Source organism: Apaloderma vittatum, unplaced genomic scaffold, assembly GCF_000703405.1.
Source record: "Apaloderma vittatum isolate BGI_N311 unplaced genomic scaffold, ASM70340v1 scaffold2648, whole genome shotgun sequence".
In the NCBI taxonomy this organism is placed as follows: domain Eukaryota; kingdom Metazoa; phylum Chordata; class Aves; order Trogoniformes; family Trogonidae; genus Apaloderma; species Apaloderma vittatum.
Window position 1 is genome coordinate 1 of NW_009730033.1, and position 62,309 is coordinate 62,309.

Sequence of the window (62,309 nt, forward strand, 5' to 3'; positions counted from 1 at the left end):
GGGCCCGGGGGCCGGGCTGGGCAGGGCTCTGCCTTAGCTCTGCATCTGCCCCGCGCGGGCTGTTCTGCGTCCTTACATTCCCACACCTGCTTTTTTTTTTTTCTTTTGTTTTTCCTTCCCCTCTCCAGACTAAAAGCGTTAATGACTTAACCCCTCCGAGGGTGAGGCTGGACAGGCTCTGAGCAACCTGATCCAGTTCAGGGTGTCCCTGCTCGCGGCGTGGTTGGACCAGATGACCTCTGTAGGCCCCTTCCATCCCCTCTAAAAAATTCTGTGAAATGCAGGGGATTTCGTGTCTTATTGTGATACTCAACTTGCGATATTAAACCTAACTTTGTCCTGTGTTTGTAAGGAAGCAAGACTTACCTTCTGCAAGGTCCCTTCCAGCCCAGCACATCCTGTGACAAACCTATGATGATTCTATGAATCTGTAAACTGTATGTTTAAGAAAAACCCTTTTTTTCTTTTTCAGCTGGAACTGCTGCAACCATTTATCAGTTCCTGAAAGAAAGATGTAACTCATCTATGAATGCAGATGTGGGCATGTTCCCAGGTAAATACAGTAATGGACAGCAAGGCGTTGCTGCTGCTGTTTCGGTGGAGAACTGAGGTAATTTTGGCAGCTGAGGTGTTAGGAGGTGATTAAATAGATTGAACACAATAAATGAAAAAGAAGAGCTTTGAAAGGTTGACAGATTTTAATCCAGTTTAGTATGGAAGAGCTGGAAAGGGCTTGGGGTTTGTTTCTCATGTCAGGGAGCAGCTTGATGTGAGAAGCGTCTTTACTTCTTTCACGTCTTCTAACTTTATAAATGGAAATAATAGTTGTCCATTGGGTGTCAGTTCAGAATCTTAATCCATATATATTTATTAAGTCATTTTGCAATCTTGAAATAGATTTCTGAAGATCTGCTTTAGTATTTTTAGGGGTTGGACGTTTGGTGTTTTTTTGGTAAGAAAATGCTTTCTTAGCTCTTTACATGGTTTGGGTATCTAGTGTTGAGCTGTTAAGGCTTATCTTGTCACAGCTGTCATAAAATTATGATTCATGTGAGGGAGCCGCCGTAAGATGTTAAAATTAATCAAAATGGGAATGTAAAAATATTTTCAACCTCAATGCTTTCTATTGTATAGGTACGTTGAGAGAACATCTCATTTTGTGAACTGGGTAAACCATGTTTAGGAAATTGTAATATAGTTCAGGGATGATACCACTTCTGCAAATGCAAAACAATGTTTCCTGGGATGGAGAAGAGGTCAAAGGATTTCTTATTAACAGTAATATAGATTTGCCAACACACTTACCTGCACCTTAATATATTTAGAACTTAATTATAATGCCAAAGGAAAGTAGAATTTGAGTCATTGTGGCACATTAAATAAGTGGCATGGAGTCTTTCAACAGTGATGTTCGTTATAGTAGGACAAATAGATTGTACTGAGTTGAATATTTTAAATAATTTTTTTATCTCTTTGCAGCATGTTCAGTAGCTGGTATTCCAGGTGGAAAGAAGTGGTATTTTGCGAGTCATATTCTATGCGGTTATTATCAGGTAAAACATTTTTTTTTCAGCCCCTCTCTAGTGCAAGTTAAAACTGTGATGTTCAGAGTTCTTCTTGCTTAATTAATTCTTTTTGCTTGATTAGTTCTGCAGTTCTGACTGGGAGGAAATAAATTTTGACACACAGAAAAATGAAGACTCTCTCCAAACAAATATTGATGAATGCCTGGGAGCCATACAAAATTTTGAGGAAGATGACAATAACAGTAGAGAGTCCCTGTCCATGACTGAGTATGCATATTATTATTTTTATTGGAATTATAGTGATCTGACATTTAACAGTAATAACCTAAGGGTATCAAGAAAATTTAACAAGTGAACATTCTTACCAAAGCAACAGTTAACTATGAACAATCCCCTATGGGTGCTGAAAATAATTCTATTTTGTTTCACATAGCTTTATTTTTTTTTAGCTAAGAATAGTTTTTATAGAATAAGTGAACAGTTTCCTAACAACTGACAGGTATATATACAAAAAGAATTTTCTTACTAATCTGTCTTGAATCCTGATTTCATTCTTACTTCAGATTGTTTTCAAGTCATGTAGCCTACTTCTGCCCAAGTGAAAGGGGAGATAAGTATATACCTCCTTGCCTAAGCATGTTTATGCAGAATTCTGAGGATATAAGATACATACCTCTAGTATTATTCATTAGTTGTAACTTTTTGTTTCTAAATGTCTTTGTTCATATTTCATTTCCAACCACGTTGCTCTTAATTTTCAGTATCTATGATGAAGCTGCAGAAAGTCTGCATCAGTTAGCTGATAAACTGCCTGCCCCAGGTAATCTCTATTAAAGAAGCAATCTCATTTGAGTTTACCTTGTTAGTTATTACTCTAAAAACTCAGCTGGTAAAACCATAGTTAAAGGGAAAAATTCAGCGGATGTTTGTTAGTTGAGTTAACTTGTCTGCAGCTCTTGAAAGCAGTTTAAGGTGTTGCAGATCGGCTTACAGAGTAGTTTGCTGCTTGTTTCTTTGGAAGGCAGTATTTCAGTAGAGTTTAAAGTATTATTAGTTTTTTTCTATTTGAAATGGCACTAAAGTAGTAGCAGACAGTAAACAGTACGAAATTCAACGTGCAAGCACAGGAATTTTTTACAAGAAAAAATGGGAGATGTTGGCATCAGGCTTACATCTGATTTGCCAGCTGGTTGCTTGTGGGTGGGAGCAAAGAAATTGTGAGGGAAACATAGAGCAGAACTATTGGATTCACGTTTTGTAAACTGGAGACACACATCATCTTGTACGTTAGGGTTACATAATGCTGCAGTAGTTGATTTTGGGATAGCAAAGGAGCTGGACACAACTGTTAAAAGGAGGGAAACTGCAGTCTAGTTGTACTCGAGACAACTCTGGTTTGTCAGTTACGGTGCTAGGTGAGAGGAGAAAGGTATAGAGCCACTTTAACTGCGCGAATGGCAAAATATTTTGTGTTAATCCGAGAGAAGCAGCAAGAGATGAGCTAAAATAGCCAAAAAATGTTTTAAATCTTGCTGAAATTACTTGAAGTCGATCTTTAAGCCTATGTTTGCACAGTTAGTGGCAAGTGCTTTTCTCTCTTTAAATGACGGAATCATTTACTGAATAATGGCACTTTGAGACACGTGTAACTTTTTACAGGCAGAGCAATGGTTGATGTAATACTGCAGGCTGTTGAACGAGATGGACCCAAGTTAAAGGACTGCTTACCTGCCATCGGTGCCCTGAAGCACCTGCGAGAATGGCACTCTGCGCAAATCACCATCGCAGCAAATGACTCCAAAGGGTACGTACGTCTTTGCTTTCAGGTCCAGAAACAAGGTCATGCTTGTTTCACATTAGTATATGTCGGTGGTTTAAAATAGAAAGTGTCTTGAGCACTTTCCGTGTATGCTTTGAAAGTGCATAGATTTGTCTTCCATTATTGTTTGAGGGAAGGAATTACTCATTCTGACTTATTGTAAATGGATGTCCTAACCAGAGGGGCAGGCAAGTCCTCTAAAGTTCCTATTTCTGAAATTTTCTCTTTTCTTTCCAGTGCGCATATAAAGTTTTGAAGTTGTACTCTACTACCTGATTTCATTGATTGTAGTTTTCCAGTTTTTGTAAAATGAATCCATAACTCTGCTGCTGTTGTTGAATTTGGGTAATACTTGTGCTGCAGTCATATCTCTACTTAGAAGGCTGGCTACAAGGCGTCTAAGATGGGCCAGTGATAGCCCCAGGGATGGTGACCTGGCTTTGCTCCAGTTTCTATCACTCAACCTTTATCTTGGGATGCCTGCAGCTTGCTGCTCCCGGTCTTAGTTGATGCCTGACAAAGTTCTTTGCTGTCATGTTCATGGAGCATATGAACAACTTCCTTTACAGAGCCCAAACCGGCAATTCTGTAATATTTTTTTACTCTGTGGAATATAAAATGATATATGTCTGCCTTAGCGTACCCAAGACTGTTTGGTGGTAAGAGGAAATGGATAAATTCAGTCAAATTGCACAGCATGTTAATTTGTAATACTAAATCCGGTAAGATAAATTCTTCCTTATTTTTACAGTAGTTGGCAAAAGATTGCAGTCTACCTATCAGCAAATTTTGTATCTTCAGATAATTTCATGAATATCATTGATTTAAAAGAAGTCTGGAGAGGAAATATTCAGATATGTGAAAGAAAGGTAAAATATTTTTTTTTCACTTGCAGTTATTTAAAGCATCTGTGTACATCCTTTAAATCAAATTTGGTTTTGGCAATGTGATTCAAAGAGGTAATGTCCAATGTAGCGGGGTGGGTGGGGGAATAATTGCTTTTTAGCATGATCGAAGGCTAAATGAGATCAATGCGTCAAGATTTGAATTTGAGAAATCCACATACTATCCTCTGACATTTTTGGCTTAGAACTTCTTGTTGAAAATTAAGTTGTTTCATATCTGTCAGAAATTACGATCATGTGACTCTGTAAGTCATTGTTGCTGGCACGTCTAATGTTTCTGCAAAGGCTGATAACTTTGTGGTTGTGAAAGACTTATACGCTTGGGTTTGGATATAGCAGTTGATTATCTATGTCTAATTTTTATGTAGTTTTACAGGTTTACTGGAAACAAATATAATACTAGTTATTAAAAATAGTAACATGTGTAACTCGCTGAGGAGAAATAATTTTTCTCTCTCATCATGTTTATTGTCTTTTTTTTTTTTCCTCCCCCAGTTTGGATCAGAAGTAAGCTTTCCAGCGTTTTGTATGAAGAGCACTTCAGCAAAGACATTCAGCAATTCACATTTAAATTCTTGCTTTGCTGTTAAAAAAGAGCATCAATTGAGGAATACTGATGCCTTGCCAGAGGCAAGTATTTCTCTTGATCTTTTTCTGAGCTACTAGAATTCATCTATTTCACTTGACTGAGAAAATTAGTAATGGGGCAAACCTTAGCCAAAATTTAAAATTAGACGTAGAAGTAATGATTGCATAATACTGAGGAATACTTCTTTTGTTCATGTGTATTCTCGAAACAGATCCTTAAAATTTCAACTGTTTTGTATTACAAATGCAATGCTATATTTTTTTCAAGTAGAAATTGAGACTTTGTTTAGTCTTAATACTCCAAATATGTAATTTATGAATTCTGTATTTATCTAAACCTTTTCTACTTAATTTTTAAAAGTCTGTGGGGTTTTTTTTCAATTATTGATGCTATTTCATGTTTTCCACTGAAATTAAATATTTGGTGGGAACTCCAGAATTTATTGATGAAAACAAAAAGGAGTGTTTATGAAAACAGGTATCCGTTAAGATATCATTATTTTCGTGGTTAAAATATATACATTTTGTCTGTTCCTGGTAGATCTTTTTTTTTTATTTTGGATAAGAGTTACAACCTATTTGATGCATGTGATTCACGTTCTAGAAAGTAAATTTTGTTAAACAGAATTAAATACCTTGTTTTTTATATATTTATGTTTAATATGGTATTGTGAAATGTTTTTTTCTTTATATTCCTTTATATCCCTTTAAGATGTGCTTATAAAGCAAATGACTGTAGCAAAGCACTTGAGGAATTTGTACTGAGATAATATCATATATAGTATTACAAATTACTATTTTTTTTAATTTGATCTCTTTTCAGGTTTTTCATTACTATGGTCCCGCACTAGAGTTTTTACAGATGGTGGTGATCTCTGATCTACCTTCATTTTTTGTATCTGATCTGGAATTTGAGCTGTATCCTTTTCTTTAAGGGTCTAAACTAATACTGGTAATGGTCTATAGCAGAAAGAAAACAATGAGGATCTACCTATGCAAACAACACATGAGGATTGGCAAGGGTTCCTGCCATTCTACCCTGCCAAAATAGACTTCGTGATCCTTCACAAGTGGGTTTTTAATGTTGACGTTTCAATTACACTAACAATAACCAGCTATTTTTTATATTACTGCACATATACTTTGTCTGTTGATGTTATCCTATTTGTGGAGAAAGAATAGAGAATATTTACTGCTGTATGCTTCACCATGTAGAAATGTTTTTCCAAAAATCATGTATTTTCTTGTGTAGGTGCAAAATCTGTGGCAAGGTGGAGCAAAAGAGTTTTTTCTTGAGTTGTATATGCTGCAGAGACCTCGAGGTATATTCCTTTTGAGTTTAAATTTATGTACTTCTGGTACTAGTCTTGATGTAACAATAATAGGGTAGGCTATATAGGGGTTTGGAATATTTATATATTTGTTTATGTCTGCCTGTGTTAAAGGTGTCAGTGGTGCATCTTGTCATATAGCATTTCCAAGTGTACCACTTTGCCTGGGGACATGAGTTTTGTATATTTTGTGGTACTGGAATATCAAAATTAGACACTTGCAGTCCTTATTTGAAATATGATGGCAACATGATTTGTAAAATGGAGATACATATAGTTCCTTAACCCGTTCTGTTCAGGAGCCTTGCAAGAAACAGTTCCAAGGAGACATCTACACTGCTTTTGGACCAGATTTCTTCTCTCTCTGGGCAGGTAAAAACTTATTTAGATACAGCAGAAAAAAGAACATAGACATATTGTTTATAAAGATACAAGAATAATGCTTTTAAACCTAATCTCTGGATAAAATCCTTGCTTATGTAGTTCTAAAGGAAATTTGGTTTTTAAAGGTGCATGCTATACGGGTCCTGACAATGTGTAAGCCCACTGAACATTTTTCTCTTTAACTTTGCTAGTTTTCAATCTCGTAAAACATTTGGTAACTTCAAATGCTATCCTGACACATAATTTCTATGCTATTTTAATTCAGTTCTTTTAGCAAAAGGCAGGTCTTCGTGCTAGTCAAAAGTGGTAAGCTTTTTCATTTTGCATGTGAATATTGTGCCTTTCCGTTCTGATTTTGGATCAAATGAGTTCTTGAAACATTTAAAAGCCTACTTTTTTTTTTTTACCCCCATCGTTCTTGGAATGGTAGTGTGATTATTCACAGTCACAGGATTAGTTTGAAGCTCTGAATGTCTAAGGTGATGCATGCTTGTTTAGCAAAAGGTTTTTTTAGTGTTTATAAAATCAAAACAGAACTTGCAGTGTGAAAATGCTGATACAGTTATAATGAATAACTTATGATCTTTATTTCCTGTGGCGAGTGTATTGCATGATCAGACTGTATGTTTCTTCTTCAGTGTGTTATTTAGATTTTTTTCCTACTCTGTCACTCCATGCTCCATTATACTTAGCCAGAAGAGAAAGCAGTCCTTTTTCTAGTGCTGTACCAAAAATATCTTTTGGAATAACTTTATATTGGTAAAAATCCTGGGTAATTTCCATTCTGCATGAGGATACTGAACATTTGGTCAAATATCTTTTGAAATCTAAGGGCCTGCATTTCTACTAGTTCCTTTAAAGAAAAAGCCAAAACAGTTAAAACACATTCTCAGGCTCCTCTTTAGAATGTTGAATTGATTATTGTTCTCAAGATAATAGTTTCTTGTAGAGATTTTTTTTCAGTCTACTACTGGGAATATTATGCATTTGTAGACTTTCCTACTAGTAAAAGAAAGTGCTGTTGTTTTTCTTGCGTATTCCAATACTTGACACATTATTTCTATTAATGCTTCTTGGTCTGAAATATATGTACAGGCATAAACATAGTCCAGAATCTGATTAATTGAGAAAGATAATATGTAAGGAGGAAAAGAACACCCTCACGTTTTTCAAAGGAATACCGAGTTGCTGACAACTGTATCTTTGAATTCTCCGATACTTTACGGAAGTGATTTTACCTAGATTATTGAAGGATTTGTAATAGGTAACAAATAGCTTTTTATTCATAAAATAGAAATTCATCAGTTAATGATCTCTCAACTGGATCAAAAAATAAGCAAAATTTTTATACCTTCTGTGCCAAATGCTGTTCCATTTCAATTGATGTGAATGACAGAAGTGTTAAGTAAAGATGCTTTTCTGCAGTTGAAATACATTTGAAATAATGGCAATTATTTCATCAAGAATGAAATGTGAACCAAGTTTCGGTAATATTACATGTATCGTATATCCACTTGTTATTTAGGTGGGAGCTTTATTTACCTTGCCATGTAATGTAAGCAGCGTAGTGATCCCATCCCCTGCCCAGCTGAGTACCAAGAAATGGAAGGAATATATGGCTAGGAAACCCAAGGTCATTACTGGTAGGTAAAAGGAAGATGACTGTAGGTATATTTTGTTGTGGTTATAACTATGTATGTATTTATATCTGTATATGTATTTATGTGGTGGTTTTTTGTAAATTTGGGATGCCCTTTTTTTTTCTTCAATGAAATTAAGTCAGTGATTGTAATCTTCGCTGACACAAAGTGTTTTGGTGAATGTGAGTTCCTGTATGCAGAGTTGTAGAAAATGGATAATAACATCATGACAAGCCTTAGGGAAACAGTGCAGCTCTCTTAAACCATTTCTGTGTCCTATCTGTCAGCTAAAACCCAGCTTCCACACATCTTTCTAAGGTGGGTGTACAATCCATGGGCAAAGGGGTTTGCTTCTGCAGATTGAAGTCCAGTGTGCTTCACTCTAGGTGCTTCCCTTCTTTCTTAAGTATTCCCAGAGGTTCTCCATGCACTTTTATTTAATTTCAGCCCCTTCCTGGAAAATACACAAGATCAGGAAATGCTGGATGGCTCCATTCACCTGAGAGTCGGTGTGCTTAACTGGGGATTGAGAGTGTGCTCCTTCCTTATGGGACTGTACTGATGGCAGCTGGCCCCTCTCGGGCAGAGTGCCGGTGCACAGAAATTCAGTTCAGAAAGGGGAAGAACAGAATCGTGCAGATCAAGATTGGGTCAGGGTTCTCAGTCAGCCAGTATGGACCTGTTGGAGCAGGTCCAGAGGAGGGCCATAAAAATGATCAAAAGTCTGGAGCATCTCTCCTACAAGGACAGGCTGAGAGAGTGGAGGCTGTTCAGCCTGGAGAAGAGAAGCGTCGGGGGAGACCTTATAGTGGACTTCCAGTACCTGAAGGGAGCTACAGGAAAGCTGGGTCGGGGCTGTTTACAAGGGCGTGTAGCGATAGAACGAGGGGCGGCAGTTTTAAACTAGAGCAGGCTGGGTTTAGCTTATGCTTTAGGGAGAAGCTCTTCACAGTGAGGGTGATGAGACACTGGAGCGGGTTGCACAGAGAGGTGGTGGAGGCCCTGTCCCTGGAGGCATCCAGGGTCAGGCTTGATGGGGCTCTGAGCAGCCTGACCTAGTTAAAGGTGTTCCTGCTTCCTGCAGGGATATTGGACTAGATGACCTTTAAAGGTCCCTTCCAGCCCAACACATTCTGTGATTCTGTGTATGCCCTTTAAGTGGAGGCACTGCACAAGTCGTAACTGTGAGTCTTGTAGGGATGTGAAAACATCAGGCTATGAGAAGTTTGCTGATAGCCCAGTGCTCAAAGTACTTATCTAGGACATGATATGATGTAGGATTCTGTCACCCTATGTGATTTTTGTTGCTTATACAGTGGTCTAATAGATAATTCATGCAGATTCCAAGGAACAGTGACTTTTGTTGACAATTAAAGGTAGCATTTGTAAACAAGGATGCAGATGAGGGTGGCTGACAGGCTGATATTCTTTCACGTTTGGGGAGAGACAAAAAATTGAGAGGAATTAGGAAGAGCTGTATGACAGGACAAGAAGCTTAATTCTGTGAAGTGAATGCTGGCAGTATATACATTTTAAAATAACCTCTGCGTGCTTGGAGGTGGCAGAGCAGAGAGGGTGTGATTGTAGTGCTGATAGCAGCAGCATTTATGACGTAATGGAGAGATACTACTGATGCAGTCAGATGAGTGCAACATCCCCAGTGTCTGCAAGATCTTCTTGTCCTGTGCTCCAGTGGAAGGGGTTTGTGCAAGTATTAACTATAATGTGACCAGTAATACTCAGTAGGTTCTTATTAGGCCTCTTGAGCAAAATTTAAATAGGAGGAGAAACCTGGCCATTTAAACATATTTGCTTTTCTAGTTGAAAACCAGTTTTAGTAGCTACCACTAATCTGGCTATATTAGGGATTTGCAAATCCTTAATCTCCTCAGTCTGTGGGAAGGTGCAATTCTGTGAGCTGGTAGTTCTCAAATATTGATTAAATAAAAATGAGAAATAAAAGCTTTCCCGTGAGGAATCAGCTTTGAGGTGCCAAGATAAACTGGAGAAGAAAAATATTTCAAATTACTGGGGAAATGGAAAATAGGACAACAGTACAAATGTCTGGAATGGTTTTTTTTCTTCTTTCCTTGGATTTTTTTGTTAGAGCTAGTGGGATTTCCCCTGTCTTCCTTTCCCCCTCCAGCTTAAACTTTTCAAGAAACACTGGAACACTTTATATATTTTTATTATAAAACTTTATAATGCTGCTAAACTTCAAGATCTTGAGTTACTTATTGAGAGAGTACTGCAAACATCATATGAAATTAAGTGATTTGACTTTTAAAACTTAGTACATCAGGAAATATTCAAGCTCTCACCTTCTACATCTACCAAGGTGCTATAAGATTTTTCTGTGTAAAAAGATAGCAAACCCATCCTTTCACTGTTACTGTCAAGTCCTACCTTATTTTCAGAACTGCATACTATATGCCAATGTTCAGAATGTGTTTATCTTCCACTTAGGCGATGCCTAAGTGGAAAGCAATGAGTAAAACTCCTAATCAATAATGCAGCTTACTTGGGAAGAGTGTGTATGGTATTCTCTGCTGTGGGCGCATGTTCTTCCAGTGAACACTCACCATCATTTCAGTCCACATATGCAAAGAGCTCTGTTTTTACCAAGCTGAACAGACCCTTCTCTACTCATTGCACGTGTAGCACACTGCCTAACTTTTTTTCATGGTAGGGATGTAACGTTGCCAGTTAAAGGCTTGCCTTTTGCTAAGACCAATGAGAGACTTTCAGCTGGTGGTTACAGTTTCCTGATGTACTTTGTCGCCTGCGTCAGAAAGCTGCCCTCGCCACAGTCACAGGCGTTTCTGGTGCTGGTAACACTGGGTTCAAGCCAGCAGCATAGCTCTACTCGTATTTGCTGCTGTAGCTTGTTTATTTTGCATGCTCTTCAACCTGTAGCTTTTAAAGAGGTGAATGTTGCGTGTAGTTAGTGTGTCTCCTGAAAAGAGGTAAGATTTCTCACTGAAGAGAAGAGAGCAAGTGAAAGAATTCTGATGGTGGATTGTAGCTTGTTTTAAAGCTGTTTTTCTGAGGGTGTTTCACTGTCATGCCCTGATTTTTAAGTTCCAGAAGTTGAACTGAAAGGAGAATCTTGCCGATACTATTTCTTGCTACAAGGCAACGGCTCTGGAGGATGTAAAGCAACCTTGATTCATTCAGCTGGTCAGATCAATGGTACAGCCACTCTTGCTGCAGTAAATGGAAGGCTAAAGACAAGAGCAGAAGAAACAGAGTCAAGTAAGAGTTATTACTTACTTAGTTAAGAGTATCTGAATGCAGGCAAATGCTACTAAAATTTATATGTTCCTTCTATTCATTCCAATCTGTGTTAAAAAGAAGACAAGGAAGAATATTCCATTTTGATGAATATCTATTCTTTCAGCAATATATTTTTCAAAATGATAAAAAATGCAATAAGCACTTATTCATTCACGTAATTTACTACTGCCTTATTTTATTAAGTTGACCATGTAAAGCTGTAGCCAGTCATTTCTTATAACTGCTATTAGCTGTAAATATTTTAGTGTACAGGGACAACCAGGCAATATTTAATGCAAATCAAACTTTAAGCTTTAAGGTTAAAGAGTGTGTTGGTGTAAAGACTGACCAGCCCGTGCCCAAGCTCTAGGCGATTATTGACAAGCTTATTTCACTGGTGATTTAAATTAAAAACCACAAGGCCGGTAGGCAAGTTGAATTTCAGGATCGTGCCTTCAGTTACTTCGCAGACATCCGTATTACGGCAGAGTGGTTAGGATACGAGCGAGCTCTCGTATTGTCGCTGTTTCGCTAGCTAAGAGCATATATGTAGACACTTTTATATTAGAGTAGTTGTCCTGGATAACTCTGCTAATTCATGTGTTTGCTCTCAATAACTCTTGACAAAGAAGGGCACAGTGACCTGCATCTTACCCACTTATTTTCTTATTATCCATGTGTGATATGACTCACTGCTTACCATTTGTCCTAATTAAAATCCCATTAGTACTGTGTCAAAACACTGAAAGTCCTTGATCATATGTTGGGAGAAAACTTTTCTTTCCTGATAACAAACTTGCCATCTTTTTACTTTCTTTAAATGTTAATTGTGCTGTTGTAATATTTGTTTTGTACAGAAATTCAAAAATACTGGTTAAATTTCTATTCCAAATTATTCTCCTAGTGTTTGATTGTAATTTTTTTTTTTTAATGATTAGCCATATTTGAAAGCCTGATTATTTCCTTCGAATGTGAAATTTGTATGTCTGCTATGTTTATGTTTTCTTAGAAGAGGTAATTACTTGGTGTCTTCGAAGTCCTATGAGAGATTCTTAATAATAAATTTCTCCTAATATGTACAGGCTTTCCTATTGCTGACTTTATCAAGTCTCTGCCACATTTTTGTGGAGAAGAGATTGTGCAGAGAGAAAAGAAACTGTCTCATCTCCAAGTGTTTGCCTTGAAGGAATATCTCAGTAAGTAATGAGGAGAGCTGATAGTTCTCCAACTAATATTTAAAAGGCCTTTATTTCAAACTGAATGTGACAGCTGACCTTAAAAACCGAGGTGAGTTGATCACTTTGCAGGAAAAAAAGTACAGCTTTAAGAAGAAACCTTTTGTAGTATAGCCATGATTGTATGATTTTTAAATATTGAGGAAAAGAGAACACTGAACGTAAAGTTGGTGCGTGTTTGTTACACTACTACTCTGAATGCTAGAGTATAGTTTTTGGTTGTTAACTTTTTCTTTGCTTTGGTGGTTTTATTTTTTGTTGTCTTTGTATGCTTTTTTTTCCCCCTAGAAAAAGCCCTTACTGCTGGATGTGCCTTCTACAAAAATGAGAAATCTATTTTAGGATTTTCAGGGTTTTTTCATTTTATTCTTTCCTGCAAAAGTCTTAAACAGCAGAGGGAAGTATGCATTGGAGATTTGTTACATTTATCATGATACATCATTCATAATAATAACTGAAAGGTCATCCTCTGTAGCTTTGCATGACTTTGCAGAGAAGTACATTTGAGTGTCCTGATTTTTTTCCATCTAAGTCCATTGCTCAAAGAGACTCAATTAAAATTAAAAAAATGCTTCTGAGAGATTGGCTAGATTATTGAAAATGACATACTGTGAAGATAATTTAAGTGTATTATCATGAACAGAATACCAGCTTAAAGAAAATAAGATTTCAGCTAATAGTCTTGTCTTCCACCACCCACCCTGCCAACTTGCAGTTCTCAAATTTCTTTCGACTTTGACTCTGAGCTGGCAGCTTTTTAAAACTTGTGTTTTAGTTTGAGTGGGTCACCTGTTTCCATTAGGAGAAAGACTGCATAGAAGGGGTTAGGATTTGCTAGTCACCCGGAATCATAATCACAATTACCTGACCCTTGATTTTCTGACCAAATGCCCAGGACAGGCTGTCAGTGATATTGGAGTGACGCTTCTGCACCAGCAGTAAAAATATGTGGGTAGGTGGCTCTGCAGACCAGAGCTTTTCGTGTTTAGGCTCAGCAAAGCCAGATGTTTTGTATCTGTGCGATTCAAACGTGCATATACCCAGAAATGCACATACAGAGAAATTAAAAGACTGAAGAAAGACAATTCACATGCGATTTCAGCTATTCACAGGTTTCTTTCACTTGCCTCTGGAATAAACCACCATGCCTTGCTTAAAGGTACAATATTAAGCGTCAGCTTACTTGTGTTATTATTTTGGGGTGAGGATTTTTTTGTTTTGTTGATTTTTAGCTGGCTCCAGTTATTCTTTGCTACTTAGCAGGCGCAGTAGCTTTTTTTCTCTTTCCTTTTATAGAAAGAAAGGAATTGACTGAGCAGCCTCCAATTATTTCTACTGATGAGTTCAAAAACTTGTTAGAACTTACGAGAAAATATTTTTTGGACCTGTGCAACAGTAGTCTTCCTAAACCTGTTCTACAGAAGGTTGCCAATAACTCTAAGTCATGCACTGGGATGTCGGGTAAGTTATTTAGTAAATACACTTCTTATTCCTTCTTGATGTATTTTCATACCTGTTGTCAGTGTTTTCTTACTGAAAAAATGAGAGTCTTTTACCAAAAGAGGAAAAAATACAAGTAGCTTTCTACACTTTTTTGCAAACTGAAACTGCCCTCATGTTAAATATTTCCTTTCTTTTCTGTGGCAAAAAAAAAATTATGCAGAAAAGACTTGTGATCACAGCACCATGCAGATTTCCTTATATTTATATACTTTTATATATATAGAAGGGGATATATGTAAAGGACTTTATTTCTTTAAAGAATAAAATTCTTTATTTCTATTAAGCATTACCCACCATATATTTCTTGCAGAATCTGATTTAATGGAGCCAAATCCACTGGAGTGGCCAGAAAGACATGTTCTTCAGAATTTGGAAAACTTTGAAAAAAACAAACAAAAAATGAGGTAATGGTTAAATGCTGGAGATTTTCTTTCAACCAAAGGGTTGGACTACGTGATCCTTGAGGTGCCTTCCAACCCGGTAATCTCTGATTCTTTGCAGTGGCCATTGGAAATCACTCCAGGGGACTGCATTGGTTGATAGCCATTCTGTAAACTGTGCTCAAATATATTAATAATCTTTCAGAAGAAACATTGCTTAAGGCTAAAACTAAGTTTCTGTCAGTTTCTAGAAGTGTACTTTCCTGGTATTTATAGTGTTGTTTTGGTTTTTATTGACAAAACACAGCTGAAAGTTACCTAAAACTACCATAGTTCCAAACCTAACTTACCAAAACCACACTGCTTGAAAATAGTAGCCATAGTAGAAAAACATACAAAAGTTTTTTTGCCTCCTGACATGCCTTGGGGCATAAATAATAAAGATAATGCAGCAGTTTTTGTCCATGTGTACAATGTGTTTCTAATCTACCCATATTTCCAAATCCGATCTCAAGTAATTTTGAAGGAAAGAAACCATTGGGTTTATGATTGAAATTTAGTTTTATTTTTCCCTCAGTGCTGTTAAAATGAAACCTGTAGACCTTTGTGACACTTGAATACAGCCTAATGATTTCAGTTTAACTCTCCCTTATATAAGACTTAATGATCTTTGCTGGGCCTTAAGGTTTTTTCTGACAGACCTTTAGAGCCGGGTGTCCAATTGCCTTTTTGTTAGTCACTTCTATCCCATTGCTGTCTTTCAAATACTATCGCTGACCATGGCCTAGACTGGACTTCTGTGTGTCAGAAATTCTCACATTAGTTCTCTGCTTTCTCATTATTGTTGTTATTATTATTTATTAATGATTTTTACTTCTCGAACAGGTAAAGTTCTTCTAGTTAGCTTCTGAAAAACTCCCTGAGCGACCTTTCCTTTTCACAGTTGTATAATTTTCACTTCATTGTTTTCGGGACTGGTTGTCGTCTACTTGTCCTGAATCAGTGTACAGCATGTTGCTTAACAGTAGAAAAGAGATAACTTTGCTATGCTTGACTGAGGACACTAAAAAAAGATAAAAACCAGTAGAATGAAGATCTGCATGCAGTACTGGCTTTATGATTCCTTTGCTGCGTATTGTATATCTCTTTTTAACAGGGCTTAATTTTTGATACTGCAGGTTCAAAAATGGAAAAAGGGGATGAATAATATTCTTCACATATTGTATTTCATAGCTAAGGTCTAAAATCTTGAAGAAATTACTTTCTTCAGGGGAATCATAGAGAATTTGCATTGAATACTTTACTGTGAACTCTTATGTAAATGTTCCAAGGAGAAACTGTGTTCATTTTACTTTAGAAGTATGTTTAATTGTTCCAGACCAGAAGTGTTGTTTGGATTTTTTTTTAGCACATTGAAAAGAAAAAAATAAGGATCATAGAATGATCTTTTTTTTTCTTTTCCTTTTTTTTCAGAGTTTCCATATTTGCACATTCGTCTGAGCGATTGCTGGGGCATAAAGATAGCCAGCGGGAGTCACTGACATTGCTTGATGCTAAAGAATTACTGAAATATTTCACACCAGAAGGGCTACCAGTTGGTGATCTTCAGCCACTACAAATTCCCAAACGGTATAAATCCATCATATTAAAACCACTGAAGACCATATTGAGAACTGGTGTGGGGGAACGTGAATAATGACTGAAAGAGAGTCTCAGAATGGCCTAACTGGATGTTTGTGATTTACAACATCCTCGCGTCACATGCCTGCTGGTGAAATCAACTGCTGTGGTCCTCCAGTTGGTCTTGCTCTGTAGTTCCCTTGCTCTGTAGTTCTTTCAAAATCTGAAGTGTCTGGGGATGATGATGTCTGCCCTAAGCGTTTAAATAACGAAATAATTACCTAGTGGACAAAAGCGTGTCAGTAGAAATTTGCCGTGGCTGTGCTCCAAGCTGCCACTGCCATATGTGTCCACTTCCTAAAGAGTATTTCTACTGAAGCAGAGGTTGCTGTGGCAGAACTTTAATTTGTTTCATAGAATCATAGCTCAGTGGAGAAGAGACTGAGTGGGAAGACAGAAGTGTAAAAAAAGACAATAGCTGAGCCTATTTAACTGTGTCTGTCTCATGTCATGCTGGCCCAGCATTCCTATTTGTGTTTTTATGTGCTAAAGTGCTCCTTAAAGGAAGCCTATCTAGTCTAACTGCTTTACAAGTATTTATCCTTTGTGTGTGCTGGTAAGTGTCAGTGTGTTAATCAGTGCTTTTTCAGCAGAAATATTGATACAAGGAATTGATGGACTAATTTTCAGGATCTGAACATCTGTTCAGGCTAAGGCCAACCTCTATAAGAGTCAGATTGTGTATGTAGAAGCAGAGCCTATACTGATTGTGCAGTTTGTCATAGGCTGCCAGGCGAGCAAGACAATCTTTGCAGTCACTAGTTGTATTTGTTGACCTTCTTAATGTGCAGTAATAGAATGTATAATGGAATTACTGGATACAGCCCATGATCCTTTTTTAAACTTCATTGTATGTTATGAAGTAGGAGGGCTTGTGCAAAGGAAAGGTTCTGCAGGGTTTTGGAGACTTCTGTAAAACACTTACTGGAGTTTTGAAACTAACCTAAAGGTATTCTGAGTGGAGAATTTAGGCAAGGTAAAAAATACTCAATGAGTCTTCTACAGAGTGGTTAGTTAATCAGTGCTCATGATTTTGGATTTTGGCTATAATGTAAAATATTTTCTTTCCAATTAGTTGTGTGGGAAAGAAGTGAATAATTTGTTCACTACAAAGATTGTTTTTTAATCCCTGGTTTTTTTTCAAAAGCCTCCAGAGAAGCCTTGTAGCATAGAATACTTTGATTCTCTTGAATGATTTGTTTCGAGCAATAGCTGAATGAGGCTAAATTTGAGGGAGTTTGTCCCAGATTGCTTGGATTTCTGCCCATTATTTTGAGAAAGTAAGATGGTGAAACCTTTCCTTTTTAGTACATAACGGTTATATGAGTGTATCTTGTAATACATAGAGATCTTGGCTATCTAAGGGAAGTATGAAGCCAAAATCATTATAGTAGCTAATAAAGCAGACTAAACTGTTTTGGTCTTTCTGTGTCGAGGCATTTGTTTCTGACTTCTGGAAGTATAATTTATCTTGACTCTTAACTAGTTAAAATTGATCTGTAGTTTTGGGGTTTTTTTTTTCCTTTCAGTGAAAACACATTCCTTTTGACACCAGAGCTTACTCCTCGGAAACTCAGACGTTTGCCTTTTGAAAAAGCAACTGGATGCCATTATCATGGACTTGAGTAAGTTTCCTGGCTTCTTTTCCCAAAATTGCTTTTCAGCTTCTGGTCAAGGTGTAATTAAAAACATTTCAAGCAACGTGAACATTAATTATGGAAGACTTTCTGTATCCTTTTCCCTTTTTGGAACAAGTTTGCATGTCACCTCTCCCTTTCTTACCTTTATTTTAATGACTGGTTTAAGTGGCAACGCCCCTGCCTTGATGGTAATGTGAAAAAAATTCTTTGTGAGATGTCCTACTGTTAGCTATCCTCACTGTCTCTGAAAATTTTAAGTTAAGTAGAAGTGGCTAGGGGAAGGGGAGGGTTCATTTGTGCATATCAAGTCCCTAGAGCAGCATGTGAGTGAACTACATATGTAGTTTCTACTTTGATATTAAATTGTAGGCACTTTCACACTAATAGTGATGCCATTCATGAGGCCTGCTGTGAAGCTACTTGTGTGTTCAGGAAACCTAAAAACACCACCAGCAGGCAAGTGTTAGCGGTAAGAATCTTTGAAAGGATGGGTATGGTTAGGACTGTATTTTATTCCAGGCTGCCAGTGTGAGTTACCTGTCAAAGCTTCATGTGGGCAAACATCGTATAATGTAGCTGTATAAAAATTGTTTAGAAAAATAGAAATATTGTCCTTGAGGAGCAGAGGAAAAGGACATACACAAATGCTAGAGTAGATAATTCAGTGTAACTCTTCTATGTAGATAAACTCTGAGTCTTAATGCTGCTTGTATTAAGAAATGCAGTGGATACCAAGCATAGGCAGTTCAGTCTTCATGCAAATTTCTGCCACCTCCTAAAGCTGAGGTCACGGGTTTGATTCCCACTCGGTCCCCATGTGTTGCCAGGTCTAGTCGAGAGGTGGCGTCCCTGCCCAAAACAGGGAGGTTGGACTAGATGATCTCTAAGGTCCCTTCTAGCCTAGACCTTTCTATGATTCTATTAAAGTCGCGTTTTCAAGTTACCAGAATATGACTAGTGATACCGCTGTGAGTTTTTTCCTGTCAGCTGCACAAATTGTTTAGTTATGCCTGTGTTTAATATCTGGTAATTTTAGCCACATTCTTTACATGGAATCACACAGAATTGTTGAGGCTGGAAGAGATCTCTGAGATCATCAAGTCCAGCCTATGACCCAACACCACCACATCATCTAGCCCACGGCACTAAGTGCCACATCCAGCTTCTCCTTAAACACCTCCAGGGACCGTGTCTCCACTTTAGGGGAATGAAGCAGCCGTTCTGTATGTTCAGCTAACTCGCGAGCACATTAACCTTTTTAGCTTTGTAACAAGAGGCACAGAGAGGCAACCAGGTAGGTTGGAGCAGTGAGGATTGTCCTCCCAGGTGTGAGAAGAGAGCACTTGGCCGTTGTCTGTGTTCTATGGTAGCTGCTGACCTGCCTGACCTCAGCTGGGAGTGTGCATGGGGATTCAAATTGGGTAGAGCACAGCTCATGCTGCCTCTTCTTTAGTCGAGGACTTGTCAGTGTTAGGTCAATGACAGGACTTGATGACCTTAAAGGTCTTCTCCAGTCTAGGCAATTCTGTGATTCTCATGGCAAAATATGACAGGAAGAGACCAGAGAGGCCTGAATAGTGTGGAGAGGAGGGAGACCTTGGCATGTTAATGCTACAAGCGGAATGCATGAGCAATAATGAGGGAGGCAGTAGAGTAAGCTGGTAGAAAGTGATGTGAAACGAAAGACTTACAGCTGAACGGCCAGGATATACCATAGCCAGAGCATCCTGTTAGTCTTTCAGAGCAGATGTGTTTCATACCACGCAGCTGTGATTGCAGTTTCCATCTGCATAGCTAGTGTATTTACATTTGGAAGTAAAGTCTTGTCAACAAAACCAGGAGTAACAGCTATGATTAAATCAAATTTCTGGTGTAATGAACCTGTGCCAAACACTTGAATCCTGTGTTGCAAAGAGAAAGTAATTGCTGTTAAAGCAGAGCGAGTAAAATGGCAATTTAACTTCTAATGGTAAAAACATTTTTATCTTTGTAGGGGATGTGATTACTCAGGGGACTGAGAATATAAATAAGGAAAATTAAATACCTTGAAATTTGTAAGTTAAGAGAACTTACTCTTATCAGATAATGAATTTATTTCTTGTGGAAAGTCTTACTCAGCTGTAGAAATGGATTCACTGGTCTGTTATTAGAAAAGTGAATTTCACCCTGAATATGAAAATACCCTGAAGAAAGTGGAAAAGTTAGATCTAGCAATTTAACGTGGCTCCATGTTAAGAAGTGAAAGTAAAGAACAAGTCTGAGTTCCTAGGAGTAGGAAACATTGCTAAGTAGTTGGGAGGGTGGGCTGAGAGAGAGCTCCCATTGTTCAGAGTACTTATTAAGGAAATAATTGGATGATACTTTTGTCTTTCCCTGCAGAGGTAATGTTAGTTACTGGGCAGCAAGACAGTGGTCTCTTAAAAGGAATATTGGAAATGATTTACACAATAGGAAAGTTAGTTTCTTAACATTTTGTATTGTTGTAATCTCAGGTTTCACTGAGTTAGTTCTGTTCATTTGTTCTTTCAGCTCCACCATATTTAATACAGTTTCTTTTGATTTGGGGTGATTAAACCACTTATTCTTTATAATCAATGGGAAGCTGGGAACCTCACGCTCGTTCAGCGACACTTCTGTAATTTTTAGCATTTAAAAAATGTGAGTCTCATTTAGCAGTGCTCGTCTTGGACAAAGCTAAAGGTTGCGGATTCTAAGGAGTGCAGTTAGGAAAATATCTATACTAAATAGCATTTAGAGCACTTGCCATGCCCTGTCTTTCTCATGGTTACACTCAAGTAGTACAATCTCACAGCAACCTAGTTTTTGGCACCACCTGGCTCTTCCTGAAATTATGTCAGTACTGTTGCATTCAAGGATTCCTGAAGCACTCAGAGCTTGCGAATTATGTGTATTGCACTTTGGGATGTTTTCTTCAGGCATTTCCTCTGTGATTCTCTTATGGCATATGCACTGAAGTAATATTAAGTTGTTTGTTTGGGTTTTTTTGACTACAAGAGTTACATTGTCCCAGGAAGAAACAGAGGCATTTTTTACAATCATATTATCATATTAGAGTGTATCATTTTGTATAGAGTAACCTGATATTTTCTGAGTCTCAAAGTTTTGGTAGATACTTGCAAGATCTGCAGTCTCAAGGTACTGTGTCCATCATGGTGTGCTGGGCTCATCATACGTTTGGGTTCAGAGTTATCCTCATCGCTGTTTTATCGGAATGTCACACTAGTTAGCATGTTAACAGACGTAACATCTGTTAAGTATGGGCTGAATATGAGAAGCAGAAAAACTGATGATATAAATGTAACACAGGCCTGACTATAAGAAACAAAAAAATCCATTGTCAGCATCCTCATCCAGCACTTACCATTCAGTGAAAAATTTCTGCTTGTGTCCATGGAAATCTTCGTAAGACCACAGGGTAAATCTTACAAATAGGATATGATTAAGCTTCTTCATTAGACTTAAACGTAGCTAAATCCATCAGGCACGTCTTAATTTACTGGGCTCTTTTAAGGTATCTTTCAGAATAATACACCAGTCCAAACAAAAAAAGTTTGGGAGATGATATGATAGTCAAAAGGAAGTTGTTCTGGAGTTTGGTGTGATTTTTTTGTTTGTGTTGTGTTTTTTTTTTTCCTCATGATAGAGCAGAGACTCTTACACAGATTTCTTCCCATTTTCAATTTTAGGTACTGTCTAGATAACAGAAGAGCCTTAGAGAGAGATGTGGGATATGCTGAACTTCAATCTCGTCTTATTCGCTATGAAACTCAGACTACTTGCACCAAAGAGTGCTGTCCTGTGCCCATTGTCCTGAGCCCTCTCCCATCTCCCGCAGTCTTGTCAGAGCCTGGAAGTGTCCCTGATGGGGAGTCTTTACAAAGCGAGTTGAGAACAGAGGCATCAAGGCTAAAACGCAGATCAAAAGACTTGGATTGCTTTTATCCCAAGAAAAGGTAATGCACGGCATGAAATAAACCTTTAGCGTGAAATATTTCAGTAGTCTCTTGTGAAATGCAACTTTTCTTTCATCTCAGAACGGTTTTAGTGAAGCTACCTAGACAAATGTTCTAGTTGTTTAATCCTCTTCTGTAGGTTCTTTTTTTTTTTCCACAAGTGTGCCCTCTCATTGATAGCATTAGATTAATCAAAACCCTGCAGCTCAGACACCTTTTATTTAAGAGATTTGGGATTATGTCTCGTAAAGTCTTAAACGCCTTTGAAAAGGTGACAGAGCCTCATCTAGGACTGAAACTGTCAGTGCTGTTGCAGTACGAATAAACAACTAAAGGTTTAGAAAGCCAAGCATGGTACAAACAGAATGATTTAATTTATAATCCAAAGGACTTCTCGTAGAAGATGACCTACCAAAATTCAAACTTACTGTCAGCTTTGTTTATTAAAGTCTTTTCTGGAAGTCTAGTTTTTAAGACTTCCCTTTGTACCTTGTCCTCACTCTGAAGATGCATACTCTTTGTGTTAATAGAAAGTAGCTGCTCCGTGACACTACTTCTGAATTCACTTTTTAATATAATACTTCTTCCTTCCAGTTTGACACCCTTTGCAATCTAATCACAGTTAAGCCTTTAACGGAGGTATGGTTTGAGGAATATCACTATGGTTTGCAGCTTACTGATTAGTTAGAAAAGAAGATGCAATTGTACTTGGCTCTTCATAAATTGGAGTTTTGGAATTACTAGTGCTCTTACAGTTGAAGGATCAAACATTACAATGTTCCAGTAGAATTGTAGCTCTCAACTTCCCATCATTAAAGATGAGTTGTGACGTTCCTCTGGGGCTGAAATAAATTAGATAGTTTAAAGAAGTTTTGTGTTTTCCTGAGACTGGACGCCAGCAGTCTGCTCTTGCTGGCTATCTGTGTGGAAGAGTCCATATGCAAAGATACCTCTTTTTACAAAGAGTTTCTTTGTAGTTACTTTGTTTCTTCAGTTCATTTCTGGACCTTTTTAATCAGAGGTGTAATGGATCACCATATCAGAGACCAAATCATTAGTGAAGTGTTCTGATTAAAAAAATGTTGCATAGTAGAATCCTGTCTGCTGTTTTCAGATGCAGTTTGCAAGAATGTACAGAACTTAATACTCTTAGCAGCAGCCTCTGTAGCAGAAACAACGGCATTGAAAGAGCCAGTACAAAATCTGAAAGTTTATTTTATTTATTTCTTATTTATTTATTTCCAGGCTAACCAAATCTGAGAGTACAGATTCCCTCCTCTCTCAGGCAAGTGGAATCAGCAGGAGTCACTATACAGTTGCTGTAACGAGGAAGCGCTCCGAAAGATCACTTTCTTTAGCTTCTGTGCCTTCAAAACAGCTGGGTCAGCCCCACAGAGTAACCACTACGGTTGGCTCAGCAAGTCACATCAGTGCAACGGAGTCTGAGACTTCAAAGCCAGCGAAGGAATCAAGATCCCAAAAACATACAAGGGTAAAGATCTGTGTTGTTAGTGAAAAAGCATCTGCTTAACTTCTTTCCATGTGACGATTCTTTTTTTCTTTATTATTTTTTAACTCAAAGTAAACTGTCTTAACCTCTGTTTGTTATTATTAATTTCATTCTGGTCACTTGTGGAAGTGAATCCTGAAGGCACTTAGGAGAGTGCTGCAGAAATAAGGCATGAAAAAGTATGTAAGGCATATTATATCATGTCCAAGTAATTAAGACTGATTAATTCCCTGGGAGAGATAACAACTAGGAATAAAAAAGATGGGAATGGATATCCATGAATTGGAGATATGAAATGTAGAAAATTAATGTAAAACCTAAAGGCACCAAAGAAATATCTCTGCTGGAAGGGTCAAAGCCATGTGGAAGAGTGGACTATTCTGAGAGTTAAAGTATATTCCAGTAGTTGTACAAGTCCGTTAATTGAGATAATATTTAAATACTTCAATACAATAATGATTACTTAATAGCTGTATACATTAGGAATGTCACTTTTAAAATACAGCACACAAAACTGTTTCTGGCTTGGTGATAATAATTTTAAATTAACCTCAGAGTGCTAGAGAGGACACTGTATGAATGTTGATGTCGTACTGTCAAAGGCAAGCTGGCCTGACCCAAGTCAGTGTAAAGTGATGTGACTCATTCAGACCTACCGCCAAGTTTTAACATCTCTGATATAAAGATGTCAAAGTAAATTTTTTCATCTGACTGTAGTGTCTGATTTTTTAAAAATTGTTTTTAATATGGATGTGTCAAACAAGACAATCAGTATAAAGAAAAGTAATATATAAACGTATATAGTATTTTGGAGAAGAAAAAGCCGCGAGACTTAATAATTTTTTTATGTCTTCCAAGCCTTAAATGAATATTCACTGATTCTTTTACATTGCTTATCCTTAATTTTTGAGATGAAGGAAATGGAAATAGATGGTAAAAAACAACTGCCCAAATTTGGTCAGTGGATTTGGTCACTGGCCTTTGGCTAGTGGATTAGTGACAGAGACAAGATCAAAAGAGGAAAGGTGGTGGGTTTTGTGTGTTGGGTTTTTTTCCCTTGGACAATTTTTTTTTAACCAATAATTGGGATGAACCTTTGAGTGCATTTCTATTTTTCCAAGATGCTGAAGGAGGTGGTTGCTAAGACTCTTCAAAAACATGGAATTGCAGAGGATCACAAGTGCTTTGCATCATGCAGCCAGCGTCTATTTGAGATATCAAAGTTCTACCTAAAGGTAACTAGAAGACACATTTTATGATTGTTTGTTCTTAGTGAAGTGAATCCATTTTTTAATAAAATTTGAGATAGACTGTGTGATATTCAGACTTGATTAACATTTCCTAGAGGTGTGTTAGCATAGAGTACTTGGATAAACTTTTTAGACTTACGTATTTTTAGATTTGTGTATTTTGGTGGTTGTTTATTTGTTTTTAAGCCTTGCAAAGCAGTAGTCTTTTCTGTGAGATAACATGTCAAAGCAGTGGTCTGTTAGGTAAGGTCATGCTTATACTATATTGCTTCCTCAGCTGTTGTAGCTACCTCCCAGACATAGCTGTGACAGCTCAGCTTCTCCATTGTTCTAAAGCCATTGGCTCAACAGGCAGCTTACGCAACTGGCTGAGAAATTGTAGCACACACTCACAGAAGTCCTTGTCAGCCAGTCAGTCAGTCGTGGCCAGGCTTCACGAGTGAAGATATGGGAAGGGCTCTACCCACGCTTGCTACAAGCGCGCTGACGGCTAAAAAGGCCGATGCAGGATAGGCAAGTCCGGTTGCAAAAGGTACAGTGGAAAGTCTCCTTAGGTGGTATGGGTGAGGCACGGTTCTTTAGGCCACCTTTTCTAGACCCCCCTCCATGTGGAGCAAGCAGTGCTCTCCTTGAAAAAGGCTGCTTGGTCATTCAGGATGTTGCCGAACAAGACCGTCATCTCTGGGGTCAGTCTCGAGCGACCAATGTCCTAAACCGCCTGCATGCGGGGTTGGGCCTGCGGCTTCCAATGCACCTTATCACAGGCCTTTTTTTCCCTTGCCTGTTGCTACAGGACTTTACAAATGTGGGTGTAACCTTCAAGCCTGCACAATGGAGTTTTTAGGTGAGGCTCAGTGTGCGCAAAACTGGCCCCACCCTTTACTCCTAAACTTCATGTGCCAGGGCCTAGCGAGCTTGGACGGTGACAGCAAAGTCCTCAGGACGTAGGTTTAGTTAGAGTATCCTTCTCTTAGATGGATGGCCTTACAGGGCTAAACGAGCTCCATCTGCCCGGGTTTGGAGTTAGTTGTCCTTCTCCTAGGATGGTTGCTGGGAGGCTACCGAGCCCATCCCACCCAGGTACACAGTCTGACCCTTCGGTTGAGACCTGTCTGGTGTGGGAGACCCTACTGGAGGTATATGCCACCGCCAGCCCAGCTCGCAACCTCATGAGGGCACGCAGGCTTCTCCCCCGTGACAAGGAGGTGTCCTTGTAAATGCATTGTAAACATGCACAACTATCTAACATGTACTGACTTGGTAAAAGGTTAACACTCCCCTAGTTATTAGGTCTCTTATAATCCAAATTACAGCTAGCACATGAATTTGTTTCATATTTAGGATACTATGGCTTTTTGTTTCATATTTAGGATCTTAAAACTTCTAGAGGACTTCTTGATGAAATGAAGAAAACAGCAAATAACAATGCTAAACAGGTGAGACCCTTCGTTGATTTGTTCCTGTAACTAGCCAAGGCTAAATGTAGCTGTGGCAGCTTGGTCATAGGGTGGTTTAGTACACAGCTTTAAGCAGTGAAGAGATGGTCTCTTTGGCTGGGAGGTTCACTTCACTCTCTGATCTCACAAAAACTTTCCATCAGTTGTCCCATGGCAAAATTTCCAGTTGCATCTTTTCAGGTTTTAGGTCGTATTCTAGCTATAGCTGCCAAGCTGGTGAGAAAAGGAAATGAAGGCAATAGATGTTTCCACATCACTGATAAAATAAAAAAAAAATGAAATGAGATTTTTCTTCATTTGAGAGAAGCCTGGATCATTAGGGAATTCTTCTTTCTTTGTGTTGAAGGAAATAACATTTCTTTTCAAAGGTTAAGAAGCACTAAAGGGATCTATAGAAGGAAGTAGATTTCTGAAAAGAAGCAATGCATATCAGTAATTTTAAGCTTGGGAATAACTGTAAGCACAGGGCATATCAGATGAGCTTATTTGTGTGGAAAGTGGAATTTATGTGAATAGTAGCACAGAGCAAACGGCAGGAATAAATACTCCTCCAGAAATTAAGTAACTCTAATTTAAATCCTGAAAACATGCTGAAGTGACTCCATCGTTGAAAAAGAAAGAAGAAATCCTGCATAGTTACAGTACAGTTTTCAAATTAAGTGGAAGGATTTGGGATAGTTAAACTCTCAAGGAAAACTGCTGGATCCCCACAGATGCACCAGATAGTATGAGAGCATTATTTACTGCGTTGTGTACTGTTGTTCCCTTGTGAATTGCTTCCTGGAGATCACAAGATTTCAAAAACATGGGTTGTGCTGTCTGGTGTTGAATTGGGATGTTGTGCTCACACACTCTTTGTCACCACTGCCTTTGTCTGGGGAGGCAACTTGTATTTTTCTGTGTGTTTGCTGTTGGCAAAGTGGCATTAAAATTAGGGATCTCTTAAGCGGGCTACCTCTCCCTGACCTGGAGAATATTTTGGAACTACTTCATAAAAAATATAATTGCCCGGGACTAGTCAGTCTTCTGAACAACTGCCCTGTTTGCGAAAAGGCAGTGATAAAGTGCACAAATCATGCTTCAGTCTTTCTTCTCTGGTGTCAGGAATTATTTTGCGCTGGAAACACTGTCCATCACTATGTGTGCACCGTGTGGTGAGTGTGTGGAGAGAGTGGGGTGAAGTAGTTCAATTCAGGGGACCTAAAAATGCCTTTTTCTAAAGATTGTGTAATGCTGTATCCTCTTGGTACCTGAAGGGGACCTACAAGGAAGCTGGGGAGGGACTGTTCACAAGGCCTGTAGTGATAGGACGAGGGGCAGTGGTTTTGAACTAGAGCAGGGTAGATTTAGGTAAGACATTAGGAGATGAGAGTGGTGAAACACTGGAACAGGTTGCCCAGAGAGGTGGTGGAGGCTCCATTCCTGAAGATGTTCAAGGTCAGGCTTGATGGGGCTCGGAGCAACCTGATGTAGCTCGAAATGTCCCTGCTCACTGCAGGGGGGTTGGACTAGATGGCCTTTAAAGATCTCTTCCAATACAATGCATTCTATGATTCTGTTAACAACACTTTCTCCTTTTGAATGGATTACTTTTCAATCCATTAGTAAGTACCACAGAGGTGATGCTAAAAAATTGATAAAGTGTACGAGATGTTTGTACGTTGCTTTACAGACTCGTAGTTATGTAAATCGTTTGTTTTCTCATTTATTTTCCCAGGTGATAGAATGGGTTTTGGAGAAGACTGGCAAGTAGTGGTATCACATGGGTGCTGTTCACACCTTCCTAGAAACTGCAGGGATAGAGCACTTCAGTTTGTAAGAAAAGTGTTACACTGCCTAACACGCACACATACATCTACACACCAGAAGGACTTTGGTCAGTGTAATTATATAGGCTTAATTCTTAAGCACAGTAGAATGTTTTGAAACTTTTTATACTGAAAGTTTTATTTTTTAAAAAATTCAAATGAAAAAGGCTTTTTTTTAATATGCTTATTTATTGTTTTTCATTGCTAAAAGGACTATAGCTTGACTTGGTTTGATAAAGCTTTGTATGTTTTTCAACCAGTATATTTTGTTTTTATGTGAATAAAAAGCCTACCAGATATAATTTTAGTAACAAAACTACTTCATTTTACCATTTTGCGTGAAGACCTCTCCTATTTATTACTACGTGCTGTTGTTTAAACAGCTGGGTACAGTGTTGGCCGTTGACATTTTAGAGAATAATTAAGAAGAGTTCCTATTCTCCAACAGAAAGCAAACATAATTAGAACCTGAGTCAAAATTATCTCTGTGTTGTAGTATAAGGAAAAAAAACCAACACAAAACATAAACCCCGTGTCTTTCGAAACAAGGACTCATTAAAAAAGGATCGTTATTTTACAAGCTCAATTTCACATGTACTTTTTCTAACACGGCTTAGAAACAATTCATAATAAAGTTCTGAGATTTCCTTCCACAGGGGAGGAGAGAATCAAAGTGATAGCAGTAATGATGATTCTGAGGGCCGTGGAAGAGCTGGCTGGCTATGGTGAAACATAATGGAAAGTATAATTTCTACTGGAGTTGGAAGCACGGTAAAATACTCAATTTGTTTGTCAGGCATGCAGCTGGCTTGTACTAGTGTAATGACTTCAAGTTAGTTTATACGATGAATAGGAAAGCCTTATAGTGAAAGCTGTAAAATATATTTGTTTCAGTAGGAACTCCTCAACAAAATACTGACATGAGTGAAATTGATAGAGATGCAGCGTTACTGTTTTGCTGTGTTCTCCTGGAAGGAAAATGGATTAAGCAATACTAATATCAATGAAATGTAATACTATGAAAAAATTAATTGAACTTGACCGTGTGTAGGTGAAACTTAATACTGTAAAATCTACTCATTCTATAAAGAACCTTCCTAACTTTGTAACACTTACTCTTTGCTTAATTCTATTTTGTGTAGAGCCAAGCCCTGGGGAGGCTTTTTTGTGTCTAACAGGATCTAGCACTTAACTCTTCTGCGCCATTGTTCCAATGTGTATCACTTCCTGAGCTCTCCGAGACCTTTTCTGTGTGCAGGTGTACTTTGCTCCAGCTGCGTCCTGAGCAGCAGGAGGAAAGTGAGGTGACAGTGGGCTCTAGTGAGTACGGTGGCTTCTTAGCCCAGGACAAACACAACTTTTGAGAGTGGGATTACATCTGTCCGCAAAATGCCACGTGTCTGTAGCATCCAGGCTTTACTGCTCTGATGAAACAGAAATGCAGGGAAGGTAGATGTTTAAATATTTGAATAAGTGCATGCACGGAATTGCTCCAATGTATTAGTTACCGTGTATGGCTCACGTTTCTTTGCATTCAAGAGCGAAACCAAGAAGTTAATCAAGATATTAATCTTCCTTAACATCCAATATTGAGTAAGGAAAGTCTCTACTTTCAAACAGAGAGAGAAAAGCCTAAGTTAATCTCCTGTCTTCGGCCTGAATACTGATTCTGTTGTCCAAGTACTAAAGCAAGCCACTGAAGGTTTAATTTCCTACTTAATTTCGTGGGGGTTTTTTTACTTGTAATTACAAAAAGAATTGTAGTTAAAAATTATGCACAGGTTGATAAGCAAAAGTACAGAAACTCTACATTTTGTTAAATACTTGTGGCTTGCTATCATAAACAAAGAAAATCCCTTTTGGGAAAGTAATTAATATTCATTAACTCGCTTTCTTAATGATAAACTATCTGTATGTACCTGTGGAAGGGATCTATAAAAAGATGGGGTTTAAACATTATTTTTTATTATTTTGTCATTCCTCTCTTACCTTTCTATGGTGTCCATAGTGAGCCCTGGATTTCACAGAATCAAGTTTGGAAAAGACCTCCAAGATCAAGACCAACGGTCAACCTGACACTACCATGACCACAAAAATGAGTCCCCAAGCGCCACGTCTACACGCTTTTTGAACACAATATCCAGGTCCCTCTGCAGAGCCTTCCTACCCTCCAGCAGACGAGCACTCCAGCTCAATTTTGTGTCATCCTCAATTTGGTGTAACCTGTAACTTTACAGAGAGAGCATTTTAATCCCCCCATCCAGATCTTTGATAAAGACATTAAACAAGACAGGCCCCAAAACTGAGCCCTGGGGAATGCTGCTTGTGACCAGCTGCCAACTGGATTTAACTCTGTTCGCCACGACTCTCTGGGCTTGGCCATCCAGCCAGTTTTTAACCCAGCAAAGACCCACCTGTCTAAGCCATGAGCCGCCAGCTTCCCTAGCAGAATGCTGTGGGAGATGGTGTCACAGGCTTCACTAAAGTCCAGGTAGACATGATCCACAGCCATTCCCTCATCCACTAGGCAGGTGACCTGGTCACAGAAGGAGATCACGTTGGTCAGACAGGATCTGCCTTTCATGAACCTGTGCTGGCTGGGCCCTCTTCCAGTGGTTGTCCCACACCTTTTGATACTATCTATCTTGTTCATGAGCAAGTAGAACACAATGGTTATTGTTTTAATTAATTTTGTAGGCTCAAAGGCTGGCCTGAAACAATCGGCAGGAAAGCAGTTAGGGAAACATAAGCATGTTGCTGCATTATTTGCTTGCGTGATTCCTGGTGCTGAACCAATACAGTGCTACCTATGTCTCATTTGCACTTTGTTATTGTCTTGGGGATCTTTATAGGGTAAGTGATAGCTAGTTTATTATCATGGCTTAATAACACTGTGCCCCATTCGAGCTGTTATAACTGTCTTTGTGCATGTTCTTAACCTACAAAAAAAAAGCATGCAAAATAATTTGACCTGGTCTACCGTAACTGTGCTAAACTGAATTATCATACAACTGTCGTAGTTCAAAAACCCCACACTGAGAGTTCCTGCAGCTCAGCTAATGTGGTGTAACTTATGTGATATAGGATGTAATGTCATTCTTTGCCACTGAATTCCAAATTATTTTCCTTCTTGTGTCTGATGAACCCAAAATCCAGTCTGCCCTTTGCATGCTTTACTGTAGAAGGCTTGGGTGCTTGCTTTCGTGTTTTTTCAAGTCAGGATAGAAGTAACATTCACCGATTTGCATTTATCATCTACACATAATCTGTGTTATGTCCTTATACAAGATCAGGATAAGACAACACAAATGTGGATGCAATTATTCTAATGTGGGAGATGATTATTCTAGCATCACAGCAATTGCATGATGAGTATCACTGGGCTACAACAGAACTGAACTTGGGTACAAATGTTCTTCCAAATTCACAAACCCTCCAATGGTCTCTTGGACTTATTTTCTAATGCATCTAATTATTTACACAAACACAGAAATTCTGATGAAGAAAACCAACTGAAAAACATCCTATATGGAAAAAGTAGCTGATACAGTCACAAGAGGTTATCTTTGTTACTTAATGTTTTTTCTTCTTATGCTTTTTTTTGCCCTGGTTAATCTAGGGGTTCACATGTATCATCAATATGAGCCAACAGTGTGCGCTTGCGGCCCAGAAAGCCAACCACATCCTGGGCTGCATTGAGAGATGTGTGACCAGCAGGTCAAGGGAGGTGATTCTGCCCCTCACTTCTGCCACCTGGAATACTACGTCCAGCTTTGGAACTCCCAAACAAGAAAGACATGGAGCTGTCGGAGCGAGTCCAGAGGAGGGCTACCGAGATGGTCAGAGGGCTGGAGCACCTCTCCTATGAGGACAGGCTGAGAGGGTTCGGCTTGTTCAGCCTGGAAAAGAGAAGGCTCCCTGGAGACCTTATAGTGGCCTTTCCAGTACCTGAAGGGGGCCTCAAGAAGCTGGGGAGGGACTTTTTACAGGGGCCTGTAGTGATAGGATGAGAGGTAATGGGTGGAAGCTGGAAGAGTTCAAGGCCAGGCTGGATGGAGCCTTGAGCAGCCTGATCTAGTGGGAGGTGTCCCTGCCATGGCAGGGGCATTGGAACTAGATGATCTTTGAGGTCCCTTCCAACCCAAATCATTCTATGGTTCTATGCAGGCTGAGTTTTTCAAGTTTGTGAGTATATTAGTAACATCTGCTTTTCAAAATCAAAGTCACCACTGAATTGAAAGTGTCCATTTTAGAAACAATTCTCAATTACTGTATAGTATTATTATATACAGTAATAGTATATCTATAAAAATATGTAATACATACTATAGTAACTGTGTGTGTGTGTGTGTGTGTGTGTATATATATATATATATATATATAGTAAGCAGCCCCAGTAGTCAGCTGCTTATAAATCTGCCAGTTTGACTCTTCTGAAAAATAAGAAAGATAAACAAATTGATGAGTAGTACAATCTGGAACACATGCTTTTTTTAAGCTTCAGTTACACTTCCACTGAAACAAAAGAAGCTCTGATTAACTTTTAAACCAGGTAAGAGGCCATCGAGAAGTCTTGCAGATGGAAATTGGATCAGCCTTTACTTCCGAATGCGAAGAGCTGGGTGGAGTGGGCTCCCGTATCTTGTGGCAAGAATAAATAAATACCTTCCACAGAAAGAGAAAGCACTTGTTAGATGGAAAAGACCAATTCTAATGATTTTCATGGCAGTGATTTGCTTGGTAGAGCATAAAGATTTCTATTTGGATTTATACTTAAGAGAAATGCTAGTTCCACTTAAACAGTGAAACTCTTAGGAAACACCACTATGCTTCCCTCAACATTATCGCGTGAGCTTTATTTTCTTTCTTTATTTTTTTTTAAACAAACATATCACATTTTTCCAGTGACATATACGTTTCAATATGTATCCAAGTCTTTCTAACGGTGAAGCTGCTATACAGGCTTTTGGATCAGACCATCTGATTTACAGTCAGTATTTTGTGAAAACTATAGAACGCCCCTTTCTTTAGGATTTCCATTGAGGCTGGTCTGCCACATCTCAGGTCAGACTGAGAGAACAAACTTAAATCCTGCAGTTAGCTTTTCTATTTGGGCCAGTAAGTTAAGAATTAAAGTAGAAGGGAAGAAAACCATCTTTTTTTTCCATAACCATTCATAAGAACTAAGTAAGGCACATGGCCTCACTCCTTGAATGCAGAAGCTTGAGCAGAAGTTTGTTCTGATTGTTTTAATTTTTTTTTATGACTTCTGTAACTGCACAGTTAAATGTAAGCAACAGAGAAAGCTTTGTAACTTCAGCAGGTGAGTCTGAACGACCTGCCCCAGAACATCCCTGCGCTGCTCTTTCAGTAGATGCCAGCAGCAAAAAAAATGCTGCCTATTTACACTTTCAGCCTGTCATCAACACCACCGCTATTACACAAACACTGAGCTTACTTGACAGAAAGCACTGATGTGCCATTGACAGTACTTTAATACTATTTTTTTTTTAGTTTTAACATTTGTAAAAGTCATTCCGTCGGTATGATGAATATCTCTCTCAAGTAACCGAATTCTTACCAGAATGGCTGAGGTTCAAAATGTACTTTAAGCCAGCCGAGAACCAAAGGGCAGCCTTCCAAACAGCTTGTTTTGGGTACAAAGTAAGCTCACCTCACAAAAATCCAATAAATGACTTTATTAAATATATTCTTTTCCTCTAAAATATAAATATTCACTATACTCTTATAAATGTGGAGTAGGTCCATATTTCATTTGTCTATCCCATCCAAATATGAATCAGTCCAAAATCTGAAAATGAAGAAATAGCATCTGTAATTATTATTTTTTCTATAAATATATATAATATGAATTTTCTTTGCAAACTGTTTAATTATTCACTTATACTTCATATAGTACTGAGCACCTTAGATTACATATTGTGTCATTTAATTGTTGGTACTAATATAGGAATTTGTAATATTTACAATGCACATACATGTTAAGTATAACATTCCAGTGATTTGTAAGTGTTAAAGGAATAAGGACATAGTGCAGTATAGTTTACATACGTATTTAACCTACCCCACAGTATGCAAGTTTTCACTTTAATCTCTGGAAGTTTTACAGGAGCCTGCATCCAAAATTTTAAGTTGTACTTTGGAACAGCAATAAAAACATCCCAAATCACCTTTTAGAAACTTGACACAACATTTTTTACTTGACATTGCGATATGAGCTCATACTGAAAGACCCAGTCCCGGCAGCGTACCGACTGCTCTCAGCTTCTCAGAAGACATTCTTCTGGAAGCTTCCAAGCCAAAAGAAACCCAAGGAACTGCCAGAGAAGGTTATGTGCATGGCAGTGGTCACTAAATGAGAAATGTCCATTTGGAAATTACCGGTAAGTTACGTAACATGTTATCCCATACCTTGTGAATTTACATGAGGCATTAATTTGTAAGTGCAAGTACCATGATAGTAAAATCAAAGTTCACAGCGAGGTGAATGCCCTCCCAGGCTTGCTTTTGAGTGGTGAGAGGTGCTGGGCGTGGGGCTGCTCTTCCAAATGGTGATTTAGCTCTTCAATTATTATTTTCCGTATTTGTAAATTCAGCCTGCCATCTTTATTTTTTAATTAATTTTGATGATTAAGTTACCTATGGAAACCACCACGGACTAATTCCTGTGCTGTGAATAAACAATATGACTTCTGCTTAACTCTCAAGACTTTGCTTAAAAAAACCATGGAACTAAAGTACGGTTTTAATTTTCCTCTTTGCCAGCCAAGTGATGCCAAGTTGAAACTTCTGTGCTTTCTCAAGAACAAAAGAAGTGATGTAATTATGCCAACTGAACTTCCACAAGCTTCAGATTTATTATTTCTTGTTCAGCTCCTGTTCTTCAAAGTGTAAATTTAGGGAGAAACTCAAAGCAAACAGAAACCCACCCCTAGATGAAGCAGTTCTGTTTACAAAGTAAGAGCAATCTAAGGGCCATCCCTGTTCTGCTTCTGCCTGTTGCCACCCAACCACGTGAAGCCAATTCAGTAGTTCTAGGCACAAGCTCTGCGTAGGATCTCGGATGACAAAGGGCAGCCTTCCTGCCTGCTGCCCGCTTGGTGCCCAAGGTAACTGGGAACAAGGCTGAAACTCAAGTGATCCAAATGTTTTGACTTAAAACAGTCAGCTGTGGTGCAAAACAGGAACTAGTAAGTTATGCATACGGAGGTGAACATCTTCATTTCACCAAGGGAATAAATCTGGACTTGCCAAGTCACACTTACAGAACAAGTTCCAAATTAAGACCTTTCTGACAGTGCAGCTCATGTTCCTGACTGGCTGCATTTCCTCCCTGTTGTGGAGCTGTTTGAATGACTTTTCTGATCTAATCTAGAAAACTCTCCAAAAAAATCAGGTCGTCCTCCTTCCTTCCCTCCATTTGTTCTTCTGTGTAGACCACACAACCAGCCTCATCAGAGCTGAGGAGGTGACACAGTTGGGGTAGGAGGACAGGAAGCTCAGCATGGCTTTCTGTTGGAAAACTGCCAAGGAAATGTGCTGGCAGAAGCTTAGGTCACACTTCAACACAGATTCGGGCAACTTTTATCTGAGCTGGGGATCCCAGGTAGCTGAAACTCATTAAGCCAATCTGAGAAGTCACTATAAAAATAGAACCTGTGTGTTCCTTAGCAAAGGATGCTCCTACCTATGCCCCACTGACCGCTCGCTCTCAATACATCACTACAGCTAGTCTTGCTTTGGGTCCATTGCTAGGAATAGTGCGCAAGATGTCATTATCGTTTAGTTTGAAAGCGCCTCTCGGCAGGGACCCCCCAGCTGTTCACTGACCACAGTGCCATTGCTTTAGAACATCTCACTCAGAGGTGCGTATCTGCATGCTCTGCTGGGCATTCAAGAAACAGGTTCTCAGGGCGCTCCAAAAGAAAAACCTTCTCCAAGTGCTGCACAGGTTAGCACAGAAATAATATTTTACTTTGGAGTGGTGGGACAATGCTGTTTGGGAAACTTCTAGTCAAACAATCTTGAGCTTGCACCACAACCAACACCCACTCTCGTCTGCTTAGCCCTTAACTTATTCTTTATAAATGAGTACATTGCAATAGGCACGATTTATGGTTCTGTAACATTTACACGTATGGTACTACAGGCTTTTACTGTCTCATATGGGAGTTAAAAATCCCCTTATTTACAATAAAATCCACTGTTTTCCTTGTCATGCCACCTCTTTAGCTGATCAAAATGAAGCATGGGCCTTGGAAGACTGCAGAAGTGACCAAGGCCCGGTACTGAACCCCAAGCCAGTGTATGCTGCTAGCTGGTACGGGTTGCTGCTGTTGACTGTACTTCAGATTAGCATGGTCATGCTGTCTTTCTTTGAAGCAACAGATGTATCCCACTTATGCCACCAAGCCAAGTCTTGTAATCTTTGCCGACAGGAAGGAATGAATGATGAACACAATTGGTTTTGGACAGGAATGGAGGTCCAGTTGCTGAAAGTAAAGAAAGAAATCAAGTTGAGAGAGATTAGATTAGGTTACAGCTCAGATAAGCAATGATTTACAGAATACTTGATTAACTGCTGCCTAGTAAGAGGCTTCTATTAATAACAACTCTTTATTACAACCTATTGTCTTTCCTTTGCATATAGCTGCAAATTTTTAGGTTACTGGAAGCAAGTACTAAGCATCTTGAGAGCAAATGAGATTGGGGTTGGACTAGATGATCTTTCAAGGTCCCTTCCAAGCCCTAACATTCTGTGATTCTGTGATCTTGGTGCCTCTGGTCTTGCATTCACCTGTGTAAGCAGCAGAAAACAGCCAGATGCTGCAAGTAGTTTTCTAAGAGCTTCAATCCCCCCATCTTTGGAGGCTCTATTTCTGACCAGGGATGATGGTGCAACTCCTGTGTTCAACACCCAATGGATCTGCTGAGGCTACGATGCACCTTCGGCTAATGTTGCACGGTTGCTCCTCTGTTCAGTGTGGTTGCTCCTCTGCTCCTCTGTTCAGTCAGACTGAACTGAGACTTCTTTTTCCACAGTCATGGTTCAGATGATCTCACCACATGCTTGCTAAGCATGACAGACTTGTCAGTGTGGACAGCTGGTTCAACAGCAAGTTCACATCAAAACAGACTAGATTTGCCACTCCACCAGTCATGTATCAACTTTATTGAGAGCTAGTAAAAAATTCCCTTCCGAAAGCCTGACAATAAGCAATTCACCAAGTATATGTCATGAAAGGTGATGTGAAGAATGAACCACCCAAGGGGCTCAGTAACTACTGAAAGAAATTGATGGGAAAGACCATGTTTACATGCATAATTTATGGAAGGAAATAGGAATAAGCACCTTGTTTTTAGGCATTGTGACAGCTAACTTAGAAGCCTAAGCAGACAGTTTGCACTGTATCAGTAGTCTTCAATTTTTTTCAGCAACTGGATTTCAAAACTGTCTAAACCATAGCTTGCTGTCATAACATAAAGTCCCTGCGTGTATGGTGGAACTAGTATCTCATCCTTAAGTTGTTCTACCCACAGTCTATTAAAAAATGGTACCAAAAAATCTAACAACTAGCTATTTAGAGAGACAATTTTTTCTTAAATGTGAGATATCTTTCACCCCTCTTTGCATGCTTTTACCATTTTATCTCTCTTTTTAGTTTATCTCTCTCTAAAGCCCAATTGTCATGCTGTACTAGGAAGCATGGTGTCTAAATACTGGTACTGGCCAGCTGTTATTGGAATAGAGTAGAACAGAATAGAATATTGCAGCTGAAAGGGACCTACGATGATCATCTAGTCCAACTTTCATTAGTGCTTCTCCAGCCCCACAGCATGAAGGACTGCTAGCATGCATCCCCTTGCTAAAAGCAGTACTTACAATTTCTCCATCCTTTCCTCCAAAATCTAAATACAGCATCCTTATCCCATCATCAGATGACATTTTCAGTTTTTCGTAGGGATATTGTGCAATTGTCTTAGAGAAGGCACCATCTTGCGGTTCAGTTGTAAGAGAGAATCCATGCTCATAATGGATGGTCAAACGACACTCCTGGCTTTTATATGTGCAAGCTGAAGAAGGAAACAAAATTTAGTCTGTAACGTTCTTAAAAGCATCAAATTCCATTTGGCTGCAGATACCTGCATTTAACATTTGATCTCAACACTACCTTACAGAAACTAACCTGTCCTAAAACTGGGCTAATCACGCTCTAACTGTAAACATGCAGACTTGGAAAAATAAGAGAAGTCTTTTTGTTTTTAAGGTCTGAGCAAGGTATGTTAGTTATGCTGTAAATGCACAGACTAAAATTGTGCTCGGCAGTAGCAGTACTGATGTCAGTCATTTCAGTTATTCACTGCATCCTTCATGTTGCAGTGTACCTGCTGACACAAAAACTGAAGTCTAAAAAGGCTCCAGCTGACATTTCCTCCTTCCAAACCTTGACAAAGTCACAGCTACTCTTCTTACATCTGACAGACACAGCTAAAATCAATACATGTGCAACACATGAGAAAATTAGAAGCTGTAAAAGGTTTCCCTAAAATATTCTGACAAAGATGAAGACGCTCCTGAGTCCTCATTAGTGCCATGGTAATTGAAAAAGGGTCCATGTAATTGGATGCAATAGCTACTGCAGCATAAAGTCTGCGTCTTACCCTCAGCTCAGAAACATAGGCCACGCTCCAAACTAAAAAAAATGAAGAATCTAGGGGTTCATATCCCAAATTCTCATTGCTACCATTTCTCTGTGAGTAACTTTGCCAAGAAGGGTCCTTGGCACTGGGATTAAAGCACTCTGATAAAAGAAGGGGCCAATGCCCTCCTCCTGCTTTTGGAAAGTAAGGCATCCGTGTCACAGGGAGGTTCCCATGGAGCACTCTGGCTGGTTTCCATGTCAGAGGCCCTCGCAAAGCAGCCTGAGCTCCCCTCAAGGCACGGGGTCTGGCAGCCCTCAGGCAGGTGTCCCCGTGCTTGGCAGCGTGTGGCTGTACCTGATGGCTTCACGAAATTGGAGCTGCCTTTGCCATAGTGTGGATTTGTGCTTTGGCTCTTGCTCCCACAATTTCAGGTAACAAGTGGAGATAATGTTCAACTCTAACAGTCCTACCAGCTGCAAAGCTAGCAGGGGAAGGACTCACAAATCCTGAGGGCACTCAAGAAAAATGCACAGCTCCAAAGCCCCAGAACAACCACAGGCTGGCAGCTACCTGAACAGGGCATCACTCTAGAGCATCTGCAGCCATTTATTCCTTTCAATTTTGCATGTACAGAAGTGCTGAAAAGTGATACCCTGACGCTCCCAGAGGGAAATTTCTACCCGTCAAAATGTGGCTATTTGACTGGTTTGTCTGTTCTTCCTCTTCTCAAGTGTGCAGAGCTGGGTGAAAAAATAACCAGTTTGTACTTGTGAATGTGCCTGTCCTCTGTCTCCCTTTGCAGGAGAAGCTCCTGCTAGGCCCTCAGGAGTCTCCTGAATCTCAGAAAAATGCTCTTTTCCATGGGTTTCTGGACAACCTCTGACGCTCACTCCTCTGTGATATGCAGCCCTATATGGCTGACTACAGGCTTGTGTCTGAAATAACATGTCAAAAACGAGACTAAAAGTCACAATGACAGAGGCACTACAGCAGCTGAGACTGTGTCAGAAACCAAGAGCACAGTAATTCAAAGACATAGAAACCTAAATATGCAGTTATTTATTTTTTTTTTCATATGAACCACTTCTACCTGAAGGAAGTTGAACTACCCCTGAGTGTCACAAAGAGGCGTCGAGATGCGGTGCCGCAGGTCCTACTCACATGTGGTGATTTCTGTGATGAGCTCTGCAGAATTGTGGCAGCCCTGCACTACGTTCCTTGTCCACAGTGAGAGGTCTCGGCTAGTCTCCGTCCTGAACAGGTGAGTTTCAATCCCTTGCCTTGTACCAGTACGAGTTGCGAAAGACAAATCCACCCCCGACTGTGGTGAGCCTTTTCCTGGGCCGGAATGGACCAACCTGCATTTGTATTTGAAAACACATCTGTGGATTATAATGCTGACACAGCACACCGTGCCAAAATCCCTACCTGAGCACGGCTCTGCTCTGTACGTTCCTAAATGCACATGGTTGGGGGCACAAGAACTCACATCTCCTTTGTATCTGAAACTAAAGTGACTCCTATTGAAACTCAGAAGAGTGAAGATCCAAGGCAGTGAGTATAGAAGCAGCCGGACATGCAGGTGATGATGGGGACATGCCAAAATTTCCTAATGAACTGTAAAAAACAACTAGTTGGATGAGGAACTGAGAGAAATCACCAATTGGTCTGTGGTGATGAGATCTGGTCCTCAGATACAAGTGCTCACTCAGATGAGGCAGCTGAATCCAACTTTCACTGCCAAGCAACATTTGCCGTAAAGCTTAAAACACCCGCAGACAAACTCAATGATAAATGCTGTTTGATAAAGAAGTTCTGCAAAATATGCAGATGCCAAAGTACTGTCTTGTGTGTACTTTTCCCACAAGGCACCTGTAAAATGCAAAATGTTGCAGCTATTTGTAATCTGAAATTCTCCCACATTTTGCTGCAATTAACATTTTTTGCCTGGCATCAACAGCTGATCTCCTGTGATCAGGAAATATTTGTTCATCTGGGCAAATGCTAATCGCAGCAAATATTTTTGAGTGAAAAAATCAACACCTCATAATCATAGAATCATAGAATTGTCAAGGTTGGAAGGGACCTTAAAGATCATCTAGTTCCAACCCCCCTGCCATGGGCAGGGACATCCCCCACTAGATCAGGCTGCTCAGAGCCCCATCCAGCCTGGCCTTAAAAACTTCCAGGGATGAGGCTTCCACCACCTCTCTGGGCAACCTGTGCCAGTGTCTCAACACCCTCATAAAATATCTAATTCTTCTTTAAGACTTCCCTTTTGTTGGTTGTTTTTGTGTTGTTTCTTTTTCCCCTGCAGAAGTGGGGACAGCGAATAGAGAATTCACTCAGAAACATAACACTGATGCAGCTGAAAAGAATAATCCAGAGAACTCATCACTCTTTGAGATCCAGAGGCCAACCCTCAGAGGGAGCCACAAAATGAAATTCTTCTGAAAAGCTTATTTCTGTCTTGTGTCTCCTGTTTCCCTTTCTACAGGCAAACAACATACTTCATATGAGACTGTAAAGTAAGTATTTACCATGGTAGCAGAATACTTGTTCTGAAGTTTAAAAAACCATTAGATTATACTAATCATCTACTGAGTGCTGATTCATCCTCAAATTATTGTTTTGCATCTGGAAGAATAGTTGCCTGTTAGCTGATACTGTACAAGTATGACATCAAAAAGAGATGTTTTAACAGGGAAAAGAAAACAAAATAGGCAGAAAGGAAAGAAAAAGCCCAACTTAAGCTTTTCAGTTATAGAAACATGAACTACAGAGCATCTGAAATTTCCCGAGTTCCCTGGCAGTCCATGCTGGAAAGTTTGCAACATTTGTTGGTGCTTGTATTCATATTAACTTTATTTCTGAATTTTGAGCATCTGCCCTGATTTCCCGGTCCCAGGATGCGAGATGCACAGTATCCCTGCCAGAGCTGGCCTGCCCTGTATCTGGGCAGGAAAGCCTCTTCCAGAAACACTACCACCCTCCCCAAATGCTTTTTTGCCTCTAGAAGGGCTGCGCTAATGCCCCGCTCAGCTTTCATACTCAAGGCCTCCTACCTGCACCCCACGCAGATTTTTGCAGTTGGGGAGTCAGCAGCAAACAGCTCAAAAACTTTAATTTATTTTGATTTGGCATGAGGAGGTGCAAAATCTGAGGGCAAGCTGCATCTTCATAACTAAGGCAGGAGACCGGGAACTGAAATCTCCCATGACTTCTGCTGTTGCCTGTCCCTGGTGGGTCACCCAAGTGCAGGCACGGCCACTGCTTTCATGCTGCCTCCTGCTACCAGGGGTGACTGCAGGAAAGCAGCCTGGAAAATCACATCAAGTTTGTCAATAAAAATAAAACTCTTCCAGCTTCTCCCTAGGTCATCCCTTCTCCTTTGTATGGTGCTCATCAGCTGTGCTAAAAATGATTTTGTAATACTTGTGTTACTGAGTGTGTGACAGCCGGATGGTTCCAATGTTTTATTTCCTTTCAAAGCCACCCTCCTTACTCCTCTACATGTTCATGCTTTATCCATAGCACTGCCATTGTAGCTTTTTCAGCATATGGATAGAATGAAGATATACTTTACAAATTAAAATACGTGGACACATCCAACAGGAATATTGTTTCTTGCCTGCCTTCTCATTTGCATTATCTCCTCATTATTAACAATTCAGTCTCACTATTTAAAGCTCCTTTTCTATAATGCATCTCCAGATTATGCTTTGGAAAACCATGCAGTTAAACATGAACTGGACAAACAACTGAACTGCGGGGGAACATTTGATGGTATTTATATACCAGCTGTCAGTACTGATGTATTTGTGTACAGGTTAAAAGATTCCCAAGCTTTAATAAAGCTGATTCATGTGAGCCATTTAATTTACATGAGAGATATTTTATCCTAAAGACCACAAAAATACCTTAAAAGGCAAAAAAAAATAGTCTCGGAAACTTCACAGAAGGTTTTCCCTCACCCTCACCTCCCGTCACAGTGGAGGCTGTTTGTACCTAGGGCACACGCTGCACCCCGCAGCTGAAAAGGCCCCCCAGAGTCAGCTCTGGCCATATTCACCTGCAGTCCCTGAAGGTTACTGGGCTCTGTGGAGGCTTCTGAGATGCCTGTGGGGGCGCAGGAGCCCCAGAACTCCTCCTCAGAGCAGCTGGAGCCGCAAGAGGGCAGGAGAAGGTTGGTCACAATCCCGTCTGTTTGCATAGCACGTAGACAACAGGCAGTGGCTGTAAAATGCAACTCCTGGCATGCTCCAGGGAGCCAGGGAGACGCTTCTAAACTTCTCCAATTTCTCCCTTGCCTCTCTATGTTTTGGGGACCTTTTTAGCATTATTCTTTGCAAATGTGTGAGAGCAAGATGGGTACAGTCCAACACAGAAGCGCTGGTGCTGGGTGAGATGCACCGGGACCCGCTTCTCATCCTTGTGCTACGAAAAGAGATTCAACCATTTACTGCAGCAGCAAAATCTAATGGCTTCTTCAAAAAGGAGGGTGAAGCTAGCGCTGACAATCAAAGCAAGTGTTCAGCTGCTCATTTGAGATTTATCTCCGAAGAGGCTGATTCAAATGCATCAACAGCCATGCAGCTCTGCCCAGTAGAAAGCCACTATCATCTGTGTCGAAACCACTCCTTACCCTGACTTAGCATTTGAAACCTGCTCTGGAATGGCTGTTCTCTTTGGAGACCTTTGCACAGGCCCTCATCCATCTGAGCTCTACATGGAGGGAGCCAGAACCACTGTCATTGCCCCAGAAAGACAAGTGGAGAACTTGTATACCTTGCACAGCCCCGCATACACCTTCCCTAGGGTGCTCAGGGGCTCCAGTGCTCTCCACCTGCCCCTCTGCCCACCTGCACAGATGACTAATCACTGCCCAAACTCCTTTCCAAACTTTCCACGGCATTATCTACCAAAACTGCTTTAATACTTGCTGGTTACAGACCTCGGCTTTACACAAAAGCTACTTACCTGATCTTTAATCAGAGTCCAACATGGGCTGCCTTTTATTTTTTTCCTTTCACTTCATATCTGCTTATGATAGATAACGCAATTTGATTGCAAACATTTAGATGTAATTACTTAAGCTCCATTCCCATGCTAGAGGAAGGCATAAGGAAACACCCAAATAGAGATTATGACAAAAAGGTCCTTGGAGTCAGGGCTATGAGCCAGCTGCTGTGCCTCCTAGTGCAGAGATTTAAAGGAACAACTTAAATCTCAGCTTTATTTGAGATCTTACTTATATTCTGTACAATTCTACATAAAGATCGGAAAGACTGACGAGAAAATACTTTCAGGTCTTAGATAGGCTGAAGGCAAACTTATCAACAATCAGAAAGGGCATGCTGAAATTCTGCTGTTAAAATGCTGTAAGAAGATTGTAATCCTTCTACCACTTCCCAATTTTCTCTGCTCATTATGTCTTGGGTAGATTAAGCATGACTTTGTACACTATCTGGCACTGAAATTTTACAGTTTCAGCAGCTTTTCAAATATGCATTAGCTAAGCAAAAATGTTTTCCCAAGGACTCATAAAAATCTGAAAGATGGGAGCTGCCAAGATTACAACATGTGGTCTGCAAACTTTCCAGGTGAAAAGTTCTAAATTGCACTGATCGATGCACAGAGGGGATTAAAAAACCCGTCACGAGAAGGGTAATCACTGACCGAGAATGAACACAGCAGTCAATACCAACAGCAAACCCTGTGTATTTTTTTGATATAACTGTACTCAGTGTGACAGATCATAAAAGCAGGATCCTGCAGGGTTTTAATCAAAACCATCCCAAACAGTAGGTGTAATGACTTGAGGAATCTGTCAATTTATGTAATCTGCTCACCTTGGGAATTCATGTATTTACATGTATTTATCAGATTGCGACTCTGTTCTCAATGTCACATTCTGTGTATCTGCTGTCTTCTTACCCGAGTGTTAAATTCACAGCAATACTAGGAAGAAATCACAGAGACGGGGCTGGAATGTTTCTCAGGAAGTCACCTGGTGTATCCTCCTTCCCAGAGCAGGGCTAACTGTGCTGACACACTCCTGAGGGTTACAGTGTCACCTGTCCTTCAGAGTCCCCAGTGATGAGGATCATACACCTGTCCTGGAGAATCTAATGCAGTACCTCACTCGCACACCAAGGTTTTCCAACATGCTCCCCTGTGCCCCTTTGTTATGCTAACTGGCCCGGGGAGTGGGGGTGTCCCGCAGAAAAGGACACAGGCACCAACAGAAGGGTAAGCTTATTTGACTGTCTATTTCAAAGTATTACAAGAATAAGGCAAGGCAAGCTTACTATACTCTAGTTTTAAGCAGCAAGGAGAACAAGCACCTAATCATTACTATATAGGCTTAGTGAGAGTTATTAAGAAAGATACATCTCCAATCGCCCTAATTCCATCATCTAGATCCGCAGTTATTGGGCAACCCCTGTTGCAGGGAGGGTTCTGGAGAACCGTCCCGGCAATTGGGAAGTCCTACGCAGTGCGTTCACTCATAGGTGAGACCTCCAAAGTCACTGCAAGAGAGTCCAGCTTTAATACTATTAAATAAACAACCTTACATAACTTCAAATGTGGGAATATCTGGTGTTGTTCGCTCCATTGGATTCCCCCCACAGCCTGGCCAGGGCTAAAGGAAGAGTACAAGGGAGTCTCGCTATCTATTTTGGTCCTTCATCACACATTTCTCACCCAAGCCAGGTCTCTGGTCTCACACTCTTGTAACAGACTTCTAAAAAAGCAAGAGGCAGCTCGTTTCCCAGCCTCACACCTGGCCTTCAGCTAAAGAAAATTCACCCTGTTGGTTCCCACCACACATTTAGTCTTACGGCAAAGCTTTTACAGATTGGCATTGGAATATATATAAACATGCTAAAATAGATTATCAATACATTACATGTGGGATTAGTACTATATAGTGTGGGGTTGTGAGGTTCATCTATAGGTCACCTTCAGTTCAGGGCCTATGATTCAGGCTCTAGCACTACACCCTTCTGTCTCATCTTCATACTTGAAAACTGTTGGCATGTTTTCCATGGATTTCTCTACATTAAACAACTATGGTTTGTGAAGTATTCCCCTACTGAGAGTGTTTGCTAGCTTTTCTATTTGCATTACTTTCTTCTAGACTTTCCACAGTTAACTGGCATCTTTTTGGAAGCACAATGCCTCGCATGGAGGTGGTGTATCACCTGAGGTTTTACTAATGCTCTATAGTCAGGTATGGTTACTACATCTGCCCAACATACCACACTTGTGCTACAACCCAAGATGATATTCCTCTTTCAAAACCATAACATTGTACATTTAAGTAATTTCACCACACTGCCCAGATGCTTCCAGGCACAGCAACTACTTTGTCACTCCTTTTCCACTCCAAACCAGCACAACTGATTATTCCCCAGAACTGAGCTTTGCACTTGTCCTTTCTGAACTGCATCTTGTCTTTCTTACAAGCCATTTTCCCAGTCCATAAAGGCTTTTCAGCAGGCTGACACCTGTGCCAAGCAACTTATTCCCTTCCAGCCTGAAGGCTCATGTTCTCCCACTCACACAGGAATCCCATCAGTCAGGGAGGTGACTATCCCCACCCAAGGCAAGTCTGAGATCAGATCTGAACTCCTGAGAAAAAATGAGTAACTGATGATCTGGGGGCAGGCAGGGGCCGGGTGCATTGCAGGATCTCCAGTCACTTTAGGGAGATGGACTTGGGTCCATGTACAAAAGACAACCTGAAGCAGTGAGGAGGAGACATATCACCTTCTCCTGGGGTGGTCTTGCTTCACAAACTCTACGGCTTACCGATACACCACGATGCACGCTCCAGCTCCAACACCTCACTCAGTTTTCAGCAGAGTCAACCTTCACCACCACACCGTGTGACAGACTGCAAGCTGCAAAGCTTGGGGGTCTCACTGCACGTTATAGTAACAAAGGGCAAGTCATAAGCTGGCTCCCCAGTGAAAGCTCCATCATGGGTAGGGAGACTGGGACAAAACAACCATCAGTGTAATTCACCAACTTTTTTTTTTCTTTTTATATAATGATTTAACAGCAAAGCTTCAGTTCATCTGGGGAGAGAACTAAAGACCCAGAACAAAAATTAACTAATGAGAGTGCAGTAAGAGACCCACTGCTTTTGGCAATGTGCAATCAGCCCTTCTGAATGAGAACTCATTGAAATGGTATAATAGAGGCCTGTAACAAGGCCAAAACAATGGAACTGCAGCTCTTTCTCAAGCCCTTTGACCATACTGCCAGAAAAACATGATTAAGATTCACATCAAGAAGCACAGACAGTTTCCACTGCACAAAGACAACCACGGGAAAGTTCCCTCTGAATTAGTGTTCATGGGTACCTTTGAAACAATGCAGATGGTTATTTCCAACCTAGATTCAAGAATGCGTCTTCCAAGCTCACTACTTTAACAAAAAACGCCAAGAATTCATTTGCTAGAGCAGGAACAGAAGCCGTGCTGAAATTAAGTGTCTCTATCACATCTGCAAACCTCCAACAGCCCCAAAATGGCGATGCAGAACCACCACACCAGTATGTCCAACTCAGGGCAATATATCGATTTTTTCAGTCTAGGGGGGCATCTGGAAATCTGAGCATTTCTGCCAAGCAGTCAGGTCTGCACCCGGAAATAGAAATCTCAGTAGATTGAGCTCCTGGATTTTTCAACATTCCTGTTCTCTGGAATTGGGCCAAATGGCCACATCCATAATCCTTCTGGTGGGCTTCTGGCCATCAGCCTCAGCCAGAACTTGAAATGGAGGAGAAGACAGGAGTTAAGCTGAGCACATCGCCCCATTGAATGAAAATCTGCTTCTCAAACCATGCCATTGTAAGTGTGATATATAGCTATGTACCAGCTATACCTGCTCCTGGCTGGCTCCACCATTCCCACCACTCTCGATGGAATAAAAAAGCACAGGTACCTGGTGGCCAGCAGCGGGTACGTATGCAGAGGGCTGAACCAAGCTTCTTTCATCCGAGGCATGCTCTCATATATTAAGAGATCTTTCTCCGTCAAGACCACTAGCACTGGCTTCCAGTGCTTCTCATTGTCTCCTGGCACCTGTAAAAGAGCAAAGTTTCAGTGAAACAGCAAGTGACAAAGCTACCATTGTGCAAGCTAGATGATGTGAACATGTCAGGTCCTGGACAAAATAATGAACAAGAGAGTTTTATTTCTTTGGCTTTTTGGTATCTCCTACCTGAATTATAACCAGCTGCAGCAGAAATGGAGTAAAGTGCAATGACACTTGTTTCTCTCATCAGCCACGCCATTCCCAGCCTTCCTGTACTACAGGCTACTCCATAAATGCAGTAGTGGAAGAACACTGAGATAGAACTGGCTGTTATTTAACCATGGTATGCATGAAAGGACTTTAAATGTATATAATGTGCACCATTCATGTGTAGCTGGTACATTAACTTGCGCGCTGGACACTGCTGCTTCTGTTTCTGTTTTCATGACCGAAAAATCCACAACATCATCAGTATTAAAGAAGAGTGTCAAGTAGTTAAAAAATAGTGGTTTGGGAAGAGATGCTTTTTTCTCAGCAGTTCACATTTTCTTTACCTCTCCTTCCTTCATAATGTTCTTCCACTTTTACAAATGCCAATTTATAAAGAGATCCAAACTAAACATGAGATTGATCTGAAGCATTGACTCAGTGAAGGATTTGCGTTCAAATCTGTCTCCAGAAAAGGTCTAAAGACTGAGCCATCAGAGCCCTTTGCTGGCTGCATAATCCAGATGTGGAGTTATACTTTGCAGGTTACACAAGTGGTAGTCCACATGGCTACACAACTACCATTGTGGTGATCAAATACAGATCCTAGTCTTTACTTACTCTACTCCGGCAGCACAGAAGTCTCTTAAAATAGATGGGAATACGAAAGGATCTTAGTTTCAAGTAAGAATGAAGCTCTTGTCTTCCACAGACAAATTCATTATTTTCCTTTAGGTCTATATAAAGGAAAAGAAACCCCGTTACGCAAACTCAAGCATCTTGGTTGGGTACTAAAGGGAATGAAACCACTTTTGAGATTCATCAGAGAATCCGGTTGTCTGCATGACTCCTCCATTAAAACCTTCTCTAGGAAAGAGAAAGAGCTGTCAGCTGATGGTTGATGCCAGCCTGCTTGCCATGGGTCTGTGTCACCGGGCACACCACTGGGTGGAGAAATAAATAAAAGGGCTCAATCAAAGGTTGGCCAGGCTGGGAGTGGCACAGCCAGGAATGGTGATTCAGATCCTTAAGTACAACGTGCTGTAAGTGATGGATTCAGATTAAGAACCTCACTTGAAACACAAATTTCTAAACTTTTAAGGACTTTCAAGACAGTTGTAAGATAGCTTCACACCAGAACACCATGCCCAAAACAGATCTTAAACTAAGATTTTTGGCTTGCATAATTTTTAAGAGGTTTCTTCTAAATAGTTTCTCCGATAATCATATTCCTATTTACCAAATGACTTGCTCATTGGTTGTTCACGTCTGTCTGTTAATCAACCTAAAGTCAGAAAAGGTTCATCCTTTTCATTACTTCAGAAGCGTCAATACTTATTTAGAATTTTCTTGTGGTGATGGTTTCTTGAAATGCAACCTTTCATTTTCAAATAGGGCTGAATAGAGAAGCCACATAATTAACACACCTATTAATACACTCCAGACAGTTCTTGCAGCCCACGTATCATGGAAATATTCACATGAGCAAAAAGCATCCTCAGCTTCTTAATACCACAGTTAACACCCCAGTTCCTAGTGTGGGAATACAGACATAAATGTTACAGTTAATGTTAACATTTAATTTTTGAGCAGCTGCCTGAGTTCTTTAATTTGAAAGATTCTGGTAAATACTCATGAAGATTTCCAGAAAAGAAAAAGGAAGATAAATATGAAGTCTATCACAGGATGGAAAAGCAGGATGTTCCTATCCATAGTCTGGACGAGTAAGTAGGCACCGTACTTGGCTGTTATTTCTCACTCATCTATTCTGTGACCACAAGCAATCCAAAGACTAAGAGAAGCTTCTCACAGCTTCTCTGCAGAACCATCCTGCCTGTGTAGCATTTTCAGTCACAAGCTTTGTTATTAGTGGCTGGTCAGTCAACTGTGCCTCCAGAAAGTTTGGGAAACAACGTTCCCTGTAAAGTAACCACAAGAAAGGGAATTAAACTCATTTTGCCAGCTGGTCCCACAACTATTTGCAGGACAGCTGTAAACAACAGGAGCCAGATTTTCCAGTATGGATCTCGTCGTTGCCACCCCCACAGCAAAGCCCACAGCTTTGTCCCAGTCCTTCCCAACGGCAGGGTGACTATGGAGAAGATGTAGCTTGGTCATACATATTGAAGACTTTTTCTCAAGAATAAGTGAGCTTATACTACCTCTCCCTGTAGGATGCATCGCCTGTTTGTCGGGTATATACTGAGAAGGGGAGAGAGGAGAGCGATGTTTGCCTGTGTCCTGCTAGGAAGCCCTCCCCAGTCAGAATGGCCATGCAAGGCACACACTTTTAAATACACGTTTTAAACCTTGCTGGGACTGTAGCTGTCTCACTGCTGAGGAATGCTGGTGTAAGCAATACTGCTGCTATTTCAGACCTGAAGAAGCATTTGTGTTCCTGAAAGCTTGTCTGTTTTTCTCCAAGTGTAACAGCTGATCTAATAAAAGATACTGCCTTTCCTTAAAAACCTTGAATTGCGTTACTGTTCCCTGATTTCGCTGGGGTTTGGCTCAGGCTTTAACAGCTGATGTTGTGCTGTTCAACAGGGAGTTGGCACTTCTGGAAAGTGTCAAAGAGAACACACTGTCCCATAAATGGTAATGGCAAGTCTTTCAAAGAAAGAAGAGAGGCTGCAACTACACCACTAGCCCAGAGGGCACGTTCAGAACAAATCATCATGGGAAATTAAGACAGATCAAGCAAGTGTCACACCAAACATGACTACAAAAGCAAATTTCGAAACAAAAGCAAAAAACATGCTGCTTACAGGCAGCTAAGTGAAGGATTTGTTCAAGGTTTAAAGCTTTTAAAATCTGACATATCATAAAGAAAACACAAAATACTTTTGTAAGAGTAAACTTAAGTATCATTTGAGACGCATTTCAGAGGCACCGTTTTGGATGATGGTTAGGGCCAGCTTCTTAGCCAGAAGTTTGCAGAATTCTGGCACTTCAGTTTCTTTGCTCCAGCTCCCAGTTGCACACGTACAATTCAAAGTGCATTGATCTGTGCTGCAGACACACAAAATCACCATCCACTCTAAAGAAGTTTTTAAAACTCAACCCTTTTCCAAAATCAAAAAAGTTAGATCAAATCTAGATGAATTAGAGAAAAGAAACATCAGTACTCCCCAAATCTCCCACCACAATAAAATGAATCAGCTGGTCTCCTGGGCGCTGTTCAGGACTAAGCAACAAGTACCAGTGCCCCCTCTCCACATTCTGCACATCTCAGCTGAGGTCACTGCTTGTATTGCCAGGTGAAATTCCGCTTCAAGTCAATGAAGCGGGAAGTGTTTACACCAGAAGCAAACGGTTTTTTTTCTTCCTTAGACACACTGTGGCTCTAGATCAAAGTCTTCAAGTACAAACCTGAAAAGGGAGAACATATTCTAATAGAAAACCAAAACGCTAAAGTGCAGTGAAGCATCCTTTTTGTTACTCACAAACCTCTTTGTTCCTCACCCCGTGAAGTGCAAACCTCACTTTTTCCCATATACATCTCTCTGGTTTACCTTTCCAAACTCAGAAAATATTTAATGTGCGGCAGGGATGGCTAGGCATGATGGCTGGGCATGGGATGACAGGAGAGGAGAGCTACGTTCAAAACTTGCTCAGCCACAGGCTTCCTCTGCAAAGTCAGCACTGAAGTTTAAGGCTGGGCTGAACACTGAACTTTGAGAGATGCTCTCTGTGATCTCCCCACCACCCTCCCAGAGGAAGATAACAGGGGGAAAGGGGAGATTTTGCGGTTGAGAAAAAACAATGCATTTTGGTACGGACAGCACGGTCTCCGCTGGGGCAGCAAGTGCTGCTGTGACATAGATGCGGCAGCAACAGAAGTAAACGTGAAGGCAGCCAAAAAGCGCGCCAGAATTGCCGCCATGTTTCAGGAGCTCCACAGAGACTTGTCCACCAGCCTTTGGCTGACTCGAGAGCAAAAGTGCTTTGATGCATAAAGCAGCCAGCTCACGCAGCATTAGGACACACCAGCGCCTGAGGATGGGCCTGAGCTCTGGCTGCTCCTGGATGCTCTGCAGTGGAGGGGCGGCATCACTCCCGGCTTTGCTTTTGGGCCAGATCTGCGATCTGAAGGACTAACTCTGCAAATAATCATGTAGCGAGCTCAATGCTAAGTGTACCACTGCTCCTGCTGGTTTTCCAGCAATTGCTCATGTGCTTAAGGCCACTGCTTGCAATGTACCCTTAAAGAGTAACTGCTCTGATACGTAGCAAACAGTATTTCAAAGACAAGCCAGCTTGTTCTTCATGTAGGTGAAGGGAACCCCTGACCCCTGTAACGGGTATCACAGCTTCCAAATCTTTATAAGTTTTCACATATAATTAGTTGCCGTAAAGACAACGGGCATCTCAGTGGAAATCATTCCTTTAACAAACTGTTTGGCCCTTTGCTCTTTCATCTGCCAGGTCTCCTCTTCATAAGATTTTTCTTTGAATTTCAGTTACTCATCTACTTCAGGCTTCCAGGAATGAATGGAAGAATACTTTTAATCTATGAGGCTCAGAGATAATTAAATTAGAGGCCTTGGTCTACTCTAGAAAGTTGTTTTATGTTTTCATTAACTCAAAAGGGACACTTCAATTACATTCCCTGTTTAGTAAACAAATTACATATTGCCAGCAGACTCCACTTCAGCAAGTATACAAAATGTGGCCTTTCAGAGAACCGTTGTGTAGTGAGCAAGTTGACATGTACAGTAAGTGGTGTAACCCCCTTTTCCATCACCCCTTCCCAAATCTTGGAGCTACACTATTCCCTCACACACACCACAGAAGGATCATCCAAGAAAGAAGCGTTTTTCTTGCTATTTTGTCTCCTCACTCACTTAAAATCTCTCTGTGCTGACAAAAACCAGCTTTGACACAGGTTGGGATATGTTCTGATACGTATTTCTTACCTTTTCTTTGTCTTTTGACAGAGGGCTACATCCATGTTCACAAAAAATTTGATTCATTTACAGAAACCTACTTGTCAGTTCCTGAAAATAACAGCTGGGACTGAAAAGAATTTTTTGCAAGACCGACAGCAGTGATGCAGAAATACATCATGCAAACTCCAGCATATGCAACAATGCTGGTATTTCTGTGAGCTCAGTTGTTGGGAAGCAATTTGCAATGCAGGAGTGGGTGTAAATGACAGCCGTAGGCAGGAGATATCAACACCTCCCATGCCACACGCAGATGAGATGTGTTTTGCTGCTAAGCTTTGTAGTTTTAAACAGGAAATAAAGTGCATATTGTTCAAGAAAGAAAAAGAAAAGCTATCGAAATTTGTCTAGTTTTCTCCTCTCTCTTTGACCTCAGTGATAGCTCAAAGGTAGCTTGTGCCATTATCAGATCTGGATTACAGTCAGTGCACACACAAAAATCCCCCAAAAGGCACAATATTGCCTCCTGTGAGCAGCAAGCGAGTGATGGGCACGCTTGGCCACGGTGCCGCTGCTGCGCGAGCTGCCAGAGCCACCCAGGTCAGGTGAGAACCACAGCAGGGACCAAACTGACCCAACCCTTGCACAATCCTGAGCAGAGCCCAGGGATACACTGATAGCTACAGTTATGGGCACTGCTGAGTATGGACAGGACACTCGTTTTCAAAGACAGGTCTGTTCAAGTCTGAACTCCTTCTAAAAATCCTTTTAAAATGACGTGATGCAAGCCAACTTTTGTCAAAAGTAACACAGTCAACCATGTCAGCACAACAATATGCTCAAGTCAATGTCCTGACTCCCTAGACTAACAGGACAGCTCTGGCTCACATCCAAATACTTCTAAATGTCAAGAGAAGCGACTCAGTTCTCTATACACACCCACGCAAGAATGGCAGGTGGTCCGAGACCCTTCCCACAGCCAAACGAGAATGCCTGATCCCAGTTTTGTAGTGGAGGTTTGCTCTAGAGCTCAGTGAGGCCAGCCGGAGTTTATCTAATAATTCTCTAGGCTTTGGACTAAGCCTTTGGGAAACAAGCCTGGAGGGCTGCATGTCTCCCACACAACAGAGAAGACGGAGCCAAATTCTTCTTGGAGGTGCACAGTGAAAGGACAGAATTCTATATCCACAAGTGGAAACAAAGGAAATTCTCATCTGATACTCAGAGAAACCTTTTCAGTATGTCATGGTGGTCAAACACTGGAACAGACTGTGAAATGCCCACCCATCGATTGGGCAAGGCCCAAAGCAAGCTGGTCTAGGTGGCTCTGCTCAGAGCAGGAGGGTCGAACCACAAGAAATCACTTCCAACCTATATTATTCTGTGAGCCTGCAAAACACTGGAAAAAAATAAAGAAGAGTTCCAGATATGGATCAGAAAGTCATCTTCTGGTTGCCCCTGAGTTAACTTTGATTGTATAATTATTCCACACACATGCAGTTTTTCATGCATATGTGTTGCATGAATGTTGCATCAATACGAATGCAGTAGTCGTATAAAATGGTTATTGCAGCTTAAGGGTATGCAGGATGATTTGCAGTTACCTTGTACCTTAAATCATGTAGAGCTCTGACTTTATGATAGAGTTTAACACTCTGGATTTCCTTTACAGTATATTCCTTGCAAAGGATAAGGAATGTAGGTAAATGGAAAATTCAGCATCACATAAACTTCATTCACCGTACAACATACCTTAAGTAAAAATATATTGCACAACTGCATGACAAGTTTAAAATCCTTGATGCATTCTCCTGATCCATAGGCCCATAAAAAATGGTTAACTAACTACACAGAAGTCCAACTCCAGGGGACTGGAAAAAAAAAAAAAAGGTAATTCATCTGTTTCAGAAACTTTTACCATGACCCAGGATCTTTTTGTTATGCATGAAGTTGAGATTTGAAGATCCATAAGTAAGAGCTCTTTCACAGTGAGACAGGAGACTCTAACTTTCTGATAACGTCAGGAATCTTGCCAGAGAACAGTAAACAGTAGGCACAGGAGATGGTAAATGCCCCATGCCAGTTGTCAAAGACACTGACTGCTTTTCATCTTCGAGAAGCTGAAAGGAGCTCTGGTGTGTTTTAAGAAGTATTCTGATGCTTTCTGAGTGAAACACATTTTCTTCTATAGCACCGTCTTCTGACAATGAGAGCACTGTCTGAAATTAAGTACTGGTAATTTATGACAGCAAGATTTTGCAAACAGCAGACTCAAGAGGCTGTGTTTTGAGCTAAATGACTTCTGTAGAAAAAAATGCACTTTGCTATCTTTTTTTCTCCCCCCCCCCCCCCCCCCCCCCTTTTTTTTTTTCCTAAAAAAAAAAAAAGGTTACACTTAAAATGAAGTTTGTCAGAGAGCAGGGAAGGGAAGAGGAACATTTCATTGCTAAAGGGCTATGGCAAGCAAGACCTGCCCAACCCATAAGTTGCAAGGACAGAGAGAGAAGGCAAGTCAGTCACAGGAAAAGGTCAGAACAGCCCAGCTCCACCGGCCACTGAAGCTCATCAAGTGATAGTGGACAGTTACAGTTCAACTGACCTTCAAAAGCCAGTTTGACTGGGAACAAACCTGTGCTCAAAGAAGTCACATGTTGAGTATTGTTCATAAGAGGCACAGGGGAAGGAGATAAAAAGGGAAGACCATTAATCTCAGGCTCTTCTAATCAGTTATACTGATTGGGGTCCATCACTTGATTTGCAGGTTGGACTGGATGATCTTTTGAGGTCCCTTCCAACCCCTAACATTCTGTGATTCTGTGAACAAATGAGTGGGAAAGGCTGAAGTGTGGAGGTGAGCACAAAGCTGCTATATAAAAGCAAAAACCTCCGCAAGACTGGAGGATATCACAACTACCTACCTCCATGACCTGTCAGCAACTGTGTTTCACCCAGCAATGCCTCTCTCCTCCAGCATGCTCACACTATTCAGGAAAAACACAAAGGTGCTGTTAGCAGGCACCTTTGACTTTGCTGTGTGTTCATGCATTGCTTATCTATGAGATGTCTGGGCTCTACAGATTGCAAGTCAGAGTAGCAATAAAGTTGCTTTCTGAAACTTGTCTCATGAGCATATCACTGAAAAGCTGGTACTAGCAGCTGCCTGAAGTTTAATAAATGGTTAAATTACAATCCCAGGATTAAAATGTGGGAGGAAGTGAGCCTTAAGACACAGCTCAGTTCTGGGAGAGATGAGCAGCTGTGTTGTCTCCAAAATAATCACTGGACCTCAAAGCACAAGAACCCTAGTATTGGGAGGGACACACACACACAAACTGCACTTCTCTTTAAAATGGAGCAGTGCCTCCAATAAGACAACCTTGCCCTAAGAAAAACTAAGAAGGACCGTGGCATGGTGCTGTATGTTCCTCTTCAGTCCATGGAGGTATCTGGGACATCAGGACCATCTGCAGAAGAAAAGGGGTCACACCTGTGACTGGCTTTGAGTTAGAGGTAACACAACAGACAGTGAGCTTTGGAAGCTCACCACATCTCCTACTCAACTGCTCAAGAATGGAGCAGTTTCTCAGTGATGGAGAAAACCAGTTTCCACTGGGTATGCCCCAGGATACTAGGAGCAACAACTACTCTCTGCTATGCCCTGCAGGTCACTACATGCTAGAGTTTTGCTGTGGGCCTTAGTTTTCTGTTCAGGGTGAAGCATTTTATGAGGAAGTTCGTCATTATCAGTGGGACAAGTAGTAATTATACAGGAGCAGAATCAATGTAAAGAGACCACAGTTTCAACCCACTGTCTCTGAAGAGTCTATCATTTCAAATTGAATCTGTCTTCAGTTGATCAAGTGGGTACCACGTTAGGAGTAAATGAGTAATAATATCCATTACCTCAAAAGATCTTTCAATTCAGTAGAAGTGCATGGATTTCTAATCACCAGCTCAAGAAAACTTGTCAACAGCGCCCAATCAAATGTGAATGATGGAGGTGGTGTTTTGATTTGAAAGCAGCTTGAAGTTTGTAATGACGGCTCAAACACGTAAAATGCCATTTGAAATGATTAAGTTGTGTTTGGTGAAGGACAGGTAATCATAAATGTCTACATTAAAATTATAGTGGCTGAAATTTGTCCCAGAAGATGTTCTGTTCCTTTATCACATTGTCTTTCTTAATATTCAGTCTCAGAAATAATGGTTCACCATGACTGATATCTTTTTTAGACTGTCAGACTTGACTACTTTACTCAAGGGTCATTATTAATCACAAATGCTGGAATAAAAAGATAGTAGTGGAGCAATATAGAGAGAACAAGATGCTTCTTTGTCATTGTTATTATGTGGTGTTATGGACAGTCTGTAATACTGTGTCATCTCAGTCTATTGTGTCATTGATCAATATTCAGTAATACTGATGGACTGCAATGCAACTAATGACCACAAGTAAATGAGTGAATTCACTACACATCTGGCACAAGAATGTCTTATCTACGAAAACACTGATAAAATCCATATGTTGTGCTTTATCAACTGGAATTTTGAACATGCTGAAAAATATTTGGGAGCCTTATTGAAAAAGTAAAAATTCAAGTACAACCCTTAATAATTTGGTTTAATCTTGAAAAAATGCAAAGCAGCCATAGGTTTCCCAAAAGTTTGGTGAAAATTAATCACAATTTGAAGTCCAAATCTACTGATGTAGATACCTAAATAGAGAGCTATCACAAAAAGTTCTTGTATTTGTACTTTATATAATTTATTTATTTACCTGGCTGTAATTTTCAAAGCTATTCAATTATTGGAGAACATACATTTCTTTAAATGGATAGAAACAGAAAGTGTGTATCACCTCTGTCAGCACAATGACAGACTTCTACAAACTACCTAAGACAGTCAAGGAATACGCCTGTTTTCTTGCTGATGAAAAGAAGGAACTTAAACACGTAATTTTCATTAGAATTTTTTTACCGAATCCAAATTTTCTGATGGGCAGGATGATCTATTTTTTTTCCCAGAAACCCATCTGTGCTCCAGGAAACCTTCACCCACCAAACAGATTTCCAGTTTGCTACATGCTGACAACCAGTGTGGAAAGCTGGAAGACCACCCAGTAGGTCTTCATGGTGGATCTCAACATTGGTGGACCCTAGGGTGCCAGTAAAGACAGGAAATGATAGAATAATAGAATCATGGAATGCTTTGGGTTGGAAGCGATCACCTAGATCATCTAGCTCTAAACCCTGTGCCATGGGCAGGGACACTTTCCACTAGCCCAGGTTGCTCAAAGCCTCATCCAGCCTGGCCTTGAACACTTCTAGGGAGGGGGCATCCACAACTTCTCTGGGTAACCTTTTCCAGTGTCTCATCACCCTCACAGAAATGAATTTCTTCCTAATATATAACCTAAACCCTTCCCTTCTTTCCCGTGGGTCCTCTTTAAGTATTGGAAGACTGCTATAAGGTCTCCCCAGAGCCTTCTCTTCTCCAGGCTGAACAGCCCCAGCTCCTTCAGCCTGTCCTCATAGCAGAAGTGTTCCATCCCTGTTATCATTTTTGTCGTCCTCCTTTGGACTCGCTCCCACAGGTCCATGTTCTTTGTATGCTGGGGACCCCAGAGCTGAACATAGAATTGCAGGTGGGGTCTTACAAGAGCTGAGTAGAAGAGAGGCACAATCACCTCCCTCGACATGCTGGCCACACTCCTCTTGAAGCAGCCCAGGATTTCTGGGCTACGAGAGCACATTGCTGGCTCATATTCAGTTTTTCATCCACCAACACCCTCAAGTTCTTCTCTGCAGAGCTGCTCTCAATTCACGCATTGCCCAGCCTGTATTTGTGCTTGGGATTGCCCTGACCCAGATGCAGGACCCTGCACTTTGCTTTGTTGAACTTTATAAGGCTTGCATAGGCCCACCTCTCCAGCCTGTCAAGGTCCCTCTGGATGGCATCCCTTCCCTCCACTATGTCATCGACACCACACAGACTGGTGCCATCAGCAAACTTGCTGAGGGTGCACTCTATCCCACTGTCCGTATCTCCAACAAAGATGTTAAACAGTACCGGCCCCAATAGCGAGCCCTGAGAAGCACCACTTGTAACTGGTCTCCACTTGGACATCGAACCACAATGCTTTGAGTGTGACTATCCTTATCCACTGAGTGGTCCTTCCATGAAATCCATGTCTCTCCAATTTAGAGACAAGGATGTCATATGGGACTGTGTAAAATGTTTTGCACAAGTCCAGGTATTTGAGGTTAGTTCCTCTTCCCTTACCCACTGGTACAGTAGTCCCATCATAGAAGGCCACCACCAACTTTGTCAGGCATGATTTGCCCTTAGTGAAGCCATGCTGGCTGTCACCAATCACATCCTGATTTTCCATGTGTCCTGGCATAGTTTCCAGGAGGATTCACTCCATGATCTTGCCAGGCACAGAAATAAGATTGGACTGTATTTCCCTGGATCTTCCTTTTCGCTCTTTTTAAAACAGCAGGTTATGCTTCCCCTCTTCCAGTCAGTGGGAACCTCAGAAGTGTGCTGTGATTTCTCACTTATTCCATTTAGTATCTAATTTTCTTTCTTTCACTCCTTAATCAAGAAAAAGTTCAATGTTAACATCTTTGCCCTTTCAGAGAGCTCTGTTTGATTTGGGATTTGTTCACTTTCTAAGGAATGGGTAAAGAAGACAAATAGGATCTAATCAAAAAGTGCAACCTGCCCCACTGAAAAGCTGAGAATATAATTTTTCTGCCCTCCAAGTAGGTTTATGCCAGTCACTGGTCCAGAAATTTGAGTGCTTAGATTCAAAGAGGGCTTGAAAAATCAACTCATGCAGCTTCTGCTGAGGAAAGGACAGACTTTCCTCCCAAGATTGGTCTAGCCTGTTCTGTAAATCCTTTCCTGACAGAAATTCCCAGCTACTGTATCATAGTCCTTGGCCAGTTTCGCCATTAGGAAATTGTTGCCCATGCTGGACCATGTGTCACTGTGGTCCTTGGGATACTATGAAGTCAGGCATCCTTATATGCTTGAGAGACTTATAAAAAACTTAAATTAACTTTTTTAGCTAAATGTCTTCTTAAGATAGTCATTAACTCTGCCAAAGTAATTTCAGGAGAGTGATGGTCAGAGAGGAAATCACTAAATGGGAAAAACACAGGAGAGAAAGTTCAGAGCTCAAGGATAACTGCGGTTTGTCACTGGTCCTGTGATTTGCTAGAGAGATGTCACCACTGCCTATGTGGTACATGAAGTAACAAACACAGTTCCCTAACAATGCAAAAATAACTGACAAGGCAGCTTTAATAGGAAACCAGTACTACCAGCTCTAGCCAGGCAAAGCTCCCTTGGGGATGTCAAGTGAGGCTTGAAAATCAGTTTGAGGTTTGCTTGGTATTTAAAATACATTTTTAATTCTTGCTGATCCATCAAGCCTTTTTGCTTTGCTGACATTCCACAGTTTCAAGCTTTTCTCTGTGGCTAGGAACCCACAATAAAAATGAGAGCTCAGCTTTCATAAAACCTTTTGATTTCAGAAGATGGTAGTAGAAGAAATATCCCCATGGTAAAAGTATTCAAGCTATGAGGTTTGGACCTATGGTCAGGGTGTGAGTTGTTACCTCCCAAGAGGCATCACTTTCCAAGACCTGCTACTGCTTATATTACAAGATCTGACAAGATCACAGCCTGGGGATCTATGGTAACAACTCTTTTAATTAATCTACTATCTATGACCACAATGTAGCAAATATTGAAGGCCATGTGTTAATAGAAACTATGAATATTCAACAGAGCCATACGAGGAAGACAAACATAAAGAACCTTCTACTTGGCAATTATTTATGCTGAGCTTTAAATTAGCCACCCAGGACAAACGGATTTAGTGCTGCGTCATGTTATTTCATCTATATTACTAAAAGATAGACAATTAGGGCCATCAATCTACAGACTCAAATCCTACAAATATCAGCAAATTACATGCTATAAGCTATGCAATTTTGAAAGCTAATGCTCTTTATCTAGTTTTAATTCTCAGTGTTTCATATTTTTGCAATAATCACAGCATTTAACTACTCACAGGACAATTCTACTGAGAACTGAACATTCCTCTAGAAGAAAAACTTCAGAGCCATAAAGTTAATTTCCAAAGCTGGTATAAACAGATTGCATGCTAGAGGTTATCTCCCCAGGGCCAGGATGGGAAGCTAAGATTTCAGATTATACCTGAAGTACACAATTTAATTAAATAAAGAAGTAACAGCATTAGACTTTTATGTCTCTTAACACACACACATCACATATCCAAAGAGAAATGATTTTTGGAACAAGAGACATACGATCTCATGAACCAGCTGATTTCATCAACAGAAAACTCCTTCCTGCGGTGGGCTAATAAATCACCCCAGGCAGCAAGTGCCAGCTGCTTACAGTAAGAGCCAGCGGAGGGTAACATGAACATCACAGAGCTGTTATTATTTCTGCAGCTACAAGAAAATGAAAACCTCAAGAGGACAAACGCATATGAACTGCCACTTCGGACTTCCGAAGGGTGGACTTTGACTTGTTTAGGAGGTTACTTGATAAAATCCCTTGGGAGTCAGTTTTGAAAGGCATAGGAGTCCAGGCAGCCTGGATGCTTTTTAAGAAGGAAGTCTTAAAGGCACAGGAACAGGACATCCCCACATGACATAAGATAGGCAAAGAAGACCAGCCTGACTGAAAAGGGAGATTTGGCTGAAAATCAGGGAAAAAAGGAGAGTTTATGGCCTCTGGAAGAAAGGGCAGGCCACCCATAATAAGTACAAGAATATTGTTAGGTTATGCAGGGAGGTAATTAGAAGGTCCAAAGCACAGTTAGAAATTAATCTGGCTTTTGGAGGTAAAGGACAACAAAAAAAGTTTCTATAAATACATTAACAAGAGAAAAATCAGGGAGAGCCTCCATCTCCTGCTAGACCCAGGAGAATACATGATAACCAAAGATGAGGATAAGGCTGAGGTGCTTAATAACCTTCTTTGCCTCAGTCTTTAGTAACAGAAACACTTTTACTGAGAAAAGCCAGCCCTCCAAGCCAAGAGACAGGGACCAAGAGCAAAATATCCTCCCCACAATCCAAGAGGACCTGCTGACCTGCTGCTCCAAATCAGTGTGCCCAAATCTATGGGGCTGGATGGGTTCATCCTAGAGTCCTGAGAGAACTGGCAGGGGGGCTCACCAGGCCACTGTCCATCATTTATCAGCAGTCCTGGCTGAATGTCCAGTCCCAGCTGACTGGAAGTCAGCCAGTATAACACCCATCTATAAGAAGGGACAGAGGGACAATCTAGGAAATTACAGGCCTGTCAGTTTGACTTCAGTCCCAGGGAAGCTGATGGAGCAGATCATCCGAGTTCCATTATGCAGCACATGCAGGACAAGCAGGTGATCAGGCCCAGCCAGCATGGGTTTGTGAAGGGCAGGTCCTGTTTAACAAACCTGATCTCCTCTGTGACAGGGTGAACTGCTTCCTGAATGAAGGAAAGGCTGTGGATCTTGTCTACCCTGACTTTAGTAAGGCATTCAGTACTGTTGCCCACAGCATT

General features: G+C 40.5%; 2 protein-coding genes across 2 annotated transcripts; one reads left to right on the top strand and one right to left on the bottom strand.

Annotated features, from left to right (window-relative positions):
• Nucleotides 1–472: 472 nt before the first annotated feature.
• MTBP (MDM2 binding protein) lies at nt 473–27,851 on the top strand (the record flags this gene model as incomplete). The annotated part of the gene is made up of 21 exons (XM_009874621.1): nt 473–553; nt 1,480–1,553; nt 1,648–1,793; nt 2,288–2,346; nt 3,186–3,330; nt 4,097–4,214; nt 4,746–4,880; nt 5,662–5,756; nt 6,472–6,541; nt 8,079–8,196; nt 11,275–11,448; nt 12,552–12,665; nt 14,001–14,165; nt 14,518–14,611; nt 16,061–16,216; nt 17,797–17,892; nt 21,615–21,881; nt 23,127–23,373; nt 24,513–24,626; nt 26,012–26,077; nt 27,816–27,851. Coding segments are annotated over 21 exons (2,570 nt in total), but the record flags the coding sequence as incomplete, so codon positions are not given.
• An 8,454-nt stretch (nt 27,852–36,305) lies between these two features.
• Nucleotides 36,306–47,669, bottom strand: SNTB1 (syntrophin, beta 1 (dystrophin-associated protein A1, 59kDa, basic component 1); the record flags this gene model as incomplete). Its single annotated transcript, XM_009874622.1, has 4 exons — nt 36,306–36,419; nt 37,811–38,001; nt 39,733–39,929; nt 47,530–47,669. Coding segments are annotated over 4 exons (621 nt in total), but the record flags the coding sequence as incomplete, so codon positions are not given.
• Nucleotides 47,670–62,309: the final 14,640 nt, after the last annotated feature.